Here is a 70,573-nt window from a genome sequence, read left to right as displayed (position 1 = left end):
CCTTCCTTCCTTCCTTCCTATTTTCATTCATTTATTCCTTCTTCCTTCCTTCCCTTCTCTTTCTTTCATTCCCTTGTGGCTAAAATAAATCCTGCCTCATTAATCCAGTGTCATCTGATGGTATCTGAGCCCATGCTTATGTAATGGTTGAATAACTTGAGATCTTCAAATTATAATTCTAAACTTCTCAGTGGTGGTCTAAATCTTAGAGTAGCAAATATCTGATAAAGTTAGCATCAGAGATCTGGTTCCCCATCTTTTTTTAATGTAGGCTACTACATTTTATTAGAAAGACATGCCCTCTATAAAGCAAAGGGAAAGTCAGAAAACAGTGACAATAGTCTTCAATGCCCTGAAAAAAAAATTATTGGTGAGCTAGAAGTCTATGCTCAACAAAAATATCCACAAGTAAAAAGTTTAAATCAGATTATTTAAAGTTATCATCAACAGACACTAAAAGAAATGCAAAAGAGCACAAGGGAAGAAATCTCAGTTGGAAGGGTTGAGATGTAAAAAGGAAAGGTGACAAGATAAGAATATCTACTATGACACCTTCTATGCAATATTGTACAGAAATTCCTAAACAGGGCAGCAAAATAGTAATATGAAGAACTTAGACTGTTCCTATTTGCATATGAGTATAAACATAGAAATAAGAAGACAAGCAAACTATTAGAATGAGTCAGAGTTTAGCAAGATTAGTAGATGCAAAATCCATACAAAAATAATTTAAGAAATCAATTGTATTTTTGTATACCAACAATAATATTCAGAAAACTAAAACTTAAAGAAATATTACTGGAAAATTTCAAGTATTTATCAATAGAAACAAACCTAACCATAGACATGTAATACTTTTACTGGAAATATTCTAAAACTTTATTTAGTCATTAAGAAGGATATTGAAGTTCCAAATAAATATACTGTTGGCAACAGTTTAAATTGGCAAGACCATTTAGAAAACACTTGACACTATCTAGTAAATTGAAAGATATTCATATACTGTGATCTAGTAATTCCACTCCTGGTATATTCCCAATGGAAATACACAGATGCATGCACACGTGTACACACACACACACACACACACACACACACACACACACACAAAATGTAATTGTTCGTAATCCTTAGAAAACCTGAAAAGAGTATGTTTCTGGGTTCTGTTGTAAATAACTCTGAAATGGAAAGTTTACCTATAGGTCAAAGTTATGGTGCCAATTTTAAATCCCAGAAATGTCAGCTTTTCAAAGCAGTTGATAACAGTGCACAGAAATTAAATTTGTTGTCCAGAGAGCATGGCTATTGGGATCATATGTGCTTCTTCTTGGTGATGAAAATCAGCTAAAAATCAAAAGAAAATATCAATTTCCGCTTCTCTCCCTTTGCTAGTTGACTTGCTTATGGATCCCCAAATAAGAAAATGTAGAATTCTAAGAAAGTTATTCAGAAGCTCAATAGAGTAAGAAAAAAAGTTGATAGACTAAAATATTAGAAGTTAAAAGACTCTAGCTAAATGAATTTTTATTATATAATGTATATGTACACATACAATAATATATAAATAAATGTTAATGACAAATTTTACTATATATACAATGTATATGCATATAAGTGCACATATATGCAAAATAGTAACAATTCTGGCACTTCTCTTATATATATATGACATTAATATGCAGTGGATGACACTGTCACTAATGATGTAACAAGACTGCCCTCTTTACTGCGTTTTCCTTGCTTTGACTATGTTTTTAGTCTTTGCTAACTGGGTCAAGAAAAACGTTGTGTGTGTTGTGTGTGTGTGTGTATGTGTGTGTGTGTGTGTAGTTATGTCCTTTGTTTTCTACTAGGAAATTAAACAATGTAATAGCCATTTACATATTATTCGACATTCACTTTACAGAATATTCATATGTATATATCTATATGTTTATGCATGCTCATGTTTATGTTTTATGTCAGTTTAACTGTTGTGGTTCTTACTGTACAGTCTGTGGTTCTTACTGTGGTTCTTACAGTACATAGTCTGTACTGTTCTTTTTTCTAGTAAACATTTTATGTTAAAGATTACTTTCCCCGCCTATTTGCTGCAGTTATTTTTTTCTGCAGTTTTTTTCCTGTTTTTTAAAGACATTTATCTTTATTTACAGAAGTTTTTAAAACTTAGAAGGTTAAGCTAATTATCTCTGATTTATATGTTCTCATTTTCAACAATTAACTTTTTAGTACATTTACAATTAATTTTGATTTCTTTTTTCCCAAATATTTAACCAATTTTTTCAGAACATTTAATATATATTTCTTTCTCTTTTAATTTGTAATATATGTTTTTACATTATAGATTATTTTTTCAAGTTCTTATAAACAACCTAACCTAATTTCAAACAAACAATTATTACAATTATTTAATTAAGAGCTTAGTACAGGTAAAGGAAGCTTGTTGAACATTCTTGTTATGACATACAAGGCATAAATATTTTGACAAATATGACATGAACATCCAAACTTTTATATTTGGTCTACACATATTGTATATTGTAACAAATTAATCTTTGGTTATACATCTAGTAGATGACTTCCTGCTGTCTATTCGCCACAATCATTTTCCTAATTCTCACCAACTAATATGGACAATTGACATTTGACACATGTCCTTTCTTTTGGCAACACCTTTTTCTGAAAATATTCCCTCCCTTTAATTACCTATGGATTTCTGCATTTTAATCCTGTGACTATAATTCTCTTTCTGAAGATATTGTAGTCCCAGCTAACCTCTGCTATGGGGCTGAACATGACCTATTGTAATTAAATATATTTTAATAGGGCAGGGACCAGGCCTATTTCTGAAATGTATTTCCTGAGTGGTTAGTACCCAACAGCATAATTTATAAGAACTTAATCAATACTGGGTGACTGACTGATAAATTACTGGTTACAAAGTTCCATAAATTCGTGATGTATGGTAATTATTGAAGAGTTTCGTTTGGGATTACATGACGCCAAACAGACTTGGAGCACTTGAGTTAATTGGTACATCCAAGTATTAGGCGTCATTTTGTGGTCTGAGAATTCTATCTACTCTGCAAAAACGTTTCATTGCAATGAAGGTTTCCCAAGTTCTCATTTCAGCCAACTTTAACCTTTCAATCTTGCGTCCTTCTGGATGGCTATACTTCAGTATATCTCTTGCTTTGTCCTGATCAACAGAAAATGGAGACGGAGACCAAATCTGCACTGAAATGAAGCCTAGAGCCTTTGTGATCATTGTTACAATGACCTGCTAAAACTACCCCTCTAGAGTGATTCAGGCAGCCCATGCTGACAGAATGGCAGCAGTTGGGGAAGTAGAAGAGTGGTTACATTTGTTATCATTGTGAGATATTTCCTGACATTCATCAAAAAATATATAACAATAAAAATACAAAGAATGGTAATACAGACACCTACCCTGTTTCCCCGAAAATAAGACAGTGTCTTATATTAATTTTTTCTCCCAAAGTTGGGCTAGGTCTTATTTTCAGAGGATGTCTTATTTTCGGGGAAACACAGTACCTCTGTATCTACTGTTCATAATAATATATAGAAATCACTAATACAATTGAAGCCCCTTATACATTCCTCTATAATATCCTCTATCTCCAGATATAGCCAGAACCTTAAATTATGTAGTTATCATTCCCTTGTATTTCTTTAAAGCTGGATTACATACTCCTGATTTTTAGAAACATAAGTGGTAAAGGTATTTAGCTGTATGCTTCTAGACTTGCATTTATTTATTTATTTATTTATTTATTTATTTATTTATTTATTTATTTCTATTTTGGTATTTCTGCTTCAAACAATGCTGCTATAAGCATCTCATCCATGTCTTCTGGAACTAAGAGATATACTAGTACAGTTGACCCTTGAATACCAAGGGTTGGAGGGGGTTAAGGGCCTCAGGGCTAGGGGCACTGACCTCCCGTGTACTCAAAAACCTAAGTATGACTTTTCACTCCCCCAACTAAACTACTGATAGTCTACCATTGACTGGAAGCTTTATTGTAACATAAATAGTCAGTTAATACATATTTTATGTTATATGTATTATATACTGAATTTTACAGTGAAATAAGCTTAAGAAAGACAATGTTGTTCATTAAATAATAAAGGAGAGAAAATGCATTTATAGTATTTATTTAAAAAATTCCACGTATAAGTGACTCGAGTGTTGGAACCTATGTTTGAAATGATATAGATATAGAGAGATATTACTAGAGAAAGATAAATAGGAGTTGCTATGTTTCAGAGCCTGCACATGTCAAATTTATTGGAAAATGCAAAAAATATTTTCCTGTTTGTACTAATCTGCATCCCTATAAGCATTATATGAGAGTGAGCATTTTTCTTTATCATTGTCAATACTTGAGATTTTCAAACTTTTAAAAAGTACTTTCCAATCTAGTGGATATAAATGACCCCAGAGTAAATCTAATGGAGAATGCAATTCCAAAACCACTACCTCCTACCTAGACCTTTCTCTGGAGTCCAGACATCTGCCCTCTATTAGATGCCCTCTCTTATATGTCCCCAAGACACCTCAGCATGCACTGATGGACTTGGATTGGACTAGGGCTCATGAAAAAGGGCATTAGTGGTCACAGGAAGTCCAAGAACACATATAATGGGATTCAGAAAGTGAGAGAGCCAGAAAAGGAAGTGTTTGTGGTTAGAGTATAAAATTTAAGTTTAAACTTTTCGTGGGGGAGTTGTTCTTGCAGAGAACAGGGTCTATGGGTTATTGGAGGCTAAATGACCACTCTTTACATAAAGTGACGGTAGAGAAAATGAAAATGACCAGGAACTGAATCATGATGGTCACAGGGAGGTTAGAAAGTAGGATAGCCAAATGGCAAGGGCCTCAAATAATGTGTTTTAGTGAGAAAAAATAAGTAATGGTTTGCCAGCAATGATGAGCAACTAGAATGTCTGCTTTCCCTTCACCCCCACTGACATCCCCAATGTTATCAAAATATGCTACAAATAAGTAATGAGTCATAGTCACTAAAGACAAAGGGAAATGTTATCCTATGGAAAGAGACAGTGTTATTCAAGGCAAAAAAAGATGGTGGAATCGCTGTTGAGAGAAACCAAAAAGTAGAAGAGTTTGTAACAGGAATCTCATAGGACACTGTGGGAGAGGCTAGGAAGAAAGGGACGGATTAAAAGGTGAACTAGGAGAGCGGAAGTAGAGAGCAAGATAGGTATGAAAGTCAGGTCAAGCACTGGTGATGAGAAGGGGTTATCTCCAGTTGAGTCATAGGGCCAGGTGGAATCCACAGATCTCATTATTCAAGGGGACCTTGGTTCAAGCGGTTTTAGTACAACACAAGCCAAGGCCTGAAGTCTCAGGGTTCCAAACTGTGAGACATTGACAGAATGAGTCAAGGTCTAATCCAACACTTTGAGCAAACATTTCTGAACCATGTATTATGAGGTTGGCACAAGACTAAGCACTGGGGATTAAACATTTGTACAGCTCGGCTTTGGAACTGTAGGCGCAATTAATTTATAGTCCCAGCATGCTCAGTAAAAACAATTGCTGATCCTTAAATTTGGTTTTATTCCCAACCATGAGAGGTTGTTCTATTTGTCCAGGGGTGGAATCTCTGAAAAACAAGTTTAAAGTGTCTTATGTAAATTTTTAAAAAACCTTCAGAACCTCAGAGCTTGCTTGGTTTGAAGATTCTCCCCGCACTGTTGGAAGTCTATTTCTCATAAGTAGACAGTAGAAAAGGGTCCAGAAAAGAAGAGTATGGGACATTTATTATTAATACATTGAGTGAACTGCTTTCCTCATATCATCTTTTTTAAAATTTATTTTTATTGTTGAAAGTATTACAGATGTCCCCTTGTTTTCCCATTGGTCCCCTCCCTCCTTCCCCTCCCCCAGCCCTTCACTGCACTGTCTGTGTCCATGGGTTATGCATATATGCATATAAGTTTTTTGGTTAATCTCTCCCCATTCCCTACCCTCCCACTCCTCCCTTCCCTCTGAGATTTGTCAGCCTGTTTATGCTTCTATGCCTCTGGATCTATTTTGTTAATCAGTTTATTTTGTTCACTAGATTCCACATATGAGTGAGATTATGTCATACTTGTCTTTCTCTGACTGGCTTATTTTGTTTAGGGTAATACTCTCCAGGGCCCTCCATTGTTGTCTCAAAGGATAAGAGATCCTTCTTTTTTATAGTTGCATAGTATTCCATTGGGTAAATGTACCACAGCTTTTTATCTGATGGACACTTGGGCTGTTTCCAGGTCTTAGCTACTGTAAATTGTACCACTATAAACATATGGATGCAAATATTCTTTCTGATTGGTGTTTTGGGATTCTTAGGATATATTCCTAGAAGTGGGATCACTGGATCAAATGGCAGTTCCATTTTTAAGTTTTTGAGGAAACTCCATACTGTTTTCTATAGTGGCTGCAGAGGTCTGCATTCCTACCAGCAGTGTACCAGGGTTCCCTTTTATTCACAACCTCATTTGTTTGTTAAATTTGTTGACGGCAGCCACTCTGACAGGTGTGAGATGGTACCTCATTGTCATGTTTTGTTTTTTATCTTTATCTCGTTGTCTTTTTAACTTGCATCTTTCTGATGATCTTGAGCATTTTCTCATATGTCTCTTGGCTATCTCACATCATCTTATTTCAACTCTTAGAGAATAAGACTACTTCCACCTCAACTCCCAATCTTTCCTAAGTGGTTTATGTGGGAACTGCAAATACAAATCTACTCTGCTACTTCTGCAGAGGAAAACCTTCTAGAAAAAATAGTAGTTTTTTAGAGTATACATTGCATGTGACATTATTTGTAATAAGCTGATAACAAATCCATTGTTTCCTTTTTTCTTTTTTATTGAATTTATTGGGGTGACATTGGTTAATAAATTTATACAAGTTTCAGATGTACAGTTCTATAATACATCCTTTGTGTATTGTATAGTGTGTTCACCATCCCAAGCCAAGTGTCCTTCCACCACCATTTATACCCCCTGTATCTTCTTCCACTTCCCCTGCCCACTTTCCCGCTGGTGATCACTATCCTGCTGTCTGTATCTATGAGTTGTTGTGGGGTTTTTGTTTAATCCCTTTACCCTTTTCACCCATTGCAGCAACCTCCCTCCCCACTCACAGCAGTCAGTCTATTCTCTGTCTATGAATCTGTTTCTAGTTTGTTTATCTTGTCAATAGGATTCTACATATGAGTGTAAATTTTAGGTTTAGGCTGCAGAAACTATGTTTAATTTGAGAGGATGTTCAAAGAACTTTGCTAAGTCCTAAAGAACCATAAAGAAATTGTTCTCTGAAATGATGCATTCTGTCTTCTACCTGGCTGTTCGCAGTTAATCATGTGGAAAAGTAACTGATTCTGTATCTGCAGAAATTGGTTTCTCCGATGGTTGAAATCAAAAAGCAATTTAATTCAATATCTACGTGATTACCATTGGGTCACACCATGAGAAGTCTGCATATTACAAATGCCTTTATGAAATCATGCCTATTTAATCTTAATATATGTGAAACAAATACTGTTGTCAAACATATTGATTTACCAATAGACAACTAGATATTTATGACGGGTGGGGAGTTCAAAATATAAGTAAAATGGAAGAGCTAAAAATATTTCTACTATTCACTGGATTTCAACTTGTCAACATCTATAGGCTTGTCTTGTATTTTCCTTCCATTTCATGTCAACCAATTTCACAATCCCAGATCTAGAAATATTTCTCACTTTGTTTAATGTCTTTTGTAGTTGCAGACTTCAGGAAATACTGGACTTAATTAAGGCTAAGTTAACTATGATACATTTACCTCAGGGTGGATACAGTTCAACAATTATGATTTCATATTATAGGCTACACCTTTTTGGATAGGATGTTTGGAGCATATGTGTTCTGTGAAACAGTAATATGACCATGCCACCATTTGACAGAAACTATATATAACTACCTTTTCTATGAGCTTTTCTAGCAAGACAATGAATCTGAAATCCAGTATAAAATTTGTTCCACCGATCTACTAGTTTATGTTAAAATACCTAAAATGAAAAAGACCATTTGTCTTTGTAAAAGCTCCAAAGTCCTCATATAAGTTACTAGGAAATTCTATTGGCAACTGCCCAAACCACTTTAAATTCTCGACTTGAATAACTTCAAACATTGCTTGTATGTGGGTGTCAATTACCTCCTATTAACAAAAAAGAAAGCAAAGAATTACTTTGTCTGTCATCTCCTATTTAAAACCATGCCTCCAGCCTATTGTCTTGACTTATGTAATTACTCACCTGTTTTCTTAACTAAAACGTGAAACTTAAAGGGATCATAGAAATTATCTAGTCTCCATTCCTCACTTAACAGATTTGCCAAGTTGTGGTGAAGTGAGGTTCCCTGACAACCAACTTCACTGTTCACGATTTCTGTCCTTTTAGCTTAGTTTTAAACTTTGACTAGGGCAAAAGTTAATATTTCTTTGGGAAGTCACAGGTAAATAACCAAACTGGAAAAAAATTGATCAGAGTGAATTGAAGCCAGCTAAGCTACAATGATGGAACAAGAAGATCCTTTTCCTGCCCACTCAGCATGGATCAGTGGTTAAGTGTTGACCTATGAACCAGGAGGTTATGGTTCAATTCCCAGTCAGGGCACATGCCCAGATTGTGGGCTTGATCCCCAGTGTAGGGCATACATGAGTCAGTGAATCAATGATTCTCTCTCATCTTTGATGTTTCTATCTCCCTTTCCTTTCCTCTCTAAAATTAATAAAAACATATTTTTTAAATTTTTTTTAAAGATCCTCTTCCTAATTGGAAGTAGGCTGGTGTGGGAAGTTGGATGGTGTATAGTGTATAAATATATTCTGATAGGTGAGTTACATTAGTGTCTTTCTCTTTTTCTATCTGAAAAATCCAAATTATTCTTTGAATTGGATATCCTGCTCAAGACCCACATTCTCCACTAAACCTAGCCTGGTGAGCTGATAAAGAATCTATAATCAGGACATCATTCTCCCACAACTTTACCTTCTAGTTTATCATACCTTTCACCAGAGCTAATGTAGTTGGCAAAACTCAGTTCATTAGTGAAAAAATAATCATTCATTCATTCAACCAATACTTATTAACATCAACTTTGTGCCTGGTGTAGTCCTATGCTAAGTGCTATAGGTTCAGGACATAAAAGACAGTGAGTTCAGTGACTATGGAGATTACATTAAGTGTGGTTTGTGCTTTGATAAAGGAACTTGCTTCTTTGAGCATTCAGGGAATGGTGCCAAACCATATAACCCAGCTGGTGATATTAAGGAAGTCATTTAATAGGATTCAACAACTAAACTAGGTTTAAGGATGGGTAAGAGGTAAGCCAGGTAAAGAAGAGTGAGAGTTCCAGGAAGAGCCAGCGGTTTAGGGAAAGACTGGTGGATTCCAGGGAGAATGCATTAGGCACAGGCTAGAAAGGAAAACAGCAGATCTTATGTAGGAAACTAGATGCTATTCTAAAGGCTATTGGAAATCAGAGGATTCACTTAAGTGACAAAGTAGGATTTGCATTTCAAAAGATTCCTCTCACTAAAGCATGGATAATGCATTGAAAGGGCAAGAGGGGGAGAGAGGAAGCCCAAGTTAAAAGTTGAAAGAATAGATTTTAAAAAATAATACAATCTCTTCCCACACCCCTTCCCCCTGAAAATTGTCAGTCCACTCCCTTTCTATGCCCCTGATTCTATTATATTCACCAGTTCATTCTGTTCATCAGATTTTTTATTCACTTGATTTTTAGATACACTTGTTGATAGGTATGTATTTGTTGTCACTTTGGTATTCATGATTTTTATATTTACCTTTTTCTTTTTCTTCCTCTTCTTAAATAATACCCTTCAGCATTTCATATAATCCTGGTTTGGTGGTGATGAACTCCTTTAGCTTTTTCTTGTCTGTGAAGCTCTTTATCTTCAATTCTAAAAGATAGCTTTGCTGTGTAGAGTAATCTTGGTTGTAGGTTCTTGCTGTTCATCACTTTGAATATTTCTTGCCACTCCCTTCTGGCCTGCATAATTTATGTTGAGAAATCAGCTGTCAGTCGTATGGGGGAGTGGCCAGGGGTAAGGGCATGGGTGTATGTGTTGGAGGTGGGGAAGGGAATCAGGTGGAGGGGAGCTTGGGGGGCGGGGGGGGGGGAGAAAGAGGAACATCTGTAATAATCTAAACAATAAATATTTAAAAAGAAAAAAATAGTACAGATGTAGCCCCTTCTCCGAGAGCTCGGGAGCCACTGACTGGCAGGCAGTGGTGGCAGTGCTGGGGCTGGCAGGCACGCTCAACTGGAGCCTTCCCATGCCACTGGAGCTCACCACGTGCTGGCCCAAGTCAGTGGTGCGGGTCGCTGTGGGCCTTATGGAAGAGGAACATCGGTGGCATGCCTGCTCCTTTGCCCTTGCAGCATGGTGCAACTCATCACCTCTGGCAAGTGTGTGGTACTCTTCATAGCAACCAGTCATTCCAGTTGTTCCGTCATAATGGTCGCTTAGGCATACAAATTATTCATGTGAAGATTTTTTGTTACTGAGTTATGTTTCCTCATATTCTCGGTCAATGTGCTTCGTATATGTAATTGAAGAGACCTCAGTGATTTTCTAATAGAATTATCGTTAATCTTTTATAATTAGTTTCTCTTCAGGAAATAGATCTCAGCCTACTCGAAAGACTATGGGTTGTCCCTCAAATTCCAAGGAATCACAACTATAGGAGGACAATGCTCTTCCTTGCTGGCAGGTCAGAGTTGAACCAATGCTGCTATTTGTTGCAAGAACAGGTGAATCGTTCAAAAATCTAGTTCCCTCAAAGGGAAAATCAGAGTTGTAAGGGGTTTTCTTGGTCTTCCTAAAGTGACTTAATCCCAACACAATGCTGAATTGATGAAAATATAACCCCAAAAGGTCTTAATAGTTGTCTTTTAATAGTTGTCTTTTTTTTTTTTTTTTTTTTTTTTTTTTTAACTGGGATGAAATCTGAGCCTTTTGGAAAGACTCCCTTGGCTACACTCAGCTGTTTCAGAACATCTCTGCCTGTGAGCCAGCTTTGGCAATGGCCCTGGAAGTGACTGCTTATATTGTCACTTGAAACTATCTTGAACATCAACTTTCTGCAAGTATTAGCTTTGAGAAAGAAAGTCACAGAGCCATCTTTTGTCCTGATGTAGATTAAGTGGCTATGAATCAAGCAATAACGTAATAGCAATCCTAAATAAATTGTATTATAACTTAGCTTCATTGAAAGTCGCCCCGCCCCGCCTTTTACCCTAGAGGCGGAACAGAAGTGCTGACTGAAACAGAACCCTAGAGTGTCCAGTTCTGATGACATTCTGCCTCTTCGTGGTCAAATGTCTGAGAAGTCATCATAGATCAGTAAATAAAAAGGACTTGAATGTGTGGGCCAATAAGAGACAGAAGTCATTGCAGATCTGAAGGGAAAATAAAAAAGGGATACTCCAAGAATATCACAGTTGCCAGAAATATTAACCCAGATGAGAAAAACAGAATACCATGCTAAGGCAGTTGAAGAGGAAAGAGTTAGCAGAAGAATCCAGGAAAAATGGAGCTAAGGATCAGAGTCTACCAGGTGTGATCTTGAAACAAAGTCAAGTTTTTTGTTTGTTTGTTTGTTTGTTTGTTTTTGAAAGTAGTAATATTTTTTAATCTTTATTGTTGAAAGCAATACACAGGTCCTCCTTTTCCCCTCAGTAACCTCTTCTAGCCTGATCCTGCCCCCTTGTTTATCCTCCCACTAGGCCCTCACCACCCCATTGTCTGTGACCATAAACCTATGCATATCATTGGTTGATCTCTTCCCACCCACTCTCCCCTGTCTTCCCTCTGAGGTTCAATAGTCTGTTCGTGCTTCTATGTTTCTGGGTCTATTTTTGAACATCATTTTATTTGGCTCACTAGATTCCACATATGAGTGAGATCTTGTGAGACTTATTGTTCTCTGACTGGCTTAGTATTAGATATCTATGTTCCATTTACCCAGTGACAGGCCACAGAGGATATTTGGCTCAAGAGGACTAGAAAGTCCTGATTGAAAAAGTGGCCCCAGCCTCATTTCGTGGATCAACCTGCTGGACCTTATCCAGCACAACAGGAGGCAGCTGCAAGGAGGGCAAGACAGCAGGCCAACAATGACAATGGCCGCTTACAGCCCACAGCCTCAATGGCCAGCACTAATTGGTCTGGACAACAAACTCCATCTAATCAGGCTAGAACACTTACACCCCCAGCCTCCTCTGCCTCTTGTGGGTTTTGCACATAAAATTCAACCCTCAGGACAGAGAAGGCTAAGTCCTAACCTTCCCCTGTTGTGGCTTCATCCCCCATTGCTTCTAATAAACTCTCCTCTTGCTCACTGTGTCAGCCTATTTCCTTGAGCAACTCCAATCTTACACATAGCATACAGAGTTTTATTTTTTCTTAAAGCAATTGTACTCAGAAGAGCTTCCTGGAAGCTAGCTAAAATCATACCAGGTATTGTCTGTGATGCACCCACAAAAAAGTTTTAAAATTTTGATGGTATTGTTAGGAAGGGAAAATCTATACTAACAGAGGAATACGCAAATTGTCCGGGATTGCCATCACAAAAACAGTAATGACCAAACAGCAGGCTGCTTGGGGAGACCAAGCCAGCAGGGGGGTTAGTGAGTGACAACCAAACGACTGAACAGCAGGCTGCATTGGACGACCAGGCTGGCAGGGGAGTTAGTGAGGGAGAACCAAATGATTGAACAGCAGGCTATGTGGGGTAACCAGGCTGGCAGGGATGGTTAGTGAAAGAGGAACAAGCAATTGAACAGCACGCTCTGTGGGGTGACCAGGCCGGCAGGGGAGGCAGTTGGGAGTGACCAGGTCCAGGTCAGCTGGGGGTTGGGGGTAAGTTGGGGGCAACAAGGCCTGCAGGGGAGGGCAATTGCATTTGTGACCAGGCCGGCAGGGGAAGGCAGTTGGGTGTGATCAGGCCAGCAGGGGAGCAGTTAGGCATCAATCAGGCTGGCAGGGGAGTGGTTAGGAGCCAGCAGTCCCAGATTGTGAGAGGGATGTCCGGCTGCCAATTTAGGCCCGATCCCACAGGCAGTCTATCATCCCCCAAGGGGTTCCAGATTGGAGAGGGTGCAGGCCAGGCTGAGGGACACCCCCTCCCCACATTGAATTTCATGCTCTGGGCCTCTAGTATACTATAATGTTTCAAAGTAGCAAATGCTGAAATCTGAAAATAAGTGACAAGAAAAATTAAGAAATACAGAGAGCAAGTAAGGTGTATAAAATTTCAGCAGGTAGAGTGAGAGAACATTTCAAAAGGATGCTTAGGCTAGGAACTACATCTGCTTTCTAGGGAAGAAATTGCTAAGAATTTATTAAAAACTAGAGGCCTGATGCATGAAATTCATGCAAGGGGGTCGGCCCTCGCAGCCACAGTGGCTCGCCTCTGCCCTTACAGCCCTGGCTTCATCCAGAAGGTTTTCCAGAAGAACCTCCAGTCTAATTAACATATTATGCTCTTATTTATTAAAAATTAGTGCTGTTTTCCCCACCTGCCATCACTAATACTCCTCTTCCAATGATCAACAGTAACCTAAAATCTTCACTAGGAAGTAAGAGAATTTATGAACTCCAGATTTATGGAAACTTTAAGCATTCAGAAAATAATCAAGTACATTATTTAAGGGTAGGAAATAAGTCTTATAAAAAAATTAAAAGAATTGAAACGACTCAATTTAAACAAAAATTGTCTAAAGTATTTTATTAATAGTAACATTTAAGAGTTAAATGTTCTTTTCTTGCAGATTCATGCCTTAAAAATTATCTTTCAAATATAAACATTTCAAATAAAATTTTATTGGAGTCCACTATATGCCAGGTGGATACAATAATAGGTAATACAGAAGGTCTATTGTCATGGATCTTACATAACACAAATCAGCTACCATTTACTCATTTGTTCAATGTATATTTTTAAATACTAATTTTGTTACAGGCTGAGGAAATCTTAATCTTATAAAATAAGTAGTATATGTATTTATTTACAAGTAAACTTCAGGTCATTTATCATTCTGATGATTAATAGATCTCTGAAAGAATTGGAAAATGGTAACTCAAAATCAGAAATGCAATGGTCTAATCAGTGATGTTTTAAACATCTCATAAAATATTCTTAACCAGAGCAACAAGGAGGGAAGTGAAGATCAATTTTTATTATAAGAAATCTAAATTAACAACATATGTACTAAAATGTCACCACTTCTAAGTACATATCTATTGTAATATGTAAAAGCTTAGGCAACCAGCTGACCCACAAATCACCTGGTAGCTATGATGTGCACTGACCACTAGGGGGCAGAAGCTCTATGCAGGAACTGCTGAGCAACAGCAACTTTACAGAGTGACCTATCACCCTCTGGGACACTTCAGGGGGTGTCAGACAGCCAGTTTCAGCCCAATCTCTGCAGGCCAAACCAAGCGTCCCCGCCAGTGCATGAATCCATGCACCAGGCCTCTAGTAATTAAAATAACTCAGCTAGTTAAAATTAACAATGAGTATCCTTTTAGGTTCAACTTTCAAAGATTTTAAATGATTTAAAATTTGTGCAGAAGCTTTAATTTTAAAGTTCTTCTTGAAAATATTTTTTACTATTTGATAAATGAAACATTCTGGTCTTGATCATATATGTAATCAATTACGTAGATTTATTTTGCACCTATCCATTTCCCCGAAAATAAGACAGTGTCTTATATTAATTTTTGCTCCCAAAGGTGCGCTAGGTCTTATTTTCAAGGGATGTCTTATTTTTCCATGAAGAAGAATACGGTACACATTTATTGTTAAATGAAAATAAAGGAAATTTATTACCTGTATACGGTACGGTAGTACGGTAGTTGTCAACACAAACCAGACAAACTGTGAATCCTACAGTATCAAGAATTTACTCATTTATTTAATGACAATCATGTCATCATCTTCTGGAACATCATCATAACAATCCAATTCCTGAATTTCCTGGTGAATTTCTTGTGACATAATGTTTATTATGTATATAATTTGTGTAGAGAGCAATGTTCTGAACTAAATATAATACATATTAAAATCTAAATGGACAATTTTATCGTAAGGTTTTTTATAAAACTTCTTTAATATTTCTTAAATTAACAATTTGGGTTACTTTTTCTATATGAAATTATGTTATTTTGAATGATAGCACCAATAGCAGTTCTTTAAAAACAGTTTTAATACATTTAGAAGTCCTCAGTGTTGATTTAGTGAAGATTGAAGTAATTATTCTATTATTCACTGTCTACATTCTTGTGAATAATGTAGCTACCATGATGTCTTCAAGTTACTGGAGGTATATAAATAGCAGTAAATATCTACTCAGCTATTGCAGAAGCAGTAGCTACAGTTTGAGGGAAAAGCTAGTGGGAGAAGACAGTTGTAGGTTAATCTGTAAAGATAACTAAAGGTTAACTTGCCACAAAAGAGAACATTTTGATGCCTGATGGTAGTTCTATTAGGTAAAGTGATCATATGGCATTTATAGTTGTAGGTTACAGGTTGATGAAGGAGACTGATGACTACTGTTATTGTAGGCTAAGTAGAAATTACAGTCATTGTAGGTTGAATGGACATGGTAGTGGTTGTAGATTCAACTAAAGTAAATACAGTTGTACATTAAAAGAGATGGTGGAAGTGATGATAGTTTTGGTTGTCTGCTAAGAAAAAGTTTTATCAAAATTTTATGTTACAGCCTTAGCTGGTTTGGCTCAGTAGATAGAATGTTGGCCTGCAGACTGAAGGGTTCCAGGTTTGATTCTGGTCAAGGGCATATGCCTGGGTTGCGGGCTCAAACCCCAGTAGGGGGCATGCAGGAGGCAGCTGATCAATAATTCCCTCTCATCATTGATGTTTCTATCTCTCTCTCTCTCCCTTCTTCTCTGAAATATATATATATATCAGATATATATATATTTTTTTTAATTTTATGTTATAATTGCAACTGTTGTAGATTCCATTTAAGTGGTTTTAATGGAAGTAGGAGTGATGGCTGTTGTGGTAGAAAGTTCATTTAAATGGGTGGAGGTTGTGGGTGCAGCTGAAGTGGGGGTTGTGGCTATTGTGGCTGTAGATTCAGTAGATGTTGAAATGGTTGTAGAGTCTGTTGAAGTGGCTACAGTTGTAGATTCAGTTGACATGGTGGTCACTATAGGTTGAGGACCAGCAGAGGTTTTTCCATGAATAGTAGTTACAGGCTCTCCATTGTCTGGGGACAGCTTGATAATAATGGAAGAGTTGTCATTTCCTCTGTTATTCACCAGGCAGATTATGAGTACTCCAATTGCTGTTGTTATCACACAGGCTAAGAAACAAGCCAAAAAGATGTTCCACAGAGTCCAATTACAACAGCAATTTTCTTTCACCTAAGAGTGTCAATGAAAATATTAGTAATAAAAGCAAAAAGTCTTGATTTATCATCCCTTTTGTATTGAATACAATTCAGTGCATTAACATTATTTGAATCCTTATAGTCTCTGAAGATATTTAGGCTTAAAGTCCAAGTTTTACCCAGGTGGAATTAATTGCATGCATTCTCTAACTTTGGAAGAAATCAAAATCTGCTAATATCTCATCTTCTCTTATTCTATTTTTCATTAATGGGTAGGGGGTTCATCTTTTCATGTAAGCAGAATGGCATTTTAAGAAATTCTCTGCCATACTCCTGATTCTCCGCTGGACATTGTCATTACCCCCACTGCTCCACTTTCAACATCACTTCCTCAAGAATCCAGGGTTCTAACCACCATCTCCTCTCCTTCCATCTTGTTTGTTCAATTATTCGTATAATAACCTTTCTTTACTTTTATTAAAATATTCAGCCCAGGATGGGTAGGAAGAGATCAACCAAAGGATTTGTATGCATATAAGCATAACTCATGGACATAGATAATAGAGTGGTGGAAGCCTGGGGTGAGGGGTGAGAGATAAGGGCTGAGGAGCAAGGGGTGAGGGTGAGCTATAGGAGGTCAATGGGAGACAAAAGGGAACATATGTAATACCTTCAACAATAAAGATTGTGTGGTGTGTTTTTTTAATTTCAGCTCAGCAGCCCTTGCTTCACTTATATCCCTCCTTATCCACCTTTTGTTCTATGTTCCATTGTTTCAATAGCACTTACTAATTCCCCAAAACCTCCCACAGCTTCTTTTCATTTCTTTTATCTGGCAAGCACGTGACATTCTACTTTCTCTGGACCTGCCCTTGAGCAGTCACACTTTGGGGAAAGTCAAGCACCTGGGCTGAGCAGAGTCAGGATAAATGTATGATCACCATTCTTGAATGGATTTTCTATACTTCTCTGCCATCCTATTATACTCTGTATGGCCAGATTATTATGATCTCTGAATGCGTAATAATCTGGCCACTCAGTGTATAGCCTATATATAATAAAAGGCTAATATGCAAATTGTCCCCTCCACCAGGAGTTCAGCCAGCAGGCAGGCCAGCCAACCGCCCATGTCTCCTCCCCCTGGCCAAGCTGTCCAGACTCCACTCATGCACAAATTCATGCACTGGGCCTCTAATATATATATGTATATGGGCTGCTTTACTAATATATATATATACACTAAGTGGCTAGATTATTATGATCTCTGAACACATAATAATCTGGCCACTCAGTATATATATTTACACAGCTTCTTCTTTTCATTTTTTAAATTTCAACCCAGTGTTCAGAGATCATAATAATCTGGCCACTCAGTGTATATATATTAGAGGCTTGATGCATGAATTCGTGCATGGGTGGGATCCAGCCAGCCTGGCCAGAAGAGAGGAGATGGGCAGTTGGCCAGCCTGCCTGCTGGCCAAATTCCTAGTGGAGGGGACAATTTACATATTATCCTTTTATTATATAGGATATACACTGAGTGGCCAGATTATTATGCGATCAGAGATCATAATAATCTGACCACTCAGTGTAGTTCTCTGATTATATTTCTCAATCTTCTTTCTCCTCAAACTTGTAATCTTCACCCTCCAGCCTTCACACATACATTGAGAGGGTTAACTTGAAATTCAGGCAGACAGGGCAGGGGTCCAGTGGGAAACAAAGACAGGTGGAACACAGGCAGGGGCAGACATGGCAGTTTGAGCAAGCCTATTCACAGAAACCAACCAAGAAGAAATAATAAAATGTTTCTAGACTCAAAGAGGGAGGCATGGAAAACCAAGGGAGGGTCTGCAACAATAAAGTAAACTGGCACACATAAACAGAGAGAGTTCAGGTCCATTGCTGGACAAGAACAATTGAGGGAATTAACATAGATAGACATAGAGTAGGCTTGTTGCAAATATATACTCCTGGACTACAAGGCTTGAGGGAGGGGACAGCCCATTATTGCTCCCCACTCCCATGAGGGGAGTCTGAATCTGCTTGTAATAAATTTTCCACACTTTTGCTTAAATCCTCTGGTCCCTAGAGCTCACTTTTTGGTGTCACAAGGCACGACCCTTGGGAAACACTTCGGCTCACCATTCTGGTGATCAATACTGTCCCTTCTCATTCCCATGAAATGACTTCACATCCTTCCTACTTCATTGGAAACTTGAAACCACCAAATGAAAACTTTTTTTAAATTGATTCATTTTAGAAAGAGGAAGGGAGAAAGAGAGAGAAACATTGATTTGCTGTTATACTTATTTATGAATTCATTGGTTGCTCCTTGTCATGTGCACTGACCGGAGATCAAACCCATAACCTTCACATGTTGGGACAATGCTCAACCAATTGAACTTCCCAGCCAGGGCCTCAAACTGAAAGTCTTTCAAAACCCCTTAAGTCCCAAACCTGCAAACCAAACATGCCTGGGCTCCACCTCTCTTTCTTCCCTGATTTACACAAGAGCAGCAAGCCCTCCTCCTGCGTGACACAGATCTGCCAATCTGTAATTGGTCCCACCCGCTCTGCACTTGCTTTTCTTTTGATTCCCCCTTTCTATTGGACTGACTACTTCACCACTTTCCTCTTCGTTGGATTCTTCTTTTTAACATTTAAACACACTCAAATCTCTCCCCATCTTAAACAAACAAAAAATGCATCATTTGATTCCAAATTCTATCTAGCTACTTCTCTTTCTCTGGAAAATGAAATTTCCTGACAGTTGTCTAAATGCAATGTCTCTGTCTGCATACTCTTCAATCCAAGTCAGTATGGCTTCTGCTTCTGTCATGCCATGAAATGCTTCCTAATAAAGTCATCAGGGACATCCATTCATTAAAATAGAAGTACCTATTTTAGCTCTTCTCTTATTTATACCCTCAGTAACATTTGCCACTGGAGGCCATTTCTCATTCTCTCTGTTGAATAGTCTCTTTCCTTTGCTTCTGTGATATTCCATTCTCATTGATTTCCTCCGAAACCCCTAGAATCTTCTTCTCGGTTTCTTTTGAAGGCTCTTAGGGGCTTTATTGTTGACATTCTCAGGCCCTTGTCTCTTTTCACTCTAAACCTAAGATCAACAAACAAGACTCAAACTCCTTCTACTGCTCATCTACAGCAAGATTTAGCAACAGAGGGTAGGAATTCTAGAGTCAGGGGAACCCAGCCAAACTTCCAAGCAGAATAAGCAATTTATAGTCAAGGTCAAGTTTCTAAGCTAGGGGTGAAGATTGAGAGATACTGGTACAGTCCTGAGGTGGAGTTCATTCAGCCAACCAATAGGGTCACAAACCAAGGAGAGCTGAGTCCAGTTTCCAAAGCTAGTGGGGAAAAATCTGCAGAACAGAGCCAGATTTCTATCAAGGTCATACGTGCCAGAGGAAGGAGACAAAAAGAAAGTGCCACCAACATGTTCAGAAGCTGTAACAATGTAAGAAAAGTGAGCACTCACCAATAGAGTAGGACCCTTGATGCTTTAACCATGACCCACTCTCCCATCGAAGACTAATTAGTGAATTAAGCTGCACACTGCCAACATATGTGCTCCTCTTCTCCTCCTCAACCCTGCATTTGTACTTTATATTTATTCCTTTGAATTTCACATATGTTCTCTATATATGGGAATACTTCAGTTCCCAACTAGGACATTGGCCTTTTGAAAACAGAGACTACAATGTATTTTCCTTCTTATGACCTGCCTCACAATGACTTATAATTTTTACAGCTAATATAGTAAAGGCTTACCATGAATGTGGGTGAATTAAATGATTAAATACATTTCCTGGGAAAGAATAAAACAAATACATTCCCATATAGGGCATGTCCCAACCTGAGTAAAAGCTGAAACACATACAACATTACCTGAGTTTGGGCTGATTCTGTGTGTTGGTATCCTGAATGTCCAATGACTCCTGGGCCCACACAGACCCCAGCTGAGTTGGGAGAGATATCACAGGTTATGTCACTTGAATGTGGACGCCAGCATGCAGAGCTATGAACCTCTTGGTCATTTGGACACGTGATTGACTGTGGAGATAAAGCGTAAGTGAATATGAAGATATGGTGATATATTTATCAAATTAAACTCTATTAAAAATAAACTTTTAAAAGGAACAAAGACTTCCAAAATAAATAAACGTTTTCTTATTATTCTATGAAAATAAAAAAATCTAGACAGATTACTAAACATCACATTTTAGCCAATTTTTGTAAGCGACTGATGTTCTACATCAGAAATGTGTATCATCTCCTCTTCTCCGTCATATTACAAGCATGTGTTAGATACCCTCATGTTGCAAGTTACTGTAGGTGGAGCATATATGTGGAAGCTTCTCTTTATATAAGGAATAAATGTTAGAACTAAAAAAAAGAACTGCTTGAAGCTTATCAGGTAAAACCTGTTAATGGTCATTTTTGGTAATGAGATTTTGAAGCAAAAAGTGTTGAATTTATTATTGTTATTATTATTATTAGTAGTAGTAGTAGTATTACCCCATAATAAACATAATAGCAAGCACTGGGGTCCATGCCTCCCAGGGTTAAGGTCAGAGTACTTTTCATTTCACTATACTACATATATAATAGTATATTGTTTTACTAAAGTACGATAATAGATTAATATAACATGTTCTATACTGCACTATACTAATAAAAATTATCATACAAAGAAACTTTGCATGATCTATGCCATGCTCTACACAATAGAACTTGCAAGCCCAGGACAGGGACACAGATGACAAACCATTTGTCCAGTTTGTGATATGGCTTTGCTGGCTTCCCCTTGGGCATAAAGGGTAAAAAGGTCTCTACTCTGGTTAATTTATATGCTCCTATAACAGGGAGAGAAAAGAGATTTGTGCATCATTAACAAATAATACAATAAATGCAAAATGTTGTTGAGAAAAAGGTGTGATACAAGTTAAACATGGGTGAGTTCAGTGGCAAATATTTGGGGGAAGAGGTGTGCTAAAAGAAGCAGAAGAACAAGACAAAGTGAAAATGAGAGAGGAATAGGTTCAGGAATTTATGGATTTTGATCAAAAGTTTTGTTACATCTCAAAAATACTGTGGAATCATCCGGGGCTCTTCAACTCATGGAATAATAACACTTTCTAGCTATGAGTCAAAGGCATCTTTACCTCTCCTGGCCTGTCTGCAAAGGGAGGACACTAACATACCCACTCAGAGATTTGCTGTGAGGATTTATGAGTAAATAACTTCCAAAGGGTTAGAGCAGTCAGACATAGAGTATGCACTCAATAAGTGTTAGCTATTGCTGTTGTTAGTATTAGTATTCATGTTTTCATTCCTACTGTTACGACTACTAGTTGTCTTCGATCATGTTCATTTGATCATTACTAGATAGCTATAAAATGGCTACTCCAACCGTCAGTAAGTTTCATAAAATTGTCAAACTGGATTGTATGTGGCCATTTGTCTATTAGGAACTTTCATGAACAATGCAAAAAATAAATAAATCATTGTTATTTAATACAGATAAAATGAAGTGCTCTCGGCAGTAAAGTGTTTGCTAGGTTAGCTTTTTCTAAATGCTATATACAGTATCAAGGAAATAAAGAAAACAGCTCTATGCTTTATTAAGCTTTAACCAAGCCCATGTTATTCACTACGTAAATTTGAGCAAAGTTGGACTTTCCTTTAATAACAACCTTGCCTAAGTGCTGGTTCTGTTGCTTTAGTTATTACCCAATTTGCCAAAGGCTGGTGATATTTTAGCATACTTTGTAAACAAAGTAAAACTCACTCACCAGGCCCATTTTCTAGAATGTACTGGCCCTGTTAAAGTCCCATCCCTTTCAGAAAAGGAAGATGATAGGTGGTGCTCGCTTCGGCAGCACATATACACTAAGGGTGCAGAACCTATAATCTAGGCTTGGCTTCTGAGTAATATTTTTACTGTGTTAGGTTTCTCTGAGTCTTAGTACAGGTAGAGTTTCTATACAAAATTGGAATAGTTGGAGTAATGGGAATAACATTTAATCCAATATTCAGCCTTCGTTAATAACAGCCAGAGGCAACTGAAGTGCATTAGCTGTAGTTACCAAAGAATGTTCTATATGTTTTTCCAGTAACTTTATAAGGATTAATTTATGATCTCCTACATCCCAACAGAGAAACAAAACACCAAAGTTTATTTTCTTTTGATTTATAATCTTCAAATAATCCTTAAAGTTCATTATTAAATTTAGTCTTCAGAGAAAAATATATTTATAGCTATGCTCTAAATGTCCTTAGTAAAGTGAAATAGTCAGCTGTCCAGATACATACTATAAAAACAACTTAAAATATCTATAAAGGTCTTCAAGTTTGTTGCTATCTAGAGAAACTATTAAGAAAATGATGAATATTTGGCTTAAGGTATTTTTTTCCCATTTGCATGTTCCAGCATCCTGAAGACCCAATCTTAGTATCTCAAACTCAGAAGAGACAAAGAGAACAATCTTTGTTCAATGATTCAAGACAAATCCCTTCTCTTCTGGTGAGCCAGGAATCACTATGGGAATCCTTTTAGTCCCTTAACACTGAGCAACAGCACTTTCTTCTTTGGCTTATATTGCAGGCCATGAATACAGGCTGAGAGACACAGCTCCAAATTGCAATGGCAAAACATTTCACTTATGCTTCAGGCAGTGAATTTTAACTTTCCATTTTAATTTTTAGCAAATATCCATCGAAGATTATTGGTTGAGACATAACCAGCTACATAAAAAGCACTTAACTATAGTATAGTGAAGGCTCGATTCCAGGTGGAAGACATTTTAAAACAGACAAAAGATTATACTTTTGTACAAAGTAGAAATGTTTAGAGGATTTCTTTCTTAGGTCTAAAGACAATATCCAGGATTCATAGCAGGATTTCCAACACACCTACAAATCTGAGTTCTGACGGATTTATAAATTATACATAAAATACAATCTCAAAACGAAACCAAAGTTGTTGAATGAAGAGGATAAATATAGAAAGTTAAATAGATTTATTCACATATCGTGTGGTCATAGAAATATTTCTAATGCTTTATATCAGTAACTATATAAAATAATTTCTAAAGTATAAATAGTAGGATATAGCATGAAAAGTTGAGGCAAATATATATAATACATGGCTACTCTTCCTTTCAGACAAGAATGCAAAATTATGACATTGACTACATAGTAGTAAAGAGACTAGATTGCTCTTAAATGCTGAAAACAATACTGACACATAAGCAAACTTTTAAAATAGAGCAACAATACTCACCGGTTGATTTTCAGACTGTTCAACATTTACTACGTATTTTCCATGTTTCCTGTCCATTTTTGAGTTTGCAATACTACAAGCTTAACTCCAAGAATGTTTTTCAACACATGCATTGCCCCTTATGCCTTTATAACCCGGAGAAATAATTAGAATGATTGATGAAAAATCAACTCTGATGCATCAGGGCAGGTGTGGATTAAAAAAATAACAAATAATTACCCAATAAAACAGGATCCACCTAAGAGAAGGAAATGAATTAATTACAGAAAGACACAAGAAAACCCATACTTCCGCTGAGAGGTCCTATGACTACCAACCTCAACAGAAAGGAACTCTGAAAATCTTATATAAGTTTTCTTTTCAATCCTTCGGTGAGACTGGGTGGGGCTAGCACCTAGAATTAGGCTTGCCCCCAAGGACAGAGACTGCCGGAAGTCAGGCTCCAAGTAAGAGCACGGACCTGGCGGCTCCCAGGGTGGAGACTGTTTCATCATCCTTGCTGATCCCGCACCTTCTGTCCAGATATCAGGCAAATGGTTGGCCAGCGCCTCTGAGAGGGTCACAGAGCGTGGGTCAACAGTGAATCGCGCAGCCCATATCTCTCTCTCTCACTGAGAACAGCACAACCCTGGGTCTGGAAGCTCAGATTCACTGAAGGGACCACACACAGTTCACAGGGGTGGGCGCAAAAAGAGCCAGGGCTCCAGGCTTCATTAAGAACTTGAAGAAAATAGACTGGCTACTAGAATGGGAACTCAGAATGGAAATTTAAGAAAACCCCAGGCCTACAACATGGGGCAAAGAGAGAAATCGGGGCATATGCGGTCCAGAACCATAACTACGTCATCAGAAAGGTGGCCTTATGGGGAATTGGGGTCAATCCTAAATATGGGATTAGAATAAAACTCAAGTGTTCAGGGTGGAACATCGTAGCCCTGCTAGGGGTACAGTGGACAGTGCGGGAGCCAGCAATCCTAGTCCAGAGGTGGGACTTCGCTTAGTTCACCAACTTTGTATTGGGTGGAAGGTGGGGTGTGAAAGACACAAGTGCAGGAGGTCTGTCCTCTGGAGCAGGGTGTGCCACTCTCCCAGCACATGAGATATGGTCACCAACTCAGAAGTTATCTAAACCCCATTTTATGGAGGTTACATCACATAGGCATGATTGGTTATTAGCTCAATCTCCAACCCATCTCACCTCCCTGGCGTTTGGGGTGTGGGGATGATAGTTTCAGGCTTCTGATCAAGGTTTGGTCTTTCTGATGACCGGCCTCCATCCTCAAGTTAGGTAGGAGCCTGCCGAGAATCTCCTTATTAAAGCAAAAGACATTCTGTCAAAACTGTCACTCAGGGAACCATTAGGGATTTAGCAGCTCCACGTCAGGGACTGGAGACAGGACTGGAGACAAAGACCAAATATCTTCCTATGATATAACAGAGATAAAGTATTTTCACATGCAAAAGAGCCACCTCTATCCTTATTCCTAATCATATTCTCCTCCCTCTCCTTTGATGTTTATATTTCCCATGTAACTTTAATGCATTCCAAAAATATACAAAATTGTGTACATGTTTTGAAACTTATATAAAGACTATTATACATAATATAGGTTTTTTTGAGGGCCCATATTACATTTCAACTACACTCACAGCTGTAATTCTATTTTATTCATTTCCATTGATAGTCTACACGCAATCAATTAATTTTGGGGAGCAAAAATTAATCTTCTGTTGATAGAAGTTGGAATTTGGTACCATTTTTTACTATAATGTTCTAGTACAGAGGTGGGTAACTTTTCCTCTGCCAAGGGCCATTTGGATATTTATAACATCATAAAACTACCAACTTAAAAATTAGCCTGCTATATTTGGTCAAACTCACCCCTAATGCCTTGGCAGGGCCAGACCAAATGGTTTCACGGGCCTTATACAGCCCGCAGACTGGATGTTCCCCATCCCTGCTCTAGAATATACCTTCTTGGGAACATTTATTAAAAATGTTTTGAGATGTTTACTCATTTTCTTTTAGAAATAAATGTGGAGAGATTCAGAACTAATCGGCTGTTTGCATGCTACAGGAATTAAAAAGCTTCTTTTTTGTCACACATATTTTGAATTGTGATCACATTATGCATATACACACATACAGTATTTTTTCCTCATTTAACATTTTAGCAGATGCATTTGCCCCACTAATTTAAAATCCTTTTTAAAAATCACATTTAATGTCAATGACAGGTGTGAAATTAGGTCAGGTGTGAATTACCTGAGCTACCGCTTAAGTTGTTGTGTGTCTTCAATTATGAGTAATACTGGAAGGTGTTATTATCTATATCTCAAGCTATTTTCTAGGGACCAATGCCCAGAAAGTGGGATTACAAAGCTGAATAATGCTGACAGAAGGACATGAAATTCATGAGTGAATATATTCGGAGGGCGATGGTCCAGAGAGAGAGGGTCACAAATGTAATGATACAGGTATACCCACCCTAGGTTCTGGATTCAACATGCTTGCTTAAGAGACTTGGAAGCACTAATAGTTTGCTCATTTGGTTGCATAAAACAAGAACAGTGGGGGGTGGTGTTTAATGAAGCTGAAATGACACAACTTCATGGAAGCAGGGAACAGAGTGGGGAATCTCAGAGGAAAGGCGGGGGGGGGGGGGGGGGGGCGCTGGTGGAAGGGTGAGTGGGTGGGAAGTAATCAACCAAAGACATTGTATGTATATATGCATAACCCATGGACACAGACAATAAGGTGCTGAAGGCCTAGGGGTGGGAGGATGGGGTGGGCTGGAGGGGATAAGGGGATGGGGGGCAGAAGGACATATGTGATACTTTCAACAATAAAGAACTTTTTTTTAATGAATAAATTAAAAATTCAAGGCTTAGGAATGGAGGTGTAGCACTGAATTTGTCATGTGTTTCTTGCCAATCTCATTATAGGATCTAGAGGACAAGCCCTTCACTGTGTAGTGAAAAATAAGATCCTCGAGGGCAGCAGCACAATCCCTGGAAAGCTCTAGGCCTAGACCACCCACAGTCTAGTCTCCTTCCATCACCGTTTATCCCTCCTTTGCCTTCTGCTACCTGCTCCCACCACCCTTCCCCTCTGGTCATCACCCTGCCCCCTTCCCCTCGACCCTCTAAAGGCTGTCACTCTGTCCTCTGTATCTATGAATCTGTTTCTATTTTGTTTATTAGATTCCACATATCAGTGAAATCATTTTTACAGTTATTTTTGTAAATTCTTTATTGTTTATATGAAATCCTTCTCCCTCCTCCCCCCCCCCCCCCATTGATCTCTTCCCCACTCAATACATGAGCTCACACACACACCCACCCCTTTACTGGCTGTGTCCACAGGTTATGGTTATATCAACCAAAGGACATGTGCATACAAGTCCTTTGGTTGATCTCTCTCTCTCTCACTCTCTCTTTCACACACACACACACACCACACACACACACACACACACACACACACACACACACACACATACACACGGGAGGCCCCCCTCATTAGTCTTGCTTCAGGCTTATTTATCCTTTCAAAGAACCTGCTCTTATTCCCATGGACATTTTCTATTCTCTATTTTGCTTATTTCCACTCTATTAATCCATTCCTTTTACTTACTTTGGATTTTGTTTGCTCCTCTTTTTTTCTAGTTCCTTTATGAGTAAACTTAGATTGTTTATTTGGGATTTTTGCTGTTTCTTGTGGTAAGCCTGTACAGCTATGAACTTTCCTCTAATAACTGCTTTTGCTGCATTCCATATATTTGTAAAGTTGTGTTTTCATTTGTCTCAAAGTAGTTTGTGGTGTTTTTTTTTTCTATTTGATATCCTCTTTGATCCATTGGTTGTCTAGAAGCATGTGCTTAATCTCCACATATTTGTATTATTTCCAGTTTTCTTCCTATACTTGATTTCTACTTTCATGCCATTGTGGTCAAATATGCTTGAAACAATTTCAATCTTCTTGAATGTACTGAGGCTTATTTTGTGGCCTAATATGTTTTTACTGTGTTTCCCGAAAATAAGACCTACTTACAGGTTTCCTTCTGAGTGAAATATAAGGCATCCCCCTGAAAATAAGGCCCCCCTAGGCTAAACATGAGAGATTTGGTCCACTGATTCTGAAAGAAATGGAGTCACAAGATATTCACCAGGAAATTCAGGAATTGGATTGTTATGATGATGTTCCAAAAGATGATGACATGATTGTCATTGAATAAATGAGTAAATTCTTGATACTGAAGGATTCACAGTTTGTCTGGTTTGTGTTGACAACTACTGTACTACCATACCGTACCATATACAGATAATAAATAAATTTCCTTTATTTTCATTTAACAATAAATATGTACCGTATTCTTCTTCATGGAAAAATAAGACATCCCCTGAAAATAAGACCTAGCGCATCTTTGGGAGCAAAAATTAATATAAGACACTGTCTTATTTTCGGGGAAACAGGGTATCCCGGAAAATGTTTCATGTGCACTTAAAAAATTATGTAATCTTCAGTTTTTGGATGAAATGCTCTAAAAATGTTTATTAAGTCAAAATGACCTAATGTGGCATTTAAAGACATTATTTCCTTAGCAGTTTTCTGTGTGGATGACCTATCCATTGAGTTAATAGTATTAAAACCTATGTTGGGTGCATAGATATTTACAACTGTCATATCCTCTTCTTGGATTAATCCCTTTAAAATTATGTAATGTTCTTTCTTTGTCTCTGTCTACATTCTTTATTTTAAAGTCTATTTTGCCTATGAGTAATGGCTACCCCAACTTTTTTTGTTTCTGTTTTTTCTATTGCTCCCCTTTCAGGGTATATGTGTCTTTTGCTCTAACATGAGTCTCTTGTAGGCAGCCTATAGATGAACCTTGCTTTTTATCCATTTTGTCACCCTATGTCTTTTGATTCCAGCATTAGTCAACTTGCATTTAAGTTATTATTGATAAGTGTTTAATGCTATTTTCTTCTTCTTTTTTTTTTTTTTTTTTTGTTGCTTCATTCTTTTTTATTCCTTCCTTCTCTTGATCTCTTAATTTTTTATTTTATTTAGTATTTTGATTGGGTCCCTTTCTCTTTATTTTGTAATGTATTTTTGTATGTTTTGGTTTATGGTTACAATTTCTTATATATTGATCTCTACAACAGTCTGTTTCTAGCTGATAGGCATTTAAATTCAATTCATTCTTAGATCATATTTTGACATGTATTACGTAATTTTGCTTTGTGCATCACCAGTTTATTTATTGTAGTTATAGCTAATTTTGTTACCTTTGTCTTTTAATCTTCATATTATATTTATAAGTGGTTGAGTCAATGTTTATTGTACATTTGCCTTTACCAGTAAGATTATTTTCTTTCCTGTATATTCTTATTTCTGGTTATGGCCCATTTTTTTCTGCATAAAGACCCTTTCACATTTCTTGCTTGTCTGAAAAACACTTTGTCTCTCCTTCAGTTGTGAACAATAACTTTGCCAGATAATAGATAAAGTTTATAGCACTTTAAGTAATTCCTGCCACTCCCTTCTGGTCTGTAAAGTTGCTTCTGAGAAATCAGCTGATAGAGTTATGGGATATCCCTTTTATGTGGCTTGCTGTTTCATTCTTGCTGCCTTCTAATTGTCTCTTTATCCTTAACTTTTGCCATTTTAATTAGAATATGTCTTTTTTATATATATATTATTGATTTTTTTACAGAGAGGAAGGGAGAGGAATAGAGATTAGAAGCATCAATAAGCTGCCTCCTGTACACTCCCTACTGACGATATGCCTACAACCAAGGTACATGCCCTTGACCAAAATTGAACGTGGAACCCTTCAGTCCACAGACCAATGCTCTATCCACTGAGCCAAACCAGTTAGGGCTATAATATGTGTTGGTATGGGCCCCATTGGATTCATTTTATTGAATTTCTCTGCGCTTCCTGAACCTGGATATGTTTTCTACCTCAAATTAGAAAAGTTTTCAGTCATTATTTCATCAAATATTCTTTCTGTCCTTTTCTCTCTCTTCTTCTGTAACCCTACAATGCAAATGTTAGAGTGTCTAATGTTATCCCAGAGATCTCTTATTCTATCCTCATTTAAAAAACATTTTTTTTTTTTCATTTTGCTATTGTGTTGGGTCTTTTCGCTATTCTGATTTTTAGGTCACACTAATCTGTTCTTCTATATTAACTAATCCAGTGTCAATTCCTTTTAATACATTCTTCATTTCAATTATTAACTCTTTATCACTGTTGTGTGCTTTTTTTTAATAGATTTTATTGAATTTTTACAGAGAAGAAGGGATAGGGATGAAGAGTTAGAAACATTGATCAAGCTACCTCCTGCACACCTCCTACTGGTGATGTGCCCGCAACCAAAGTACATGCCCTTCCTTGACCAGAATTGAACCTGGGACCCTTCAGTCTGCAGGCTGATGCTCTGTCCACTGAGCCAAACTGATTTGGGCTATCACTGTTTTTTATTACATTTTCTATTTATTTGTTGCAGTGCTCTCTGAGTTCCTCTATTCTACTCTCAAGTTGTTCAGCATCCTTCATATTGTCTCCTTGAATCTTTATTATGCAACTAGAGGCCCAGTGCACAAAAATGCATGCACTTAGGGGTCCCTCAGCCTGGCCTTTGCCTTCTCACAATCTGGGAGCTCTCAGGTGATGTCCCACTAATGGCTTAGAGCGGGCCTAATCTGCAGTCTGGCCTCCCTCTGTGGGAGGCAAGTGGCAGGCCAATCAGGGGATGGTGATCAGCTTGCTCCACACCCCCATCACCCCTCTGCCACTGGCTGGTCCCTACCCTCCCCTCACCCCCCCATTGCTGTCCCCTCCCTCTACTCACTGGCATGTGCCTTGGCTGGCCTGGCACTACCTGCTCACCTGCTCCGCCCCCACTGACCCGTTGTTCTGCCATTTGGTTGGTTTGCATATTATGCTTTTATTATATAGGATTACTTATTTCATTTTTTTAAAATATATTTTATTGATTTTTTACAGAGAGGAAGGGAGAGAGATAGAGAGCTAGAAACGTGAATGAGAGAGAAACATCGACCAGTTGCCTCTTGCACACTCCCTACCGGGAATGTGCCCGCAACCAAGGTTCATGCCCTTGACCGGAATCGAACCTGGGACCCTTCAGTCCACAGACCGACGCTCTACCACTGAGCCAAACTGGTTTCAACTACTTATTTCATTTTTATATGGTTCTTATCCAGGGTTTTTTCTTGTTCCTTCATTTGAAGCGTAATCTTCTGTCTCTCCATTTTGCTTAACTCTCTGTGTTCATTTCTGTTAGATGAAATAGCTCTTTCTCCCAGTGTTGAAAAAGTGGTCTCTGTGAAGACTGTGTGTTTGACAGTTTGGGCAGGTCAGTTGTATAGGGGCAGGTGTGTACAGTGCCTGGTGTGCTGCCTGGCCTGAAGAAGTGGGTCCTGAGTCGGGCAGCCTGAGCGGTGTGCACGTGCCCAAACCGCTTTATTTTTAACTCCCCACTCACCCTCCTCCCTCCCCAATAAACAAAAACCTCCTTGACTTAAATTTTACTATGGTCTGATGATGATTAAAATAGCCATAGTTCACTAATCGACTAAGCTCAGTATAATTACTCAATATAATTACTAATTGACTGAGCATCCCTCCTTTGTTTTTTAGCAATTCTTAGGCAAAGGTATTTTTATTGTTTCATTGACATAGTAACTAACAAGACAAGAAATTAAAAAATATAATGCAGTTAGTGATGATTATATTTCTTCTAATATTATTCAATTAATTTATATGTATAAAAATCAATAAAAATACACAGAAGGTGCAAATATTTTAAAACTCCATCATAATTGGTATTAATTCACTTAGTATTTTGCATAAAATCATTAAGTGCAGAAGTTTAAAACTAGGAAAATTTCACACATTCTCTTATATTTATCATAAAAGTTGTTTTTTTTACCCAATTTAATCCCTAGTATCTATAAAAGATGTCATTTCAAAAATTAAAATTAATGAAGAATTATTAAAATTGAAGAATATTTAGAATTAATGAAAGATTGTTTAGATAATATTTTGGACCAACATTAAAACTCAAAATGGAAAAAAAGCCACTGTTTGACCCATATCAGTGATTTTTTAAAAATATGTTTTATTAATTTCAGAGAGGAAAGGGGAGGGAGAGATAGAAACATCAATGATGATAAATTATCACTGATTGGCTGCCTCCCACATGCCCCACACTGGGGATCAAACCCACAGTCCAAGTATGTGCCCCTGACCAGAATCAAACCCGGGACCCTTCAGTCCACAGGCCAACGCTTTATCCACTGAACCAAACCAGCCAGGTCTCAGTGATTTTTTTCTAATTTCAATTGCACTAGATTCCATTCTGAGTTATTTTAAAATGTCAAATTTTTTTTATTGATAGAATTTTTTTTTTAATTCATTGAGCAATTGTTTATAGAGAACACAATACATGCCACACATTTTTCTGGGCAATGAGGATTTATACAGCAATACATAAAACAGACAAGCATTTGTTTTATTGGAGCTTACATTCTAATCCTATATAATAAAGTGCTAATATACTTATTAGACTGAACAGCAGAATGTCCTGATGACCTTCTGGATGAAGCCAGGGCTGCAAGGGCCAGCCAAAGCTGTGAGAGCTGGCCAGGGCTGCGGGGCACTGCAAGGCCTGGCTGGAGCAGCCTGGGTTTCGAGGGCTGGCCAAGCCTGCGAGGGGCTGTGAGGTCTGGCCAAGGCAGCTGGGGCTGTGAGGGCCAAGCCCTTGCAGAATTTTGTGCATCAGGCATCTAGTTTATTGTAATTTGTAGTACATGTACTATCTGACTATTGATTATGTACTTCAAAATTCATTTAAATAATAATTGTGTTTTATTGTGGATCATATTCTGCTTTTATTAATGGATATTATTACATTCAAACTCAAAGGACCGTATACATTTAGGTCAAACTCCAATAAATAAAAGTGAACTCTCTCTACTCCATCCTGTGTGTACACTTATAGTGAGCAGGAGTTCATCCATTTTCTAGGGTCTAGCATTCCTCTCTGGGTTGACTCTCCTGCTAGGTCATTCTTCTCTATATTGAATCCAAGTTTTCCTCTCAGTGATTTTGACCTGATTCTGTTTTCTAGAGAGATACACAAAAATAAATCAAATAAGTCTTAATTATTTTTGGCACCACTATCATGTTCTTCATTATTTAATTTTTTTAATCCACTTCTTAAAAGACAAAAGTTAGTCATTAGACTTTTAATTAAGTCTAGTAATTATTTTTAATGGGTGAGATTTAAAAAAGAAAAAGGAGAGAGAATAGCACTGTAGCACCATCTATGTTAACAAATGTCACTGCAGCCTCCTCAGAGGGTGTGAACACCCAAATGAATACACATTGCTACACATGCACCAGAATGGCTAGTTTAAAAGGCTGCCAAAGTCACGTTGGTGAGAATGTGCTGTAATCAGAACTCCATATAATGCCCATGAGAATATAGGTAGTTTGCAATTCATTTGAGAAACTGTTTGGAAGTATCTTCTAACATTGAACAATTTCTTACTCTATGTCTCAGCTATTATTTTCTAGTAAAAGCCTGAAGCAGACTGTGCATACCAAAAGATATATATACAACAATTTTTTCACAGAGCACTGTAGTAGTATACAAAACCAGAAATAACCTGAGTGTCTACCAACAAAATAATGGATAAATAAATCATGGCAGTGGTAATACAATAAATTAGTATGTCACAATGATAGTGAAGCAATCATTAGTAGAAGTAAAATATTCATGACTATCCTATATAATAAAAGCCTAATATGCTAAGTGTCCAGTCATCCATTCAACCAATCAAAGTGTAATATGCTAATGATATGCTAAGGCCACTCAACTGCTTGCTATGAGGTGCACTGACTACTAGGGGGGCAGACGCTCCAACCAGTAGGTTAGCTTGCTGCTGGGATCTGGCCAATCAGGAATGAGCTAGATGGGCCAGACAAGCCCTGGAGCCCTCTCTCATCTCCTCCCTTGTCCCTCCCCAATCCCAATCATGCACTGGTGGTGTCCCTTGGGCTGGCCTGCACCCTCTCATAATCCGGGACCCCATGAGGGATGTTGGAGCGTTGGTTTCAGCCCGATCCCGCAGGCCAGGTCGAGGGACCCCACTGGTGCATGAATTCATGCACCAGGCCTCTAGTCACTATTAGAAGTCTGAGCTAAAGATGTCTGACACAAAGGAGTGCCATTCAATTTCTACTATGTTCACAATCAGAGTAATTCATGCTGTTGAAGATCAGAACAGTTTCACTTTGGGGGACAAAAAGGAGGTGTGGACATAGGGAATGCTGGTAATGTTCCCTTTTTTTTAATTTGGGTGTGAGTGTGTACACTTGGTGATAATTCATTGAGTATAAATTTGGTGCATTTTCTGTACATATGTTGTACTCAACTAAAAACTTTTAGAAAAATGCTAATTAGAATATGTTTAAACTTTTTAAAAGTATATTGGAAGATTATTTAACTCTAAAAATATTACTTGGTAATAAATTCTTATAAATGTTTATTGAACAAATGTTTGTTATCTTCTAGTTGCCAGATACACACCCTGGTTAAGCAGAAGCCACATCTCTGTACAGATGTGGAACTAGAAAATAGAAAGTTGTGTCTTCTATAACAAAAAAAATAATAGTCCAGTAGTGATGTATTTAATAAAAAATATAAAGTATCCTTAATTGGAAAAAATAATGGGTGAAAAAGATAAAATTAAACAGTCTTAATAAAGTGTTAATATATTAATTTCATGTAATTACAGTTAAGTAATCTACCAAAATAGAAGGACAGTACTTCTATAGAACTGACATGAAGGAAAAGAATTATTTCTAATTAGCATATGACTATTAAAATATTTGTTTTAAGTTGCTGAAAATACATGTTTCCTTTTGAGTAAGAAAAGCCCTTTCTGCTGACTCCCAACCATGTGCTCATGTGCCCATACACTATACAGCCATTCTTTGTTTTAGGTACAATTAACACCAACATATGGCAACTGACTTTTGTTAATGCTTAAAAAAACACTTTCTGATTTCTATCAACCTCATTAACCCCACCCAAGAGATGTAACAAGTCACAATGCCCACCTGGGTTTACTGCTTCAACTATTGGTTATCAGTCCCATCTGCATACTTTTTGAAAAATATCGATTTATGGCTTATCCTCAATGATTCTGATTCACTGGGACTGCTTTTCACTTCAGTGGAAGACAAGTACCTACTATAACACTAACTTAAACTTGTCAATTGTCAAAAATTCTAAATAATAGAAATTGGTAAGTTTATTACTATCTGCATTGCTAGTTTCTTTTTCTGAATAGTCTCTACCATTTCAGCAGATAGCAGGTACACATAAACATTTAATCAATGTATTTAATTGAGTAGGTTTTTAAGATCACTATAAAAAAATAGAAAATAAGTTTATTAACTTGAAAATAACACACCTATAAATATTACTTCAAATTAAAAATTATTTAAAGAGAAAATGAAATAAAAATAAATTTACACAATCTTTAAAAATTGTGGTAGTACATACATGTCTTTAACATACTCTCACCAAATAGAATATCCATTTCCTATTACATATGGAATTTGTATATTAAAGACTAAAACTTTAGAATAATAAATGACTGTATTCCTATTTCATTGGAAACATTTTATTAAAACATAACAAGTTTCCAACATAATAAATTGATTGGATTTATTTTGTATGAAAATGTATTATTTAAAACTTCACAAAATAGACTCTTCATATTAAATGGTTAGGTCAAATTAATGTTATTGTTAAATCTTAATGCTGTTTTAGGGGTGAAATTCATTATCATTATGATGACAGTTGAACTGGTCATTAAGTAAATTCTACTTTAGAGCAGTTATTTGTGGTTATATGTTGGTGGTTGGTGGCCATGGAATAATCTATAGTTAACAATAGTAGATATAGGTTCTGGTATGGAAGTGATGAGAGTGGATGTTAAGATTCAATTTGCAGGCATCCTAACTATAGCTGCGATTAAAAGGTCATTGTGAATTTGTCATTTCTGTCAAGCGGGAGTAATAATGTGACCTACTGTATTTATTGTTAATAGGGGCAATGTTTGGTTCTGATGAATAAGTAATGGATGGCTTTGAATAACATGTCAACAGAAGTTACAGTGCTTATAAATTCAGGTGAAGGATTTAGTGGTAGTTATTGTAGTAATAAGTATTATAAAATAGAAATGATGGTGCGTAGAAATGGTAGCATGACTGTGTGATCAATAAATATGGTGATACCTACTGTGAAATATGGGAAGTTTTGGTACTAGCATATTTTGTTAATGTTGTCATACTATACACTCATTTGAAGGGGCAGTGGAGTTGCTAATTAAACTGTAATAGGTTACTTAGAATGTGACGATCATTTTCTATTAACAGGTAATATTGGTTATGGAGATTATAAATTCAGCTGAAATCATGCTATTGTGTTTGTAAAGTCAATTGGGTTAGTAGCATCTGCGTTGATTTTATTCTTATTAAAGTTGTAGCAGTGGAGATAGAAAATGATGTTTTAGTTGAATAAGAAAGCAAACTAGATTCAGTAACTGAGTCACTAGATTCACATACCTACTGTGGGCAATGTACATTCAGTTGAAGAACAAGTATTGGTGCCTGGATATTCTCTTAAACTGATGCTAATTATAGGTTCATTGAAATGGAAATTTTTCATATTTGAGTTGAATTTGTAGAAAGGTCTATAGTTATACCTTAAGCTGGAGTGACAGAGGTTGTCAGAATGGATAAGAAAACGTTGAAATGGTACAGTAATCTTATAACAGTAGATTCAGTAAAAGTTGTGATCACAGGCCCAGTTAATAAACACCTGGTACTCATGTCTATAGGTGCAATAGAAAAGATAATTGTACTTATAGTGCATTCAGTTGAAGGAACAAATGCTTGCAATTATGGCAATAGGTTCAAATTAAAACATGGTACTCATACTTGTGACAAGGTGGTGGCTGCATAGCGGTTGTAGATTAGATAGAAGTAGTGGTAACCATTGGGTGGTGGTCTGCGTAGTGGTGTGGGTAGTTGTTGTGGTAGGTGCCTACTGCGGTGATTATAAATTCAATAGAGGAGCTAGTGGTAATTGTGATTATGGCCACAGTGGTAGCACTGGCAGTCTTTGTGGAAATAAGTTGTTGAACTGGGGCTGCTGCTGTAGTGTGGATTTTTTGGAAATGATATCATTGACTAGTGTATATACATTTAGTAGAAGCAGTAGTATTGTCCCACATCTTGCAGTCTTACTGGAAATTATTGTGGCAGTTGATTAACTTGAAATGGTGGTTGAAGGTTCAGTAGAAGACCAACTGATGGCTATTGTGTTTGTAGCCTCAGTAGAAGTGCTGGAAGTGGGTACGGTCTTTGATTTACTTGAAGTGATTTCTGCTGATAAAGTGGTTGTAGATGGAATAGAAGCAGTACCTTAGCTGCTGTGGTTGTGGCCTCAATGGTAGTGCTGGCAGTAGTTGCAGTAATTGTTTCAGTTGTAACATGGACTGCCATTGTGACTATAAGTTCAGTTGAAGAGGTACCTGTTGCTGTGATGGTCATAGGTTCTGTAGAAGCAGTAGTGGTGTCTTACCGGGATGTAGCCTCAGGGGTAGTGCTGGAAGTTGTGGTGGCACGTGGTTCATTTGATGAGGTGGCTATTGGTGTAGTTACAGGTTCAGTAGAAGTAGCAGTGGTGTCAGATATGGTTGTAGACTCAGTGGCAGTGCTGGCCGTGTTTGTGGTAGTAGGTTCACTTGAAGTGGTTTCTGTTGCCATCGTGGTTGCAGATGTGGTAGAAGTGGTACTGGGAGCCTGTGTGGTTGTAGCCACAGGAGTACTACTAGCAGTAGTTGCGGTAGTTATTTCAGTTGTAGTGGGGGCTGATGTTGCAGTTGTAGGTTCAGTTGAAGTAGCATCGGTTGCTGTGCTGGTCATAGGTTCTGTAGAAGCAGAGGTGGTGTCTGATGTGGTTGTAGCCTCACGGGTAGTGCTGGAAGTTGTGGTGGCAGTTGGTGCACTTGAGGAGGTGGCTGATGTTGTGGTTGCAGGTTCAGTAGAAGTTGTAGTGGTGGCTGTTGTGGTTGCATCCTCAGGGGTAGTGCTGGCAGTACTGCTAGTTGGTCCTGTTGAAGTAGTGGCAGCTGTGCTGCTTGTAGCGTGAGTTGAAGTGGTTTCTACTGATGTGGCAGCTGTAGGTTCTGCAGAAGCAGTAGAGATAGTGGTGCTTGTAGCCTCAGTAGTGCTGGCAGTGGTTGAGATAGCTGGTTCAGTTGAAGTGGTGGCTGTTGTGGTGGCTGCTGGTGCAGTAGAAGCCGTCGTGGTGGCTGTTGTAGTGATAGTTGCAGTGGTACTGCTGGCAGTTGTTTTAGGTGGCTCTATTGATGTGGTGGCAGATGTAGTGGCAGGAGGCTCAGCTGAAGTGGTGTCTGCTACTGTGCTGGTAGTAGATTCTGTAGAAGTGGTGGTGGTGGCTGTTGTGCTTGCATCCTCAGGGGTAGTGCTGGCAGTAGTTGGGGTGGTTGCTTCGGTTGTAGGTTCAGTTGAAGTGGTAGATATTGCTGTGGTGGTTGTAGGTTCAGTAGAAGTAGCAGTGGTGTCAGATATGGTTGTAGACTCAGTGGCAGTGCTGGCCGTGTTTGTGGTAGTAGGTTCACTTGAAGTGGTTTCTGTTGCCATCGTGGTTGCAGATGTGGTAGAAGTGGGACTGGTGGCCTGTGTGGTTGTAGCCACAGGGGTGCTACTAGCAGTAGTTGTGGTAGTTGTTTCAGTTGTAGTGGGGGCTGCTGTTGCAGTTGTAGGTTCCGTTGAAGTAGCATTGGTTGCTGTGCTGGTCATAGGTTCTGTAGAAGCAGAGGTGGTGTCTGATGTGGTTGTAGCCTCAGGTGAAGTGCTGGAAGTTGTGGTGGCAGTTGGTGCACTTGAGGAGGTGGCTGTTGTTGTGGTTGCAGGTTCAGTAGAAGTTGTAGTGGTGGCTGTTGTGGTTGCATCCTCAGGGGTAGTGCTGGCAGTAATTGGGGTGGTTGCTTCAGCTGTAGGTTCAGTTGAAGTGGTAGATATTGCTGTGGTGGTTGTAGGTTCAGTAGAAGTAGCAGTGGTGTCAGATATGGTTGTAGACTCAGTGGCAGTGCTGGCCGTGTTTGTGGTAGTAGGTTCACTTGAAGTGGTTTCTGTTGCCATCGTGGTTGCAGATGTGGTAGAAGTGGTACTGGTGGCCTGTGTGGTTGTAGCCACAGGGGTGCTACTAGCAGTAGTTGTGGTAGTTGTTTCAGTTGTAGTGGGGGCTGATGTTGCAGTTGTAGGTTCAGTTGAAGTAGCATCGGTTGCTGTGGTGGTCATAGGTTCTGTAGAAGCAGAGGTGGTGTCTGATGTGGTTGTAGCCTCACGGGTAGTGCTGGAAGTTGTGGTGGCAGTTGATTCACTTGAGGAGGTGGCTGTTGTTGTGGTTGCAGGTTCAGTAGAAGTTGTAGTGGTGGCAATTGTGGTTGCAGCCTCAGTGGTAGCACTGGCAGTACTGCTAGTTGGTCCTGTTGAAGTAGTGGCAGCTGTGCTGCTTGTAGCGTGAGTTGAAGTGGTTTCTACTGATGTGGCAGCTGTAGGTTCTGCAGAAGCAGTAGAGATAGTGGTGCTTGTAGCCTCAGTAGTGCTGGCAGTGGTTGAGATAGCTGGTTCAGTTGAAGTGGTGGCTGTTGTGGTGGCTGCTGGTGCAGTAGAAGCCGTCGTGGTGGCTGTTGTAGTGATAGTTGCAGTGGTACTGCTGGCAGTTGTTTTAGGTGGCTCTATTGATGTGGTGGCAGATGTAGTGGCAGGAGGCTCAGCTGAAGTGGTGTCTGCTACTGTGCTGGTAGTAGATTCTGTAGAAGTGGTGGTGGTGGCTGTTGTGCTTGCATCCTCAGGGGTAGTGCTGGCAGTAGTTGGGGTGGTTGCTTCGGTTGTAGGTTCAGTTGAAGTGGTAGATATTGCTGTGGTGGTTGTAGGTTCAGTAGAAGTAGCAGTGGTGTCAGATATGGTTGTAGACTCAGTGGCAGTGCTGGCCGTGTTTGTGGTAGTAGGTTCACTTGAAGTGGTTTCTGTTGCCATCGTGGTTGCAGATGTGGTAGAAGTGGGACTGGTGGCCTGTGTGGTTGTAGCCACAGGGGTGCTACTAGCAGTAGTTGTGGTAGTTGTTTCAGTTGTAGTGGGGGATGCTGTTGCAGTTGTAGGTTCAGTTGAAGTAGCATCGGTTGCTGTGCTGGTCATAGGTTCTGTAGAAGCAGAGGTGGTGTCTGATGTGGTTGTAGCCTCACGGGTAGTGCTGGAAGTTGTGGTGGCAGTTGGTGCACTTGAGGAGGTGGCTGTTGTTGTGGTTGCAGGTTCAGTAGAAGTTGTAGTGGTGGCAATTGTGGTTGCAGCCTCAGTGGTAGCACTGGCAGTACTGCTAGTTGGTCCTGTTGAAGTAGTGGCAGCTGTGCTGCTTGTAGCGTGAGTTGAAGTGGTTTCTACTGATGTGGCAGCTGTAGGTTCTGCAGAAGCAGTAGAGATAGTGGTGCTTGTAGCCTCAGTAGTGCTGGCAGTGGTTGAGATAGCTGGTTCAGTTGAAGTGGTGGCTGTTGTGGTGGCTGCTGGTGCAGTAGAAGCCGTCGTGGTGGCTGTTGTAGTGATAGTTGCAGTGGTACTGCTGGCAGTTGTTTTAGGTGGCTCTATTGATGTGGTGGCAGATGTAGTGGCAGGAGGCTCAGCTGAAGTGGTGTCTGCTACTGTGCTGGTAGTAGATTCTGTAGAAGTGGTGGTGGTGGCTGTTGTGCTTGCATCCTCAGGGGTAGTGCTGGCAGTAGTTGGGGTGGTTGCTTCGGTTGTAGGTTCAGTTGAAGTGGTAGATATTGCTGTGGTGGTTGTAGGTTCAGTAGAAGTAGCAGTGGTGTCAGATATGGTTGTAGACTCAGTGGCAGTGCTGGCCGTGTTTGTGGTAGTAGGTTCACTTGAAGTGGTTTCCGTTGCCATCGTGGTTGCAGATGTGGTAGAAGTGGGACTGGTGGCCTGTGTGGTTGTAGCCACAGGGGTGCTACTAGCAGTAGTTGTGGTAGTTGTTTCAGTTGTAGTGGGGGCTGCTGTTGCAGTTGTAGGTTCCGTTGAAGTAGCATCGGTTGCTGTGCTGGTCATAGGTTCTGTAGAAGCAGAGGTGGTGTCTGATGTGGTTGTAGCCTCAGGTGAAGTGCTGGAAGTTGTGGTGGCAGTTGGTGCACTTGAGGAGGTGGCTGTTGTTGTGGTTGCAGGTTCAGTAGAAGTTGTAGTGGTGGCTGTTGTGGTTGCATCCTCAGGGGTAGTGCTGGCAGTAATTGGGGTGGTTGCTTCAGCTGTAGGTTCAGTTGAAGTGGTAGATATTGCTGTGGTGGTTGTAGGTTCAGTAGAAGTAGCAGTGGTGTCAGATATGGTTGTAGACTCAGTGGCAGTGCTGGCTGTGTTTGTGGTAGTAGGTTCACTTGAAGTGGTTTCTGTTGCCATCGTGGTTGCAGATGTGGTAGAAGTGGTACTGGTGGCCTGTGTGGTTGTAGCCACAGGGGTGCTACTAGCAGTAGTTGTGGTAGTTGTTTCAGTTGTAGTGGGGGCTGATGTTGCAGTTGTAGGTTCAGTTGAAGTAGCATCGGTTGCTGTGGTGGTCATAGGTTCTGTAGAAGCAGAGGTGGTGTCTGATGTGGTTGTAGCCTCACGGGTAGTGCTGGAAGTTGTGGTGGCAGTTGATTCACTTGAGGAGGTGGCTGTTGTTGTGGTTGCAGGTTCAGTAGAAGTTGTAGTGGTGGCAATTGTGGTTGCAGCCTCAGTGGTAGCACTGGCAGTACTGCTAGTTGGTCCTGTTGAAGTAGTGGCAGCTGTGCTGCTTGTAGCGTGAGTTGAAGTGGTTTCTACTGATGTGGCAGCTGTAGGTTCTGCAGAAGCAGTAGAGATAGTGGTGCTTGTAGCCTCAGTAGTGCTGGCAGTGGTTGAGATAGCTGGTTCAGTTGAAGTGGTGGCTGTTGTGGTGGCTGCTGGTGCAGTAGAAGCCGTCGTGGTGGCTGTTGTAGTGATAGTTGCAGTGGTACTGCTGGCAGTTGTTTTAGGTGGCTCTATTGATGTGGTGGCAGATGTAGTGGCAGGAGGCTCAGCTGAAGTGGTGTCTGCTACTGTGCTGGTAGTAGATTCTGTAGAAGTGGTGGTGGTGGCTGTTGTGCTTGCATCCTCAGGGGTAGTGCTGGCAGTAGTTGGGGTGGTTGCTTCGGTTGTAGGTTCAGTTGAAGTGGTAGATATTGCTGTGGTGGTTGTAGGTTCAGTAGAAGTAGCAGTGGTGTCAGATATGGTTGTAGACTCAGTGGCAGTGCTGGCCGTGTTTGTGGTAGTAGGTTCACTTGAAGTGGTTTCCGTTGCCATCGTGGTTGCAGATGTGGTAGAAGTGGTACTGGTGGCCTGTGTGGTTGTAGCCACAGGGGTGCTACTAGCAGTAGTTGTAGTTGTTTCAGTTGTAGTGGGGGCTGATGTTGCAGTTGTAGGTTCAGTTGAAGTAGCATCGGTTGCTGTGGTGGTCATAGGTTCTGTAGAAGCAGAGGTGGTGTCTGATGTGGTTGTAGCCTCACGGGTAGTGCTGGAAGTTGTGGTGGCAGTTGATTCACTTGAGGAGGTGGCTGTTGTTGTGGTTGCAGGTTCAGTAGAAGTTGTAGTGGTGGCAATTGTGGTTGCAGCCTCAGTGGTAGCACTGGCAGTACTGCTAGTTGGTCCTGTTGAAGTAGTGGCAGCTGTGCTGCTTGTAGCGTGAGTTGAAGTGGTTTCTACTGATGTGGCAGCTGTAGGTTCTGCAGAAGCAGTAGAGATAGTGGTGCTTGTAGCCTCAGTAGTGCTGGCAGTGGTTGAGATAGCTGGTTCAGTTGAAGTGGTGGCTGTTGTGGTGGCTGCTGGTGCAGTAGAAGCCGTCGTGGTGGCTGTTGTAGTGATAGTTGCAGTGGTACTGCTGGCAGTTGTTTTAGGTGGCTCTATTGATGTGGTGGCAGATGTAGTGGCAGGAGGCTCAGCTGAAGTGGTGTCTGCTACTGTGCTGGTAGTAGATTCTGTAGAAGTGGTGGTGGTGGCTGTTGTGCTTGCATCCTCAGGGGTAGTGCTGGCAGTAGTTGGGGTGGTTGCTTCGGTTGTAGGTTCAGTTGAAGTGGTAGATATTGCTGTGGTGGTTGTAGGTTCAGTAGAAGTAGCAGTGGTGTCAGATATGGTTGTAGACTCAGTGGCAGTGCTGGCCGTGTTTGTGGTAGTAGGTTCACTTGAAGTGGTTTCTGTTGCCATCGTGGTTGCAGATGTGGTAGAAGTGGGACTGGTGGCCTGTGTGGTTGTAGCCACAGGGGTGCTACTAGCAGTAGTTGTGGTAGTTGTTTCAGTTGTAGTGGGGGATGCTGTTGCAGTTGTAGGTTCAGTTGAAGTAGCATCGGTTGCTGTGCTGGTCATAGGTTCTGTAGAAGCAGAGGTGGTGTCTGATGTGGTTGTAGCCTCAGGGGTAGTGCTGGAAGTTGTGGTGGCAGTTGGTGCACTTGAGGAGGTGGCTGTTGTTGTGGTTGCAGGTTCAGTAGAAGTTTTAGTGGTGGCTCTTGTGGTGGTAGCCCCAGTGTTCATTGCTTCAGTTGTTGTTTCAGTTGAAGGGGTATCTGTTGCTGTGGTGATTATAGGTTCAGTGGAAGCAGTAGTGGTTTCTGATCTTGTCGTAGTGTCAGTAGTGCTGGCAATAGTTATGGTAGTTGGTTCACTTGAAGTGGTTTCTGCTTTTTTGGTGGTTATGGATGTGATGGGAGTGGTACCGGTGGCTAGTGTGGTTGTAGCCTCAGTAGTAGTACTGGCAGTAGTTGTGGTTGTTGTTTCAGTTGTAGGTTGAGTTGAAGTGGTATCTGTTGCTTTCGTGGTTGTAAGTTCAGTAGAAGCAGTAGTGGTGACAGATGTGATTTTAGCCTTCGTGGTAGTGCTGGCAGTTGTGGTAGGTAGTTCTGTTGAAGTAATGGCTGCTGTGGTGATAGTCGGTTTAGCTGAAGTTGTGTCTGCTGTAGTGGTCGTTCTAGATTCTATAGAAGCAGTAGTGATTTTTATGGTTGTAGCCTCAGTTGCAGTGCCTGAAGTCATTGTTGTAGTGGTTTCAGATAAAGTGTTGCCTTCTGCTGTTGTTGTTTCTGTTTGAGCAGTGGTTGCTGTACTAGTAGATTCTGTTGAAGAACGACCAGTGGTTCTAGTGATGGTAGTTGAAGTGGATGGTGTGGTAGAATCTGTTATAGTAGTGGGAATTATAGGCTCAGAACTAGTTTCAGTTGCAGATGAAGTTGTCTCATGGTTTGAAGGAAAGTGGATAACAATGGAGGCATTATTCTTTTTCCCATTATACACCAAAGACATTATGAGTACTCCAATTGCTGTTGTTATCGCACAGGCTAAGAGACAAACCAGGAAGATTTTCCACAGAGACCAATCCCTAAAGAAATTTCGTGTCACCTGGAAAAGATGCATACAAAATTAATGAAGATCAAATCGAATGATCCAAAAAACTAATACCATTAAAAATCCTTTTTTATATATTACCTTACTGAAAGATGGTATATACATAAAACACTATTAATAGCTTCTAATAATAAAGAATGACTCATAGGAACAAATAAATTTCTCCCAATTTCTCATGATTTTTTTTTCATATATCTGTATATCAAACTCTTTTTTTAAAGGTTATTAATGTCTTCTTAGAAACTTTATATTCCTGCCACTATCAAAAGTTTCTATACATGTGTGGTGATGCCTGTTCACAGTGATTTGAGGGACCCAAAAGATCACCTGATTAAATCTTCTCCCCTTCTGGCTTGTCATCTATCAGAAATTTAGCTACTTTGAAGTCTTTGATTTTAGGTGCATTGATTAATGGCTTGTCAAATTTCCTAGCTAATTTTTCATACAGATTAGCATTTGGCAGGATGAAATTTAAAATCTGAAACATTTGTTGAAATCCTACATCTGTTGCCACCAGTTATTTCCATTGGGTAAGATACTTATCCCTTTGATGGAATCCTTTCATCCATAAAAATGGATGTGATAAAATTAGAATAAGAATTAATGTCCGTAAAATTACTTTATAAATTTTAAAATACTACTTATATATAACAAATTACAGTGGAACCTCAGTTCTTGAACTTCATTCATTCCAGTAAGCTGATTGAGAAGCGATTTCTCCGAAAACCAAACATTTTTTTTGCATAAGAGATCATGTGAATTGCATTAATTAGTTCCAAACCCCCCAAAAGGATTACCTGTTTTAACCTTTCTTATATACAGTACAAGTCTAATGTAATCTATAAGCAAACACTTCTTTTCTTAAATTTATCAAATCCCATTACTAGCCTTAAAGGAATCTCTTTCAGCACTCCTTCCAGGTGTGTATTTTAGGAAGTCAGCTTGGGGCATTTTGTTTTTTCACATATCACTGCCTCCAAAATGCTGACACTGTCACGGGCTAACTGCTTTTTCCTTTATCCAAATCAACAGCAGTTTTTCTGCCTCTGTGATCATTGTTTCTTTTCACACCCCATAGCAACATAAGCACTGTTGATGGCCTCTTTAGTGTTTACTACCCTGTTTCCCCGAAAATAAGACAGTGTCTTATATTAATTTTTGCTCCCAAAGTTGCGCTAGGTCTTATTTTCAGGGGATGTCTTATCTTTCCATGCGCTAGGTCTTATTTTCGGAGGATGTCTTATTTTCAGGGAAACACGGTAGTAAAGTTGGGCTAATCACCCATTTGTCAGCAACAAGAGAAAAGAAAACCCACAAAAATATCCACAGCATGATTTCCTGAGATGTTCACAAACCCTAAGTTTCTAGGTAAACTGACCAGAATTCTCTCTTTTGTTTGTGGCAATGAGGCACTTTTTGTCATGCTAAAGTACCAGCATGCAAGTTTTGTCCAAAGACCAAGATATTTGTTTGGTGAACAACTTGGAGAACCAAATTGTTTGAGATGGGAGACATTTGAGAACCAAGGTTTGACTGTATATATAAATATATATGTAATTTAATATATATAATATATAGACTTACATATATATATATATATATATATATATATATAATTTGTTGTTATAGAGGAAACACTGCATAGTGTAGAACATGTATGTCTTCAGATCAGAAGTCTTGAATTTAATCCCATACCATTAATATTATAAGCAAGTTTTATTAACTTGTCTAATTCTCAATTCGCCTTATATCAAAAGTGGGGATAATTATATTTACCTCAAAGTGTTGCTGAGAAAATTAAAATAAAAAATATCCTCCTTTTATTCTTGCAGAAGACAGTTAATGTAGAAATTAGGAGCACAGGCATGAAGTCTAACAGATTTAGGTTTAAATTTAAATCCCACCATTCACTAGATGGATGATGCTGATGGGGAAAATAAGACATTTGGGGGGGGGGGGGGAGAGTTGCTAGCAATCTGAATCTGTACCAGTAACCCAATGTACCTTATTGATAGCCTACAATTAAGTCCCTGCCCCTTTCTCCACAATCTGGTCTTACAAGACAGGTTTACCTAAATACTTCCATTTTACAGAGACCATAAACCACAACCCCCAGATGGGGTTATCAGCGTTGGCACCAGGCCATGCCTTTAGGTGTGGTTTTATGGCTCCCATCTCAATACACAGGGCTTTTTGCAAAGCCCGCAAAAGGTCCATGAGTCTCATCCATATTGGGGGGACAAAGAAACCAAAGGGTGTAAAGGGAGAGCTTCCTCCATATTGGTTTGCTCAGGATTTGAGAGGAAGTCTCCCCTGAAGTCACTACTAGCTCATGCGAAACATGAGAAAATAAATGGGTTTCTCCTGTTTCTCCAGTACTCCTATGTATTTTTCCGCCACCTGGTAAATTCTGTCACAATGGATTTGGAAATTTGCATTATATTTCAAAGCCGCAATTCCCTCATGTGGATCCTATCACTTATTGCACAGGATTTCTGTTAAGAGTAAACAAGAAAACAATATGGGAAATATTTCCCTGCACTAGCTAAGTATTAAAAAAACAAACAAACAAAAAAAAAACAGTTGCATTCACTAATTACTTCATTATTATCCCTTTCCCTATAACTGAGAGCAGATCACTAAAGGAAACAAAAGCAGAGCAGATGTCTTTGGAGCATATAGAATAGCTCTTAAAAATCACAAAATACGAAAAACGGTCTCAGATAGTAATCCTCAGTGTGGGTGCTGAAAGGAGGTCCCCCTAGGAAACTAAAAGCAGCCCCAAAAGGCCAAGGATTTAGGACACCAACTGAGAAAGCCCAAAGACAAATGGCCCCAGGGCATCCAGGTCTTAGGAAGGAAGTCAGAGGGGTAGGAGAGGAAGGGCCATAGTCACATCTCATGTAAGGGAGATAATTACCCTCATTTTTTATTTGAATCTTTAAAAAGAAGGGCAAGATTAATAGAAACTTGCATTAAATTGACCTGAGACCTGTGTGTCCATGCTATTACCGCTGCTAACTAGCTGTGTGAATTCTTAAAACATTCTACACTTCCCAGACCACATTTTTTCCACCTGTCACTTAAATGCATCTAAAATAACTCCCAGCTCTCTGATTGGTCTGGTTTGTTTGAGGTTATCAGAGACGTGTTCTCTAAATAACTGTTATCTATCAAAAGCATTCTTCCACAATGTCTCCTGACAGAGAGTGTATCCTCTTTTATTTTGTCAGAGTCTCTCCAAACTGTCTCTCTAGTAAGATTAACTGGAGGAGGGGTGTAGTCCAGAGCTTGAAGCACTGAACCAAACTGGCAAGCGTCATCATCAATCAGAGTCAAGTTTTCATCTTGGTGTGGAAGGGGAAGGGACTCAGAGATCAGACCTTAAGGTGAAGAAAATAGAATAATAAGAAAAAGGGTCAATGAATACGGGAAATCTGCTTCAGGGTACCAAACCAATAGAGCTAAATAGTTCTAAGTCAAGGTTGAAAACACATGAGGTCAGAACCAGGAGGCTAACAGAAAGCCAACAGTTGGCTCAGAGGCAGGAAGAGAAAGAGAGTGAGACAGATCACCCACAGACTAGAACCCCAGAGCCTTAACACATGACTTCATCTCCACCTGAGTGAGGGGTACAATGTCATTTACGCCCAATGCATTTGCTGTCATCGCTTACTCAGTCCTCAAAATAAAAGAGACCCCAAAACTTTATTTTGTTTGACCCTTATTTTCTCCAAATTGTGTATGTTTTTGTCTTTCTATCATGATCATTAACTCCTTAAATGAAGAGCCCCATAAATCTGTCTCTTGCATTCCCTCTCAGTGACATGTTAAAAGGATGCTGTAGATTTTCAATTGTTATCGTTAATTGAGTAAATGATTTTCCTCCAAAATATTAGATCAATAATATTTCCATGAGAGTTATGTCATACCCAGAGAAAGAGTGTTGTCCCAAACATTACCTGACAATGATGTAATTCTCTGTTTGGAAATTCTGGGTCTCCAAGTGTCCTTGTACTGGTGCAGACATTAGTTAAATTGGTACCACTATCACAAGCTACATCAGTTGATGCTGGAAACAGACATGCTAAACTGTGAGCTTCGTGGGTTTTTGTGCTCAGAAATGACTGTGTATAGAAAAGAATGGGGGAGATAGGAATTATTATATTTGATGGCTAAAGTAATATAATGCTGACAAATATAAATTAGATTCTGGCATATTATGATATATTTGATCAAATAAATCCACATGAAACCTGCTTGGAAAAAAAACAAATGAACACCTTCATTATATTTCTTCTCAAAACAAGGAAAGCTAGATAATTGTCAGAAGTTACAGTTAATTATCTATAATAATAAAAATCTAAGCGATCATCACAACCGAACGGACCGCCAAACAGGCTGCATGGGGCAACCAAGCGGGCAGGGGGGTTCGTGAGGGGCAACCAAATGACTGAGCAGCAGTCTGTGTGGGGCAACCAGGCCCACAGGGGGGGCAGTTGGGGTTGACCAGTCTGGCAAGGAGGGAGCAGTTGGAGGCGATCAGGTCAGCAGGGGGACAGAAAGAGGTGACTAGGCTGGCTGGAAGGGGGGAAAGTTAGCGGTGACCAGGCCTGTGGTGGAGAGGGGGGGAGAGCAGGCACTTGTGGCTAACTAGGCTGGCAGGGGGACAGATGTGGGTGACCAGTCCAGCGCGGGGGGGTGGGCAGTTAGGGGCAACCAGGCAAGCAGGCAAGTGAACAGTTAGGAGCCAGTGGTCCCAGATTGTTAGAGGGATATCTGACTGATGGTTTAACTGGCAATTGGACATCCCCCCAGGGGTCCCAGATTGGAGAGGGTGCAGTCAGGGAGCATATGGCAGGGCAACCGATCAAGGTTTCTCTTTCTCTTTTCCTTCCTCTCTCTAAAATTAATAAACATTATCCTCAAGTAAATATTAAATAAATAAATAAGTAAATAAATAAATAAATAGATAAATATTTTTTAAAAAACTGTTTTGGCCCTGGGCAAGTAGCTAAGTTGGTTTGAGCATTATCCCAATACCACAAGATTGTGGGTTTGATCCTGGGTCAGGGCACATATGAGAATCAACCAATGAATGCATGGATAAGTGAAACAACAAAGCCGATACCTCTCTCTCTCTTTCTCTCTCTCTTTCTCTCTCTCTCTCTCTCTCTCTCTCTCTCTCTCTCTCTCTCTCTCTCTCTCTCTCTCTCTCTCTCTTTCCCTTTCTCTCTCCCCCTTTCCCTTCCTCTCTTTCTCTCAAATCAATAAACTTCTTTTTTTTTTAAAGAACAATGTTTTTGGGTCATATTGAAAATGAGAAAACCGAGATGTAAAGAATTGAAGTGAGATTCTGGATAGAGTAACTTGCAATAGGCCCACTGCAATCGATCAGTCAATAATAACAACTGAAGAACTTGAAAAAAATTTAAATTAGATTATGTAAAATTTAACAGATTTTGAAAGAGCTTCACAGAAGTGACCTACCAATCATATGCCATTTTCTCTTCTGGGTGTGCCAGTTGATTCTGACTATGAGCTGAGGTTCTGACTACCAAAAGAAGTGAGCAAAATTTTTGGCATTCATGTGTAGCTGGCATGACAGATTGGAAAACAGGAGCCCTGACTCCAAGGCCTTAGCTTTGTTCTGGACTAGCTTAGGAGGCTGGGGGCCTGGAGTAGAAAGTCCGAGTGGTCTCCAAGCAGTATCCTAGTAGTTAGGATATAAAACAGTGCTAGAACAAGGTTGGTCTGAGAAGTTTAGAATGTTTTAAAATTTACACTGTTAGTGGCAGTTGGTTCTGCATTAAGGACATTTGTCAGGTTTTAAAACTGCCTGGTATAGGAAGCTAAAGAATTTATTTTGAAACCTTCAAAGGTCATTCTCAAGAATACTGGTGCAAACATTATAAGCAAAAGAATAGCAAATTAACCCCCCCACACACAAAATATACACTGAGTGGCCATAATACTATGATCTCTGAATGCATAATAATCTGTGCATTACTCAGTGTTACTCAGTGTATAGCCTATATAATAAAAGTCTAATATGCAAATTGTCCTCTCGACCAGGAGTTTGACCAGCAGGCAGGCCAGCCAACCACCCATGTTCACTTCCCCTGGCCAGGCTGGCCAGACCCCACCCATGCACGAATTCATGCACCGGGCCTCAAATAAATAAATAAATAAATAAATAAATAAATAAATATTTATTTACTTATTTATATACCTAAAAGGCAATCCCAACATACACAGTACAAATTTTTTTCTTTTAAAAGCATAAGCAATAGTCAAATAATATTGTATATAACTGAACTCTAAAGGTTCACCTTAATACAATGTTTTACCAAGAGAAGAAATTCATAACCAGTTAAGTAGAGACCTATCTAAAGGATTTGCTAAATAAATTTGATTCCTAAATCTAACTTTCACTTATACAATTATCTTATGACTTTAAAGATATATAGAAATCTTTGCATTCTATCAACTCTACACATTACACTAAAAATCGAAGTGATTAACATAAAAATCTATATATCACATTTTAAAAACATAACTTGTTAATGCAATCAAATATAAAGTGTTGGCTTATGTTTGAATTATGATAGCTGCAGAGAATTATTTGAAAAAATTATGAAATTGTTACCCAAGATTGCTTATATCTTATATTAGTGAGTTAAATGCTTCAATTATGCATACATTGCTATGCAGGAATTAAAAATTTCTAACTAATAAGTAGTAAGTAATAGCTAAAAATTGGCTTCTATATAAAACCTTTATTAAGAATTCCTTTTGGGGAAGAACCATGTCATAACAAAAACTATATATATTAAAGTCCTATAAACATTGAACACAAAACTCTGAGCTATCAAAACATACCTGAGTGGTGCCACCAAAACTCTCCAGCTGTTTTCCAGAGGGTTCAATATTCACTATGTATTTCCCACGTTTTCTGTCCATTTTTCCGCGGCCAATATCACAAACTCAACTCCAGAAACATTTTTCAGCCTATTCATCGCCCTTTATAGCTGAAACCTTGAGAAGTAATTGTGTTGATTAATATTAAATCTACTATGAGACATCAATGTGTGGATTAGACCAAATAATAAATAATTATTCTTTATATGGGATCCACCTTAAGGAAGAAGTGGGGTGTAAAGCAGTTACATAAGAAACAAGCAAATCAATCCCACCTCTGTGAATACACTCTAAGGACTACTCCACTAGGCAGCCTGCCTAGGGGAGAAACTGCAGGCATCCAACTCTTCCCTCTCCTTCCTATCATCATCTCACAGAACCCTTCCTTCCAACTCTAGCAATCGCTCGAGACAGAATTCTGAAATAAGTGAATGTTGCTGTTGCTTCTTTACTAACCGGACATGAACATATTTCCCCGCTTATTGGCAGTGCCTTTAAGACACTCATGATTCATTCAGTCATTCAGTCGTGACTTCTAGGGTTCCTCCCCAGCTCTAGAACTTGTTCAATCTATTCTCTCTCTCTCTCTCTCTCTCTCTCTCTCTCTCTCTCTCTCTCTCTCTCTCTCTCTCTCTCTCTCTCTCTCTCCCTCCCTCTCTCTCTCAAAAAATATTAACCTGGCTTATACTTCCTCAAGCCCCAAAATACAGATAGTTAATCTGATGGACAAATCTCTGTGAATGCATTCACTGGGGTCCATTTCTGTTCTCTTCTCGGGGGATCTATTTGGCATGGTTCCCCAGAATACTGCTTACAATTTAATAACAGAACAAGTGGATAGATGAAGCTCTTTTAATTTCTGTGAATTTTACTCAAAAGCAAATGGCTTTTTTTTTTTTTTTTGTAGGAATAGCTTTAGCACGATCTAAAAGACAATTGGCAAAATTTAAGAAATGACTTTTTATCTCAGATGAAAAGTTATCAATCAGCTCTCAGCACATATATCCAGGGAATCCCAAAGAAAACTAGTGCAGAAAGTTTTTGATGAAAAAATGGTGCTTACATAACCTAAAAGTCCAGCACTATCTTCTCAGTAATAATTACCATATAGATAATTATTGGCAAACGAAGCAACAAAGACAACGTACTTATGTGCTTTTTTTGTTGTTGAAAATGTCTCAGCACTTTTTATCTAACCAGATAACTATCAGGTTTCAATAATAAGAGTTACCTGATTACAGAGTTGTAAGAAGTCTGGGAGATCTTTAGTTCAGCCTTGTTGATTTCAAGTTGAGGAAATTTGTGTCCAGAGAGGGGAAGTGATCAAATCACTTGTATAGTGGAACCCGGTTTCCTTTCCAGCCTAATATTCTCTCCATAACTAGTGACTCTGTAAAAAGATGGACAGCCTAGTAGGAAGTCAAACAAATGTCCTTTTGAAAACAAAGTGAAACAAAAATTCCAGACTTGAAGTTGGAAAGGATCTGACATGGGGCACCCATTATATCCTGGAGCTTTCTGAGGCTTACTGAACCAGACTTGCAGGGGCAGGATCTGAGATTCTGACTTTTTAGCCAAATGTCAAGTAATCCTTATTCAAACAAAGTTGGAGAAATATGTTAATAAGCAATGATTTCAACAATGGACTTGGGGTATCTTCTTATTTTTAGGAAGAAAATAGGGTGTGTGAAGGTACCTCAATTTTCTTAATTCTTTTTAAAGAAATAAGTTTTCAAATTGCTTATTCGTTCAACCAGCACTCTTAAATCTCTACTCAGGCACTGTACAAGGTGAATAAGAGTCAATATTCCTGCCCTCCTGTCATATAGTAAAAACATATATTGATTATGTATTAAATATTTTATCATTTCTGAAGTTCTTTTATAAATTCATTAACTAGAGATTTCATTGGCATTTCATTACTAACCAGAGCAAAGTAAAATGGCCCTAAGGTCTACAGAACATAAAAGGCTCAAAAAATCTAGGGAAGGAATTTGTCTTAGAAGGAGTAAGAGACGATGCTTTAATCACTCTGTGCTGAAACTAAGCCAGTGGAACTGTGGTTTGTGGGGCTGTGTAAATAGAGTGCTCATTTCATTTATCACACCAAACCAAAATGCTTTTGTGAGCAAAAGAAAGCTGTATTAATAACTTAATTTCACAGAGACAACACTATCCATGCAAACAAAGATATGTGGTCACATAGCTATAAGAAACTCATGTAAGAAGATTCACTAGTACTAACCATGACTCATCTGGATAAGCCAATGAATTTAATATCCACAGTGAACACATATTCAACTGCACAGAATACATTTTTTACTTGAGATTTTTTTAAAGTCAATTATGACATTGTGGTATTAAGACATTTAAATTTTGCACTGGATTTTCATAACTATTGAGCAGGTGAAAAATGCATATCATTAAGTCACTGACAAACTGAAGTCCCATCCTCACTATCATTAGTTGATGAACAATTGCAAGAATCAAAGTAAGAATGACCAAGTATGTTCCTATGCACTTAAATTTTTAGTATAAAATTCAAACTTTCTCTGTTTCTTTGTTTGTTTGTTTGTTTTTTAATGCTGTTGCTGAAACCGGTTTGGCTCAGCTGTAGAGCGTAGGTCTGCAGACTGAAAGATCCCAGGTTCGATTCCGGTCAAGGGCATGTACATTGGTTGCGGGCACATCCCTGGTAGGGGGTATGCAAGAGGCAGCTGGTCGATGTTTCTCTCTCATCAACGTTTCTAACTCTCTATCTCTCTCCCTTCCTCTCTGTAAAATATCAATAAAATATATTTTTTTAAATAAAAATAAAAAATGCTGTTTGTGCTATAACTCTATCACAAACCAACGGCTAGAGTAGACAGCACCTGAATAATTACAATGTACAAAGGAATACAAGTAACTCTCATTGCTTTGCTGAATACCTCCATAAAAACACTTTGCTATCTGCAGAATTTTAAGTCAAAAGAATTTGGAACTCTATTAATTGAGAGTAGTTGACAGTCTTTTAACAACTGGTAATTTTTTTTAGCCAAAAGAATGCAAAACCTGTTAACATGTCACCTGTTATAAAATGAACCACACTGTAGTCTAAAGATTACAACAAAATCACTTTACTGATCAAGTTACCCACTTCAAATATTTTCAGTTACTGAAATTCCACCAAAATCTGATACTCATCAAAATATCACATTTTTCCTTTGGTCTTTCAGTGTGATGATAACCAATATGACAAGTCCAGCTCTCTCATCTTTAAAAATTAATTTAGGCCAGAACATTATTTTGGTTCATCATGTTGTGTTGAGTGATTAAAATGATAACCAAGCATATATCAGATTTCAAAGCCTTCAGGGCAGTATTTAGATTTGCATTTCCAAGTAATTAAACCTGATAAGGTAATCTTTTGTAATGCAATGAGGTTGTAAAAGAAGTTTTAAAGTGTCAAGTCAAACCAATCAATGCTATGCAAAATAAACAAATAAATAAATGATTAGGGGGAGAGACAGAAAAATATATCTGGCTGAAACCGGTTTGGCTCAGTGATAGAGCATAGAGCGTCATCTGCGGACTGAAAGGTCCCAGGTTCGATTCCCTTAGGGGCATGTAAGTTGGTTGAGGGCACATCCCCGGTAGGGAGTGTGCAAGAGGCAGCTGGTCGGTGTTTCTCTCATCGACGTTTCTAGCTCTCTATCTCTCTCCATAAAATTTCTATTCCTCTCTGTAAAAAAATCAATAAAAATATATTTTAAAAAAGAAAAAGAAAAATATATCTGTATATGTGTTCAAGAATCCACCTCTCTTGTGCTTCCCAACAAAAAAAAAAACAACTCAACTAAATTAAAGGATCCTTTTCCCTTCACATCAGGAGAAGGCTGAGGAGGGCAGTCAGTTAGGTGAGAGGTAAGAAAGCACGAGTTTCATCCCTCAGTGAAGAATGCCACTGGGGCACACTAATGGGTGCCACTCTACATCTGGGTGGCTTCTGACTCAGCCACAGCTTGTCATTAATATTATTGACATTTCTTGTGAAGGTCTGCCTATTCCAGTACATACCACATTGATCATATCTAATCCTCCTAATACCTTCCTGAATTAAGTATCATTACTCTATTTTCCTGATGAAATTCCAAAGCATTTAGTGACACTTTATAAATCCCAAGGTAAGTTTGTGTCTCCCCATTCATTCACCCAAGAAGGGGTTATTAAATACTTACTATATTCACCGTGTCACATTAGATCCTGAGAAAAATATGGAGAATAGAGTAAGGAAAATGTATTTAGAAATTTAATCTTTTATGGATAAGACAAAATCAAAAACCACCTAGCAACTGGTGACATTCCTCAGGATACAAGGAAGCATGGTTATTTGCAGAAGTTACTAAGGAGAGGATGCTGGAATTCAAACCCAAAATGCATCACAGGCTTAGAAATTCCTCAGCAGAAGTCAAGACCAACTAGTCTGCAGACTGAATCTCTATCTGGAGTTCAGACAAATGATCTATATGAGGTTTCCCAACAGATGCAATTCAATTGGAAAATGATTAGGAGTGTGAGCATTCATTGCCATCTGTATTACGATTTGGCTGTAGGTAGCACAGCTCTAACATATGGATAGGTGAGGCTGCAGTCCTTAGGGATGGGGACCAGACCAGACAATGAGGTTTCCAATCCTATTCAGAGACTGGGGGTAGGGGGAGGCAGGAATGCTGATTATTAGAACAAAACCTCAGAGGAGAGACCTAGGAGGATCTCAGCCTACAGAACAAGTCATACAGAAAGGACTTGGACTTGTGAACTCCAGTATCACAATTTGGTCATCAGATTAAGGGCAGCATTGGGCACTGTCCCTCATCCTCAGAGCACAATAAAAATATTAGTACAGTGGTGCCTTGCATAAAGAACGCCTCGCACAGCGAACGCTGCACACAACGAACTTCATTTCATGATTCACACAACGAAGTCGCCAGAGCTTCCACAACTGCTTCGCCCGAGCTTCCACGATCGCTGCCGATGTATTGCATCCTTCCGCGCAGGCACTGCAGGCAGTCGTTAGTCACTGCGCTTAACTTAAGCACGTATCGCGGCAATCGTTCTTCATTACGAATTAAATCACACACGTATCACGGCAGTCGTCCTTTTAAGTTAAACTCAATACACTGTATCCGGATTCAGCTGAAGCAAACAGGATCAACGATCTTTACTCCGATACTCTTGTCCATTATTTCCGGCAGATGTTGGAGAAAAGAGAAAAACAAACGACTTTGGACAGGTTTTTCATGAAACCATCGGCCAAAAAGCAGAAAATGGATGAAGATGTGCAAGATTCGGTAGACTCTACTTAGTCTGTCTTAAAATTAAAAAAATGTGTGTTTTTTTTAAAAAAAAATTATGTTTTTAGATGTATCTAAATAAAAATAATAACAAAAAATTTATCTTTTTTTATGTCATCTTAGCATATTTTATGCTACAGAACGAATTATTTTTTTTAACATGTATTGTTATGGGAAAACGCATTTCACATAACGAACTTTTCGCATAACAAACTTGCTCCTGGAACGAATTAAGTTCGTTGTGTGAGGCACCACTGTAATTTATGCTGTCTGTCAAATGTTCTAGCTCAAGCCTTTCTAATACATGATAGTACTCTACATCCTGTCCTCTTCCTCCTCCTGCTCCTCAGCTTCCTTGAAGTCAGGTTTATTCTGTCTACAGTTGAGGATAGAAGAGAGGTGAATGATATTGAGGCTAGAGCATTTAATGCTAAGACAGCTCATAAGCCATGGTCAATGGCAATGTTTCACAAGGAGACCAGAAGGTTCCATTAACCTGTGTCCCAGAATGAGAAAATTGATAAATGGAACAGAGCCCATAGGTGATCAGTAATTGGCAAGTAGTGTGACCAAGAATTAAATCTCTGTTGTCATAAGCCATTGCAATATCCATGCTATCTGTTACTGCAGCAACTTAGCCTAATGCAGACTAAAACAAGGTTTAAGTGGTCAGGAATGGGACATACTATAGTACACTCCATCTCAAGGCTGCAACATTAGATATCAGGACATAGTAGTTGATGTTAGACCCGGACACCCTAATGTTTAAAATTGGAACTTTAACTATCTGGTCTGTTTCAGACATGGTGTCTCTGGAATTTAGGCAGGTCAAGATGCTTGAGTAGACTTAATTAGGAGGAGTGTGGTGACGCTAAAATGCAGAGGGTGATGCTATTCAAAATATGCACAGCCCTAGCTGCTTTGGCTCAGTGGATAGAGCGTCGGCTTGCAGACTGAAGGGTCCCAGGTTCAATTATGGTCAAAGACACGTGCCTGGGTTGTGGGCTCTATCCCAAGTAGGTGCTGGAGGCAGCCCAGCTGATCAATGATTCTTTCAGCATTGATGTTTCTATCTCTTCCTCACTTTTCCTTCCTTTCTGAAATCAATAAAAATATATATATTTTTAAATATGCACAAAGCAAAGATACCAAAGGCTTCTCGTAAGCATAAATTTTGAGCCAGATCTTAAAGGATATTGGAAGTTGGCAAAAGGAAGGGAAGACAGGCATCATAAATGAAGAGAGCCTTTAAGAGAGAAGTAGAGTGGGAGGAATAACTGTGTTGTGAGGGAGATGCCAGAGAACAGCCTGGTTGTGAACTACAGGCATGAGACCTCCAACTAATTGTCAGGCCCTGTATTAAGGATTCTCATAAATCCCTTTGTTAAGGTGACCAGACGTCCCGCTTTTGGCGGGACAGTCCCGATTTTTAACAATTTGTCTACCGTCCCGCGGCGTTTTAAAAAAGTCCCAATTTTTGGAAAGATTGTTTCAAAAAATTGGGACATTTTTAAAACGCCGCGGGACGTGGGACAAATTGTTAAAAAGCGGGATGTCTGGTGGCCTTACTTTGGTAACTATAGCAGCTTCATTGTTAGTTTCCCAGTCTACTCTCCTTCAAGAATTTAGAATAATACTTAAATGTCAATCACATGATGCCATGTCCTGTTCAGAACTCTTAAATGACTTCCAATGTATGTAGGAATAAATCACAAAACTTTAATAAAAGCCACACAAAAAAGGCCCTGAAAAATCTAGTCTACCCCTAAAACCTTAGTTTGCACTATCCTCCTCATTCATCTTCAAACACATTCTTCATTTTCATGAACTTGATAGAAGCCCATGTCAAGGTCTTTGTCCACCTGTGTTTTTCTCCTAGGAAAGTCACCCCCGCCCCCACTCTTGACTTTGATCGGTTGCCTCCTGCACACCTCACATGGGGCATCAAGCCTTGCAACCCAGGCCTGTGTCCGGCCGAGAATCTAATCTCCTGGTCGGTAGGTTGACACTCAAACACTAAGCCATACTGACCAGGCCTCAGCCTGTTTTAACGCATCTTTGGCAGGCAAAATGATGACTTACCAAAGTTATCCACATTCCTCAAAGGGGAAGTAAGGTCCCAGATGAAACTGAGATGGCTAATCAGCTGATCTTAAAATAGAGAGATTATCCAAGTGGACCCAATGTAATCACAGGGTCCTTTAAAAGTGGAAGATGGAAGCAGAAGTCGGTCAGAGAAAGAGATGTAACTATGGGGGGTGGAGGAAATGGTTATAGAGAGGCAATTTTACTGGCTTTGAAGAAGGAAGGGGACCCCTCTCCCCCAGGCCAAGACATGCGGATGTGGAATGATTCTAGAAGATGGATAAAGGGGGGGGAAGTTCCCCAGAAGGAACATAGCCTGCCAATATCTTGATTTTATCCCAGGTTGAACTTCTGACTTAAGAACTGTAAGATAATTTAGGGTGTTTTAGCCATGAAGTCTTTGGTATGTCTTATAGCAGCCATAGAAATACACCATCAGTCAATTCTCCCTTTAAATCTCACTCTCCTGATTGGAATTGGTTCTTCTACTTTTATAATCTCCCTAGCACTGTGTTCATTCTTGATGCTCATCATAGTTGGTAATTATATACCCATTTTTTCTGTTATTTATTATATATATATATATATATATATATATATATATATATATATATATATATATATAATCTCTTTGGGACTCAAATTTCCATAAGGATGTAGACTGTGCAGTTTCTATTGTCAATACATCCCCAGCAACTGACACAGTGCTTTGCCCATGGTGGACCTTCACCAAGTATTTAGAGGATAAACATAAAGAAGGATTCCACATGCCTGCAATGCATTTTATAGGCAAAAAATAATAATTTTTTTTTAAGTTTAGAGAGGTTCAATAATTAACCTAAGGAACACCGCAACTAAGTTGCAGTTTTGGAACTTGAATACCAAAGATTTGCCCCTGAGACTCAGATCTGTGGCTTGGTCATTCATGATCCATTTATTAGCAGAACCTCTGTGGGTAACTCTTATTGACAGTTATTCCCTCTCAATAAATACCTCCTTCCTCAACACCTCATGCCTTTAAGGAAACTAGGAGTTCTACAGCTCACACTCACCGTCTTCCAGAACTGACTGAGACCCAACTGACTATAGCACCCAAACCTGCACCACACTGATCAAGGCAAAATCTTGATGCTTATTCATAAAATAAAAAAGAATTTCAATGCAGGACAAGAAAGAAATCTAGCATTCTTCAGTTTCACTTTTAAATGTCAGGGGTTATTCATAATTTATATTTTTAAATTAAGAGTACCGGGGGAAAGTCAATTAGCGAAACAATAATTAGGCAGGACCAGTTTTGCCATGACCTTTCATGACTGCCCCAATGCACACCCGTTCCTTCAACTCATTCATGCATTCATGCATTTGACAGATACCTGCTGACCTTCACTCTATGCCAGGCCAGTGTTAAGCACTTCATAAGCATTTTGTCATTTCATCTTCACAACTCCATTCACAATTAGGCAACACTGGTGACTTGATTTCACTCATAAGGAAACTGAGATTCTGAAGTGTAAGTGACTTGCTCAAGGTCAAACAAATACTGAGGAACTGAGCCCCCGTTTTCCTCCTGGCAAATTTCTACTCTTTCAAAACCGAGCGGAACTGCCTCCCTTTAGGTGCAGCCTCTCACACATGGCCTCAGGCACAGTCTCCCCTCCCAGCACCCTCAGTCCACTTGTAAATGGCTCTCATACCAGTTATTTGGGATTGTCTATTTACATCTCTCCTTCTTCCCAAAGTTTGAGCTCCTCAAGGAAAGGATTGGTGGAGAATTATTATTATTTTTTAAAATACATTTTATTGATTTTTTTTATTTGATTTTTTTTTTTTTACAGAGAGGAAGGAGAAGGACAGGGAGAGAGATAGAGAGTTAGAAACATTGATGAGAGAGAAACATCGATCAGTTGCCTCCTGCACATTGAGAATGTGCCCGCAACCAAAGTACATGCCCTTGATCGGAATCAAGCCTAGGATCCTTCAGTCTGCAGGCCAACGCTCCATCCACTGAGCCAAACCTGTCAGGGCAATAATTATTATTATTATTATTATTATTATTATTATTATTTTACCATTATCTCTTAGCTAAAAATGTTGTAAACTAGAGATAAAAAACAAAAGTGTAAACATTTGATGTCCACAAGGTCAGGATATGTGATGTAGAAAGTTCTTTTTGTTTCTCCCACCTTTGATGATCATAATAATGTAGACTTAAATAATGTATGAAAATTAATGCAACTGAAATTAGAGAGAAGAGAGTGCCTCACCAGCTATAGTGCTGAATGACCTTGGGTCATGCTTTCCCTTATCCTCTGAGTGTTAGGCACCCAGCAGATGCTGCCGCATCCAAAGCCCAGGCCACCCTTGGGGCAAAGCCCAGGCATCTGGGCCCTCCCAGTCCCCGCTGACCAGAGCAGCCTGTGTCTCAGAGGGCGGAGCCCCACACTTTCTCCGGGGAAGTGTGCTTGCCACAGAATCCAGGTCAGCCTCACAGAAAGAGCTTGCTGCAGGGATTAAGGGAGGAGCAGCAGAGAGAAGAAAATCCAGAACATAGAATTATCACAGGTTTGGGTGTTTGGGCTGTAGGGTCTAGAAATAAGATAGTCTCTTAGTGGTTCCCAGTCCCTAAATGGAGACGACCAGATGCTCAGACACCTGCATATTTTCACAGAAGCAGCCCTCCAGCACCATCTGTAAGCAGGGAAAAAAGGCATCTGCATCCCAAACCCAGCAAGAGCTGTTTATGTGTATTTACTTAACAAACACGAGTACTGACTAAGTGCTAGGCAAATGTTCTAAGCACTTTATAAATATTAGCTTATTTGAGTCTCAGAACAATCCTAGGAAATGTGTTCTCAATTTTACGGATAAGGCACCGTTTTTGAGGCTCGGGGAGGTTAACCAGCTGGCGAGGTAGTACAGCTAGGAAGCTGTAGAGCCAAAATATACACCCAGGCAGTTTGGCTTCACAGTCCATTCATTTAACCACTATAGTATGCTGCCTCATATTTTAAAACAGCATAATATTTTCATATTAAAGCAATATCCCCAAATTTAAAAAAAAAAATAGCAATAACTCTAATGATTCCTCTCAGTTACCAGTTTGCCAGGTAACTTCTCCACCTTCATCAGCAGTTTTCTATCATTCACGGGACTGAGTGCTCAGTCCTCCCATCACTTCTGAGGGTCCCTTCTCCTCTGCTCAACAGCATTTCTTGTGACCGCCTCTCCTATCACAGGCATCCTCCCGCCAAGTCAAGTCCACTCCTCAGGGCATGGAGACCACCCTCTTCTTGGTCCCACTGGAGCTCTTGCCCTCATGTTGTTCCTTTGCGTTGCTTGGAATATCCTTCCTTTTCCATCGACTCAAAACTGACCCATTGGTGAAAGCCCGCCGATGAGGACTTCTCCCACAGCCTCAGGAATTCCAGCGTGGAGCCTGGGTCAGAGTTTTTGATTACGCACCCATGGACTCAGATTTGAACTCCCTCACTCCAGCTTCTGGTCTCCTTCCAAATGTGCTGTGAGTCTCAAACTGGTCTGTCCTGAAGTCATACCTGCTGTGTGCTCCCTTCCCACTCTGCTGCTTTCCTTTCCACTCATGGCTCTCCTCACATTTTACTTTACTTCCGTTCTTTTAACGAAGGTACAGAGGGCTGGGTGAACCCTATTCCACAGTTTATAGAACTATGTTATCATTGGTCCTTGCATGGATCTTCTCTTATTTTATTCACTTTAGCTCCACAGCCTACTCCTATTCTCTCCCACCTTACAGATAAGGGATTTTGCAAAGAATATGATTGTTTCAGATTCTTGCTATTTTCACTATTCTTTTAAGATCCATTGATAGTGCACTCCACACATTAATCTAACTGCTGTTTATGCAGCCACCATCCTGCCTCCCCCATTCCCCAGTGAACCAGCTCCTCTCCCAGGTGGATATCCAGGTTGTCTCCAGCGTCTGGTCGCTGCCAATAACGTTGCAATCAACACCTGTACAAGTTCCTTGAGGGAGCCAAGGAAAAACTTCTTTGGTATGCATCTACCTAAGAATTGCTGACTCAGGGATTTCTATGTCCTGATTTGACTAAGTAGTACCATATTCTCTCTAGAACTACTGTCACCCCTTCCAGCACTTACCCAGCTCTGTACTGTATGTTCTGCCAATGAATTAAGGCCTTCAGTTCTGCCAATGAATTAGGCCTTCAGTTCTGGGAACTTTTAAATAAAACCAATGCCCAAACCCCACCCAGAACACTGGAATATGAATCTGTTAGGGTAAGGCCTGAGGGCTGGATTTTTTTAAAACTATCCAGGTCACTCTAATGCAAAGCTAGGGCTCGGAATCTCTAGTATAAAGATTAACGTACTGTTTTAATTTGCCTTTTTTTCTCTGATTACTCATGATTTTGAATATCTCTTTATATACCTGTTAACTTTTGGGGTTCTTCAGTAAACTGTCTGTTCTCCAGCACGTTTACATAATTGAAAGTGGATTAAACGATGATCAGATACAGGCTTGAAGGGGGGAAATCATACAGACCGAGCACCAGGAAGGAGCAATCAATCTCACTCCCAAGGGCCTCAGTGAATGTGGGATTAGGAAATCCATGTTATTGTGGAGACTCTGGTCTTTACACATTTCCTCTGGAAGCCACCAGCTCCCTACCCAAGTACCTCTTCCTGAATCAGTACTCAGCCCCAACAGAATTAGGGTTGAGCGTGAAAGAAAGGAAAAGCCAGGTAGAGGAATCTCTCCAAAATGCTAACCTTTCCAAGGCAACCACTATCCTAATTTTTATAGTGACTATTTCCCTGGTTTGCTTTGTAGTTTTAAGTACCAAGGCAAGTCTAAATAACTTTCATTATTTCAACATTTTCTTTCCACAAATTTGAAAGTTTTATATTTATCCTATAATTTATCAACATTTGGCTTATTCAAACCCTTAACCCTTGGGCAAGAAAAGACAAGAATATTTAAACTAGTTAACTGCATTTCCTCCCCTCTTGACATATACACTATTGTTTTCTGGTATTTTGATTCTGTCTCATTGGGGTGTGTCTTAATGCCACTGTTTTATACAATCTGTATTTTTTCTTTTTTTACATTTGCCTATATATTCACCACTTTCTTTGTTTTTCATTCCTCCTCCCATTTCAAACTTTCCCTCTAGGATAACTTTCCTCCTGCCTGAAGCATGTCCTTTAGGTTCTGTGGTGACCAATTCTCTCAGTTTTTGTCTTTAGTGTCATTATTTTGCCATCTTTTTTTCTGGCTGCTTTTATGATTTTTCTTCATTTTTGAATTTTGATCACTTCATTATAGTAATGTGGTAGGTGTGGATTTCTCTTTATCTTGCTTGAAAATTTCTGAATGTCTTATGCTGTAGATTTACCAGTAAAATGCGGAAATCATATCTGTTTCATAGCATTTGTTTTGAGATTTAAATGAGCCAACTCATGAAAACTGCTTAGTAAATGTGTGATGCTGGAAAGTAGTTAATAAATGTTGGCCGTTATTGTTGTCTTTCTGGTAACACAGGTATTGCTCCTTGTCAACTCATTCATCTTGCCTCATTTATTCGTAGAACTTTTTTGATAATTCTCTTCAAATTTTTAGCTTTTAGTATACTCCTTTATTAGTTCCTCTCCCTCATCTGCTTTAATGTTTTTCTTCTTTGTTTTTCCCCCCCCCTCAGTTATAGTAGAAAGGCATGCTGATTGCAAAGATTTCAAATATAAAACTGTAAAATACAGAAGGTTGAAAATCTTGCCCAGACCCCAACCACTGAGGTAGCATATTTACAACTTAGTACATAATCCCCTGGACATTTCTGCAAAATTACGGTAATATGACCTCAGTTTGCTGAGGCTGAATTATTTATATCTTTTTAAGATGTAGCTAGAACAATTTCCTCTAACATAAATCTACTTCATTCTTTCTAGTAGCCTCATAGTATTCCAATCTACTGGAGTATTACTGAATTAATCACCTTTTGTTGAGTCTTTCTAGATAGTTACTGTTGTAAGCAATACTAAAATGAAAATCAATTAAACATATAACTTTGGAAACATGCCTGAAAATTTTAATAGGTAATTGTCTACAAAATGGATATGCTGTGTCAAAATATCAATATTTTTACCTTAAGAAGGCCTCACATATTGAAATCATACTGAAAGCATTTGAAATACAAAAGCATTGGTCTCAATAGGAAACTAGTTTTGTTTCTTTTTATTTATTTTTTATTGATTTCATAGAAGAAAGGAGAGGGAGAGAAAGATATAAACGTCAATGATGAGAGAAGATCTTTGATCCGCTGCCTCCTGCTGAGGATCAAGATTGCAACCTGGGCATATGCCCTCACAGGGAATTAAACCATGACCTCTTGGTTCATAGGTCAATGCTCAATCACTGAGCCACACTGGACAAACCAGTTTTGTTACTTTTTATCTTTTATTATGAAAAGAACACATATCATTATATGAAATTTGGAAATGGGGGAAAAAGAAAAGCACCAAAATGATTCCACCAAATTTCCTTTGCCTTTGTTTATTGAAGTTGATATAAATTTAAAGTTCTCCTTTTCTACTTTTATTTCCAACAGTTTCACAGATATCCTTCCAAACACCTTTTTATTTATGTGCAGGAGTCCAGGGAGAGAAAGGTAAGGAGAATCAACAAACAGCCTTCCTGTTTTACCTCACAATATAACACAGACAATTTGTCCCTATAAATTTATGACTGCACAGTATTTCATTGTAGTATATTTTAGTAAGCTATTTCTATGGTGATGAACATAGATTGTACTAAATCTTGTCTGTCCTTTTTTTGGCTAATAAAATAATGTCACAGCTACATATTTAGTGGTACATGACTGGCCTGTGAACAAATCTGCACAGTCATGCTCATGCTTCAGTATTCTCAAGGAGGCATTCCAGCAGGGTATTAGGATTGGCTCCAAGTGTCCTTGACATGATTTTAGACCCTGAGTCATTAGAGAGTGTCCCACAACAATGAACTCCAGCCTTATGGCACCCTCAGGTTCCATTCCCAGGCATGTTCTCCCAGTTCTGCTGGTACCTATTAGCCATGCCCCACAGCTCTTTGGGTGAATAATTTTTTTCCTCCCATCCAGGGAGGAAAATCTGTTAGGGTAAGGATAGTTGCTCAATCAGGCTATGCTGAGATAGTTGCTCAATCAGGCTATGCTGAGACTTGACCTTACTTACCTAAAAGCAAAGAAGAGGTGGGAACTGATCTTAAGGAGGAAAAACATCACCTTTCAAGGCCATTACCTCAGAAAGGCCTTGCCTAGCCTTCAGGAAATGAAAATCTGCTTCCTATAGCAAGCCAGCCCAGACGATCAGGAAAACCTGGAGTTTGAAGTCTTTAAGAAGTATATCCTCAGATAAACCCATCCCAAATCTAAGAGTCCTCTCCTTGACTTTCAACAAGAGATTTTTTTTTAAGGCAGTGAATTCAGCTGCTGAGCCTCAGGTTCCTTGTGTGCAAAATGCAATAATAATAGTACCTACCTCATGGCACAAATACCATATGATGAATACAGGTAAAGCATTCAGAAGAACACATGAGGTTGTACTGTTGTAGATCACGTAGTACCAAGGGAGCCACCATACTTCCTTACTACAGGAAGAAAACCACCTCCAGTGTCATAAACAGTAATTGGCTCAAAGAAACTTGTGCTCCTATAGAGCTGTAGTACTAATTGCATTCCCCTGGAGTTAGTTTAAGCATATTTGACATTCCCACTAGGAATTCACTCCAACCTTTCTGCCTTGATACTAAAATATGGCAAGTTGGTTTGACCATTCACACAGCCCACTCCTCACTGGTTTTTGCTCTCACCCCATGGTCTTCACCAACCTCTGAAGTCCCCCCAACACTAGCCCTTTGTATTTCCACATCACAGTCCCAGGACTTCATTTTTGGAATATGCTGGCTTTTAAGATCTTTGCTAGCTATACAAGCAGAGATACTGCGGAGGCAGTGGCATCAATGGGTCTGGAATTCAAGAGTGACTAACTCAGAGGTATGAATTATTGGCCAGTAGGTGAAATTTTAAGCAATAAAATGGAAAAGAACACTAAAGACATGACCATAAATGGAGAAAAACAAAGACTCAACTCTGAGCACACCAATGGGCAGAGATCAAGGAGAAGGTCTCAGAAAGGAGACTGAAAAGGATAACCAGTGAGGTAGGTGGAAAACTAAAAAAAAAAAAAAAAAAAAAAGGATTACTCTGGAAGCCATGTGAAAAAAATGTATCAATGAGCAGGGGTGATAAACTCATCTGTGGCAGTACTCAGAGTCAAGTTAGTGAAGGAGGTAGCCTTAGTTGCCTTTCAGGACATTAACTCCAAAATATTTCTCCATTATTCCAAAGGAACTGGATTGCTCTGGAAGAATAACACACGCACACACTCACACTCACGCAATCACTATTACTATAAGTATTGATTCACTTCTAAAAATTAATTTCCATCATTTAGCAAAGTCTGTGGGTGAGGTCTTATGAAAAAATTGTTCTGATAAAAAGTTACCCTGATAAGGTCTCTGAGGTAGTAGAAGCCAGCAAAAAAGGGAGGAAAAGGAGGAGGAAAATAAAAGGTAATTTTCACGTGCTTCTCAAGATTACAAGAAGTATTAAATAAAATAATATTTGTTAAAATTGCCTAGCATAATTTCTTCTCAGGAAATTAGACTGTCTGGGTTCAACTTGGCACTCATAGGTACCCGACCATCGTCAATACTGCTCTCCTTTGTGGTTTGTACCAACAGTACTATCAATCTTTTTATATTTTGCAAATCTGATAAGGGACAAATCATATTTCATAACTTGAATTTGTGTCTTATTAAGATAAATTGGCAGTACCAATGTCAGATGGATATTGATCATTTGTTATTTCTTCCACTATAAGCTGTCTGGTTATATACTTTGCCCATATCCCAATTATTTATTTTATTATCCAATACTAGTGGTCCAATGCATTAAATTCATGCATGGGGAGTGGGGGTGTTCCCCAGCCCTGCCTACACCCTCTTCAATCTGGGATCCCTGTGGGATCAGGCTTAAGCCGCAAGTCGGGACATTCCTCTTGCAATCTGGGACCACTGGCTCCTAACCACTCACCTGCCTGCCTGTCTCATCACCCCTAACCACTCTGCCTGCAGGCCTGCTCACCCCCAATTACCCTTGCTGGTTTGATTGGCCTCTACTGCCCCCCCTTGCCAGCCTGCTTGCCCCCAACTGCTCTCCCTTCCTGGACTGATTGCCCCTAACCGCCTCTGCCTTGGCCCCGCCACCATGGCTTTGTCCAGAGGGATGTCTGGAAGGTCTCCTGGAAGGTCTCCCAGTCTAATTAGCATATTATCCTTTTATTAGTATAGACAATAAAGATGTAATATGCAAATTAACCCTCACTCGGTCACACAATCACAAGATGGCTGCGCCCATAGCGGAGGCAGGGTTCCTGTAACACAAGATGGCTGCAACCACAGCAGAGGTGGGGTTCCCATAACAAGCCATAACAAGTGATCAGCAGGGACCAGAGGCTGTGCCACCTACCCAGTGGGGCTTGATGGTGGAGCTGGCCTGGTCTGGATCTTGCCCAATGGGGGTGGGGTTGGCCGAGTCTGGGTCTCACGCGATTCCGAGGTGCATGCAGGTGGGCAGAGACTTGACTCTAGATCCCATGGCATGTCCCAGACTCTGATAGGAGGAAGATTTTCATATACATTTTACTAATTTTCTTTCATCTCTGACACTTCAATCATAGAGAAAGGGCAAATAGCAAAATTAAAATATTTCCTCTATAAATTTCCTTTTAATGTGCACAAATTTCATGCACTGGGCCACTAGTATAAGTAACTTTTTACATTGCTGTAAATCCTTTGTTGTTTTATTTTTTTTTTATGTTTTTTTATTGATTTCAAAGAGGACCGGAGAAGGCAAGAGAAATAGAAATATCAATGATGAGAGAGACTCATTGATGGGCTGCCTCCAATGTGCTCTGACTGGGAATCGAACTGTGACCTTCTGTTTCATAGGTCAATGCTCAAATGCACTGAGCCACTGGGCCAGGCTCCTTTATTTTTTTCTGTCAGCATATTAGTTGAGAACAAAAATTCTGGAGTCAAATGATAGAATAAAGTCACACTTCTGATACTTGTTTATTATGTGTTTCTGTACAAGTTACTTAATCTCCTTGTGCCTATGTCCCTTCATGTGTAAATATTTATATTAAGAATACTCACCTCCTAGAATATTTTGAGGACAGAGACCTCAATGTAAAGTGCTTGAACAATGTCTGATATATATAGCCATCACTCAATAAGCAGTAGTGATTATTTTGTTTCAAAAGGCAGGATTATTAGCTTCATAATAATCTGTTTCTTCATCTACAAAATGCAATGATAATACCTTATCCTAGATTTATTGTGGAGAATAAATAAGATAAAATAAGGGGCTTAGAACAGTAAGAGACCTAGACCTTCATAACAAAACAGCTCTTTTCATCACCTTACCTAAAAACTGTTATATAACAGAAAATGTAACCATTTAGTTTCTGGCCATGTGCTATTTAACAGTGGGAACTTACATTTTTAAGTACTTCATACATGTTAAAGATCAGACTGACTGCTTCACGCATATTGTCTCATGTAATTCTCAACACTTGTGAAGTAAGCACCAGTTTTATCTCTATAGATGAAGATACTGGGGCATATATAAACATAAAACTTGGCCAATGTCTCATATTTATCAGTGGCAAAATAAAAACTAAAACCAGAGAACCCGACTCCAGAGTTCATGACCTTGACCATGCACTATGCTTATCACATGACAGTGATAGAACCTAAAAGAACTTTCCTTTGCTTTTAGAATAATAGATGAAATACTTAATTTTATGTGAAATTTAAAAGTAGGACTAAAACATGTGACACATTATTAGGCTAAGTTTTCTATGGTGATCAGTGGTCTATCAATATAGAAATATAATAACAGTCTTTCCAAATTAGATTAATTTTTGGCCTTCTAGAAAACTTCACTTGGTTATCAATTATCTGTCCCATGAAGACAAGTCTACCAAATAACAAAAAGGCGAAAAAGGGGGGAAATCAATAAATGTTTTATAAACAGCGTTTATTTAGAAATAAAAAATTTTAAAGTAAATTCTGAGTTTGAAATGAGTTATCCAAGTAATATCCAATGTAGGATCTGGGCGTCTTATGTTGTGTTAAAGTGCCATCTGCAGCAAACACTGAAATATCTGCACAAAATGTGTCTATGAACTATTCCTCTCCATGTTTATATCAATAGCAATTCCTTACATTAAGTCCCATTCCATCAGCCATGGTCCATTTTTACTCCGTGTTATTTCCATTTCATTATTAACAGCTTTTGGAATGCAGGGACTATTTTTGAAAGGAAATGAACCAGTCAGACATATCTGGGGGCTTCACAGATGGCATTTTTTAGAATAGTTTTGTTTGCATTTTGCTATTGAAAAGTCCTTTTAGACCCCTTTGCAACATGCAATAATGAGCTCACATTAACTGATACATGATGTGTGCTTCTGCTATTTTTCCTCTGCCTCGCTTGGCAATTAAACACATGATTTCCCTGCAAATGACTATAATTTTTTGCTTCCATAATATTTATGTCAACTCCAGAGGAGCTGGGAGTTGGCATCCTGAAAACCTGACCATCTGAGGCAGTGGCAGCAGCTTGTAATTTCATCTGTATCCACTAATTACTGGATGATCAGAACACCAGAAATAAAAAAATCATATGCTGAAAAACCACAATGTGTGCCCTCAGCTGGCTAAATCAAGTAATTTGAAGCCATGTGCAAACGAGC

General features: G+C 39.1%; 1 protein-coding gene across 1 annotated transcript; it reads right to left on the bottom strand.

Moving 5' to 3' along the window:
* Positions 1-16,102: 16,102 nt before the first annotated feature.
* On the bottom strand, positions 16,103-23,839 carry LOC311624831 (dynactin-associated protein-like; the record flags this gene model as incomplete). The annotated part of the gene is made up of 3 exons (XM_084888429.1): positions 16,103-16,507; positions 20,386-20,550; positions 23,783-23,839. The coding sequence occupies 3 exons, from the start codon at positions 23,837-23,839 to the stop codon at positions 16,103-16,105; spliced, it is 627 nt and encodes a 208-aa protein (XP_084744555.1).
* Between the last annotated feature and the right edge of the window lie 46,734 nt (positions 23,840-70,573).

Source organism: Pipistrellus hanaki (assembly GCF_964339955.1).
Source record: "Pipistrellus hanaki genome assembly, chromosome: 6".
In the NCBI taxonomy this organism is placed as follows: Eukaryota; Metazoa; Chordata; class Mammalia; order Chiroptera; family Vespertilionidae; genus Pipistrellus; species Pipistrellus hanaki.
This window is presented reverse-complemented; position numbering and strand designations above follow the sequence as displayed.